The 72,089-nt window shown below is 42.1% G+C and overlaps 2 protein-coding genes across 3 annotated transcripts; both read right to left on the minus strand.

Moving 5' to 3' along the window:
- Positions 1-21,058: 21,058 nt before the first annotated feature.
- trmo (tRNA methyltransferase O) lies at positions 21,059-27,883 on the minus strand. The gene is made up of 6 exons (XM_007892551.2): positions 27,752-27,883; positions 26,426-26,571; positions 25,412-25,586; positions 24,649-24,806; positions 22,227-22,955; positions 21,059-21,321 (listed from the first exon to the last, which is right to left on the minus strand). The coding sequence occupies exons 1-6, from the start codon at positions 27,826-27,828 to the stop codon at positions 21,092-21,094; spliced, it is 1,515 nt and encodes a 504-aa protein (XP_007890742.2). The 5' UTR covers positions 27,829-27,883; the 3' UTR covers positions 21,059-21,091.
- Positions 27,884-36,487: 8,604 nt separating this feature from the next.
- LOC103178056 (hemogen-like) lies at positions 36,488-49,712 on the minus strand. Of its 2 annotated transcripts, none has more exons than XM_007892549.2 (4): positions 49,517-49,712; positions 46,057-46,135; positions 43,512-43,708; positions 36,488-40,905 (listed from the first exon to the last, which is right to left on the minus strand). In XM_007892549.2, the coding sequence occupies exons 1-4, from the start codon at positions 49,578-49,580 to the stop codon at positions 40,787-40,789; spliced, it is 459 nt and encodes a 152-aa protein (XP_007890740.1). In that variant the 5' UTR covers positions 49,581-49,712; the 3' UTR covers positions 36,488-40,786. The 2 variants fall into 2 exon arrangements, with proteins under 2 accessions (XP_007890740.1, XP_007890739.1); XM_007892548.2 differs by having other exon boundaries at positions 46,045-46,135; positions 49,517-49,710.
- Positions 49,713-72,089: the final 22,377 nt, after the last annotated feature.

Genomic DNA, 72,089 nt, shown 5'->3' on the forward strand with positions numbered 1-72,089 from the left:
CCTTCTATGCTCCAATGAGAATAATCCCAGCCTCTCTAACCTTTCCTCATAATCAAGGTCCCTCATTCCTGGTACCATCCTTGTAAATCTCCTCTGCACCCTTTCCAATGCCTTAACATCCTTCCTATAGTGTGGTGCTCAGAACTGGGCACAGTATTCTAACTGAGGCCTAACCAGTGTTTTATATAGGTTAATCATAACCTCCCAACTCTTGTACTCTATGCCCCTATTTATAAAGCCTAGTATCCCATATGTCATTTTTACAGCTTTATTTACCTGTCCTGCCACCTTCAAGGATTCATTTGCCTCCGCCCCCAGGTCTCTCTGTTCTTTTAACCCCCTTAAGATTGTATTACCAGCCTGTATTGCCCCCCCTCATTCTTTCTACCAAAATGCATTACCTCACATTTCTCCACATTGAAACTCATCTGCCATGTGTCTGCCCATTTTACCATTCTGTATGTCTTCCTGCAGTTGGCTACTATCCTTCTCAGTGTTTACCACCCTACCTAACTTTGTGTCGTCCGCAAATTTGGAAATGGTACTTGTTATACCCAAGTCCCGATCATTTATATATATTAAGAAGAGCAGTGGTCCTAATACCGATCCCTGGGGGACGCCACTGTACACTTCCCTCCAGTCAGAAAAGCAGCCGTTCACCACACCTCTCTGCTATCTGTCTCCCAGTCAGTTCTGGATCCATGCTGCCACTCTCCCTTTTATACCATGGGCTTCTATTCTTTGTCAAATACCTGCATTTGTTTAGCTAAACTGTAATAACTGCATTATTGTATCATCTTAAAGGTGTTTCTGCATCCAATTCAGTTCTTAGTGCCCTGGGGTTTCAGTTTGGCAGGATTAGTCATGTAGGGAAGATGTGTTAGAGAGCATTAGGAAATATAGAAATTACGACATGTCAACCTGGTACAGGTATTTATATTAAAAAAGAGCTCTGAGATAGTGACCAATAATATTTGGAGTACAAACCCACTATGCTATGAATGTAAAGCATTCATAGTTTTGCATCAAATTGTTTTTATTAACAATCTTGTAAAAATTAATGCGAAATAAGCAGGCGTTTGAACAGTTGGAATTCCTACTACGCATGCGTTTCCCTGTCCTTACTGATCCCATTCTGATTAATCACACTGACGTGTAGATACTTGTGTCATGGTGAGTGGATCCTTACAGCTCCCAGCCCCATTCATCTTTGCCTAAATCTGAATCACAGTCCTTATTTTTAAAATTTCAATCGCTTGATGTGTTACAACAATCCCAAACAGAATCCCAAGTGCAGGGTAAAACTTACAGTAAATAACCAGCAAAAACGTAGAGGGAACATAATCTTTTTTAAAAAAAAATCTAATTGAGACACAAGTCACAATAATGTTCGTAACTTGTGTAGAAAAAGATACATTGTTAAATGATAACAAAAGTAATAATCTTTGCATTTATATAGCGCCTTATCACGTTGTTCAGACATCTCAAAGCACTTCACAGAATATATTTGTGAAATGTAAAGTGTGTATTTTGTGGGCAAAACGCAGCAGCCACAAACAGTCGTGAATTGAGTGACCAATTTTTATTTATCAGGACAACAAAGGAGAGGAAGGGTAAGAGAACGGCATAGAGGCTTAAGGAGGGTCCCTGGGGGTAAGAGAGGATCACAGGGTTAAGAGAGCACACCTAAATTAATAAAATACCTGTTATTTGATTTGGGTTTTAAAAACAAATCTAAAATCCCATTTATAACAATAATCCTTGCATTTGATATATTGCCTGTTATGTCAGGAAGATATCTCAAAGAAGTTACTAGGAAGTGCTGTGCCTGTACTTGTAGGCAAGCACTGCAGCCAAATTGCACACAGGAATGTCCCACAAACAGCTATGAAGTAAGTGACCAAGGTTTGGGCAAAGTTTCAAATCTCAATTCTAAGGAAAAGATGTTACTATGAAAAAGACTTTCAGAATATCTGGCCAGACAGGTTGTGTGTGTTTTCAATAAAATGCGAAATATTTATTATGTTGTGTCATTTTTCTTCTGAACTAAACAATCGAATCTGAGTAAAGCAATACCCATCACTCGCAATGATAGCAATGGTCTTAGTCTTAAAGGAAAAGTGTGGAGTCCAGTTTCCAATCAGTTGACTGGCAGGCTGAGGAATAAGATATGTGCATTGACAGGCCCTGCTCCCTGCCAACTTAACCAAGCCAGCCTGGATGACCAGGGATATTCTGTCTAGGATGAAAAAGAAGAAGACGGCGTATGACAATTGGAAGACGCAAGATACTGAGGATAGCAAAGCGCATTATAGAGAATGCAGGAGTGATCTTAAAAGAGTGATAAGACAGGCTAAAAGATCGCATGAGAAGAGGTTAGCGGCTAACATAAAGGGGAATCCTAAAATATTTTACAAGCACATAAAGGAAAAAAGGTTAAAGGTAGGGTGGGGCCAATCAAAGACGATGACGGCAATCTTGTTGTGGAGGCAGAGGGCGTGGCTGATGTACTGAACGAGTACTTTGCATCTGTCTTCACAACGGAAATGGATGCCCCAAATGCCGCAGTATTGGATGAGAGGGTAGAGGAAATAGATCAGATTACTATAGACAGAGAGAAACTTCTGAAAAGATTGACTAGTCTCAAAATTGATAAGTCACCAGGACCAGATGGGTTTTACCCAAGGTTGCTGTGGGAGATATGGGTTCAAATAGCGGAGGCTTTGGCCATTATATTTCAATCTTCATTGGACACAGGAGTGGTGCCAAGAGACTGGAGAGTGGCTAATGTTACCCCCCTCTACAAAAAGGGGCAGAAAGACAAACCCGGAAATTACAGGCCAGTCAGCCTAACTTCGGTAATAGGAAAACTACTGGAGACCATAATCCGGGACAGAATAAATCTCTACTTAGAGGAACATGAGGTAATTAGAGACAGCCAACGTGGATTTGTTAAAGGCAAATCTTGCCTAACAAATCTAATAGAATTTTTTGAAGAGGTGACTGCGAGGGTTGATGAGGGAAATGCGGTGGGTGTTTCTCGAAATGGAAGGAGGTGTGCAGCGGTGTCCCCCAGGGATCGGTATTGGGACCACTGCTCTTTCTAATATATATTAATGATTTGGACTTGGGCATAGAGAGCACTATTTCCAAGTTTGCAGATGATACAAAGTTAGGTAGGGTAGTAAATAATGAGGTGGACTGTAACCAACTGCAAGCAGACATACACAGAATGGTGGAATGGGCTGACATGTGGCAGATGCATTTCAATGTGGATAAGTGTGAGGTGATACACTAGGTAGAAAAAATGATAGGAGGCAATATAGACTTGTAGCTCAATCTTAAGGGGGGTGAACGTACAGAGAGATCTGGGTGTTCAAGTAAGCGAATCATTAAAGGTAGCGGGGCAGGTAGATAAGGCAGTAAAAAGGGCATTTGGTGTACTGAGGTTTATTAGTAGGAACATAGAGTATAAGAGTAGGGAGGTTATGGTTAATCTATACAAAACACTGGTTAGGCCTCAGCTGGAGTACTGCGTCCAGTTCTGGGCACCTTACTTCAGGAAGGACATTAAGGCACTGGAAAGGGTGCAGAGGAGATTCACGAGAATGATACCAGGAATGGGGAACCTTAGCTATGAGGACAGGCTGGAGAAGTTAGGATTTTTCCCATTAGAGCAGAGAAGGTTACGCGGGGACCTGATAGAGGTCTTCCAGATCATGAGAGGTTTCGACAGGCTAGATAAGGAAAAGCTGTTTCCACTGGTAGGTGTGTCTGTGACCTATGGTCACAGTCTTAAGATATCTACCAAAAGAAGCAGAGGGGAGGTTAGAAATTTTTTTTTCACTCAGCGAGTTGTTCGAATTTGGAATGATCTGCCTGAAAGGGTAGTGAAGTCCGATTCGATAACAGCTTTTAAGAGAGAACTGGATAGGTATCTGGGGAAGACGGGTTTGCAGGGTTATGGGGATAAAGCTGGTGATTGGGGTTAATGAAAGTGACTTGCTCTGTCAAAGAGCCGGCACAGACTCGATGGGCTGAACGGCCTCCTTCTGTACCGTAACATTGTATGAATCTACAAATCTATGAAAACAGCAGACAGGTTAACCAAATCATTAATCTATGCTGAGTATACCGATTTCCACCTCCTTCACATTGCCCACTCCAATAGTACCTCACACCCAATGTAGTGAAGCCCACACTTTCGTCACCTCCCTCCTCGCTGGTCTGCCCAGCTCCACTATCCACGAAATCCAACTAATTCAAAACTCTGCAGCCCATATACACACCTGCTCTAAATTGCGTAGCCCCATCACACCAGCCCTCGTCAGGCTCCACTGGCTCCCTATCACAGAACGGATCAACTTCACGATCCTCACACTCGTCTATAAATTCCTTCATGACCTGTCTCCTCCGTACCTCTCTGATCTGCTTACTCCCCACTCCATCATCGTCCATCTCCACTTGGCTGGCTCCGGCCTCCTGCTTTCAGCCACTACGTCCCGAAACTTTGGAACTAGCTGCCTCAATCCCTCCGTCGTGCCACCTCCTTCCCCATTTTCAGATCACACCTGAAGACCTTCTTCTTCAACCGTGCTTACGTAACCTCCACCCGGCTTGGCGTCAAGTTCCGTCCCTGTTGAGCACTCCAAGATGCTACCCTGCGTAAAGGGTGCTACATAAATGCAAGTCGTTGTTGTTGTTGTGGTTGATTTGTCATTACTATAGGAATCGCATACTGTATTGGGCTTCACTCAAACCACCAAGAGTTCTAAAATCAAGACCCACTCTCCCAACCCATCTTGTTCCACTAAATTACCTCACCATGAAAGCCCAAGGTACACGTCTAGTAAATACACACCATATAGAGCAGCACACGTGACATATAAAGGCCTGTGTCCAAATGGTTCTCCTTTATGGTTCTGAGCTCTTGGGGATGCAGTGGAGAGGCGTCCTGGTTCATTTGTGAAATTCAGGATCAAGCAATGAGGTGGATTTGTGGGTTACAAAGGGAAATAGATGTCCCTGCACTGCACTCATTCTGTTACATTATGATCAGTGGAATCTGTCAAATCACATGCTATTCTTTTCCAGTTTCCATCACCTACAGTCAAAGCGCACTATAAAGTCACCCTGTTTTTGCCTTTTTCAGCCTATTCTTGCTTGTAATTTTGATCACATTCAGAAAAAAAATACTGAAACAGTCTAAGTAAGTGAGGTTCTGTTGTACTTGTTATAAATTACTAAACACTTAGAGGGGACATGGAAGAAAAGATCATAATAATCTTTTCATTTGATATACAATGACAACTTACATTTATATATCTTATATAATGCCTTATCACCGGATTGGGGCATCTAAAAACGCTTTACAGGATTTACTGTAAAGTGTAGAGAATTGTAAGCCAAAGTGCAACCAATTTGTCCCACAAACAGCCATGAATTGAAAGAATGATTTTATCTGGACGATTGCTGGTCAGCACAAAGGGGAGAAACTTCCTTCCCTTTTTGAGCAGTGCCGTAGGATCTTTAACACCCACCTGAACAAGCAGATGGGATCTCAATTTGACATCTCATTTCAAAGACGGCAACTCCAAGAATGCAACAACAACAACTAGCATATATAGTGCACTTCACGCACGGTAGTGTCCTAGACCATTCTGCAACGCATCCCCAGCACTGCCCTTGAGTGTCAACATGCACTATGCATTCAAAGGCTTGATCTGTGATTGATTGAGTGTTAAAAAGTATACATCATAGGAAAGGTCTCCTTTTGCCCTACATCATCCAGTGTTTCTGCTCCACCGATGTGGATGAATACCGGGATTTACAGAAACCAGGAGTGGAGTACAAACAAAATGAATTAGTTGGAACGTACTTACTGAAGAGTGAATACATATGATTCCAAGTATTTAATCCTTTAACTTATTTCATAGATGATGTATTGGTTCACAATACATGTTCAATATTTTTCTTATAGCTTTTGCAATCTTTAGACAACCATCAAGTGAAGAGAATTGTGAAAACCTGATAACGTAATTTATAATAAAAATGATAATCCTTGCATTTGATATAGCGCCTTTCATATCAGGAGCACTTCCCAAGCACTTCACAGAATATATTGTAAAGTGTAGTGACTGGGTATTTTGTGGGCGAATGTGGCAGCCAATTTGTGCCCACAAACATCCATGAAGTGAATGACCAATTTTATTTGGGGGACTGCTGAGAGAAATTGTTTTCTCTTTACGATTAGTGCCATGGGATCTTTTAAGTTCATTTGAACAGGCAGATAAAGCCTCGATCCAATGCCTCAAAAAAGGACAGCACCTCCAACATTGCAGCACACCTCCAGCACTGCATTGGAGTGTCAGCCTAGACTAGATGAGTTCGAAGTCCAGCCATGCGGCTTGAACCCACAATTTAACAATTATCCAACTCAGAGGTGAGAGTGCTATCGACTGAGCCAAGCTGAGCCACATTGGATGAACAACAAGATATTGGTTAGAGCATTCACCTCACAAGTGAGAGGATCTTGGTTTTATACCCGGGCAGGGCAAAATGTTAAGCAAATTTCCTTGCTCCACAAGCCTCTGTTTACCTAGCAGTAAGTAGGAAACGGTTGTTAGTCGATTGGTGGATCACTTTTCCGGGGGTAATAATCCCTTAAAAAAAAGTAGTCAATCAACGCATGACTGTTTGTGTGACACTGCTGTGTGCAATTGGTTGCCGCGTTTTGCCCACAAAATATATAGTCATTCACTTTATAGTATATTCTGTGAAGCGCTTTGCAATGTCCCAAAGATGTGATAAAATGCTATATCAAATGCAAGGATTATTATTTTTATTAATAATATAGTCATACAACAACTTGCATTTATAAAGGGCCCTTCATGTGGCATTATATCTTGGCCTGCTGCACAGTGGCAGAGTCGGACGCTGAGCAGGGGAGAAGAGTGAGGAGGAGGGGACCAAAGGAGTGTAAAGGAGGTTGGTTTTAAGGTAGATAGAGAGGGGGTCAGGGCGGAGGGATAGAGTTCCAGAGGTTAGGGGCATAGTGACTGAAGACTCACCAGCCAATGGTGGCTACAGATAGCATAGCTGAATGGATGAACACTTTTATCAAAGCGAAGGATAGAAAACTAAATGATCAATAATAACCTTTAAAATGGATTGACTTGCAAATTAAATGAGCGAATTACACAAATAAGGACTGAAAGCATTAGAGTACAAAACAGCACCAAATCCATCATATTCAGATTCTGAAAGCAACATATCTGCTCCTTATAAAAAGCCAGGTAGGAATTGGTACAATACTAAGAAACATCTTACACAAAACAAGTAGGCATCCAATAACAAGTACCCAATGTTTTATTGCACAATTGTACATTCTGGAGAAAGGAATGGAGATTTGGTGGGTTGTACATGTGTACCTTGTATTGGCTTAATCAGATTCTCGTGGCTCTTTATACACTGAGCATATTGCCAAACTAGCAGAGAATGAAAATTTTCACCTCGTCGTAGGATACCATCAGCTACAATAAGCCTATGAAGGATGGCATGTCATCACCTCTTCTACTCTTGTTTGACTCGGGGTAAAAAAACATTAGCGAGAATAAAATCTGGCTGCCACTCAGAAAGCACAGAACCCATGTCCAAAGGCAACACTGCAAAACTATATACAAAATACCACAAAGTTCTTGAACAATTACACAATGCCACACAATGATTATTTTTTTAACCACAAGATATAGCCGAGTAAACACAATGATGTACAAAAACACTTCTTGTTTTATTATAAAATTGAGTATTAATCTTTGATTATTCTACACTAAAAATAGCAACCGTGTGTAATGGGAAAATCACATTATAAATATATAACTATAAGATTACTATTTTTGGTATTTAAGTGTATGATGGATCCCCACTCCCATTGTGAACATATTACTATAATAATAATAATAATAGTAGTAATAAGCCTTACATTTGATAAAGCCACTGAAAAGTGGTGTGAATCTGTACATTTTGTGAGTGAATGCAGGAGCCAATTTGCACAAAGCAATATCCACAAACAACCATGGAGTGTGTGAGTCAGTGTAAGCATGGGTCAGTTGGAGGCACTCATCTTTGAGTCAGAAGAAGGTGGGATCAAGCCCAGGTAGGCAAGGGAGATGAGATTGAATGGCCAATCTTGTGATCTTATGATATAATGAGTTGCCGTCCTTCAGATGAGAGGTTAAATCAAAGCCCTGTCAGTGTTGGTTCAAGTGGATGTTAAAGATATTATGACACTATTTGAATGAGAAGGGAGTTTCTCCCGGTGTCCTGGTCAATGTGCAAACTTGGCTGCTGATTTACCCAGAAAACACAGTCACTGTACTTTACAGTATATTCTGTGAAGCACTTTGGGACATCTGCCTGACATAAAAGGTGCTATACCAAATGTAAGGAATATAGGATTATATAAATGTAAAGTTATTGTTTTTCATTTGAGCGTTTGATCAATTATAATTCTTTGCTTGTGAAGTTACAGATACAGATCTGCTTTCATTATTTAAGTGTCTCTTATTTACATGATATATTCAGGAACAGGAACTGAGATGCATTTCCACTCAATGCCCAGAACTGCCTCAGCTGGTTTTCTAAAAATAATACATTTCGATAACCTGACTGACTGCTGTTCTCAATTTATCTTGCTGTGACTCACTCACACTGTATAAGTATAGTTCTATGTCAAGCAGTGAATATGTTAGCTACCCATGGTTAGTTAATGCCAGCGCTGAAAAAATATTTAATCCTACTGGGTGCCAAAAATCCTAGAGGTAAATTTAAACTAGGTCCATGATAGGATACTAAGCATATGGTTATTTGGGCTGTACCTCGCCACATGGAATTAACCCTTTGTGAATCGCTAATCGCGATGGACAGTCAAGGATTTGGACCTGAGCAGAGGAATTCGGACGGTGGAGGGCATAGAAAGTAAGAGGGTGGCCGAAGGCCCATTTGAAGAGGAGGGTCTTGAGACATGCTTTGAAGAAGGCAAGGGAAGGAGCGAGGCGAAGGGAATGTGGGGTGGAGCTCCAAAGGATGGGGGCAAAGAGGCTGAAGGCCCAACCGCTGATGGTGGGGCAGGCTGGGCAGGGTACATGAATCAACCCAGAACCTGCTGAATGTAGGGAACAGACAGGTTGGTGTGGGGTCACAGAGATAGGAAGGAGCAAGGTTGTGGAGAGCCTTGAAGGCGAGGGTGAGGATTTTGAACTCTATCCTCTGGGGTATGGTAAGAGTCAGTGGAGCCGGGCGAGGATGGGGAGTGATAGGGTCAAGGAGCCTGATAGTGTGAGAAGGCACAAGCTGCAGAATTCTGGATTATCTGCAGCTTGTGGAAGGAAGAGCTGGGAAGGCCGACAAGCAGGGAGTTAGCGTAATCGAGCCTGGATTTTACAAATGGATAGATGATAGTCTCAGCGGACTGCGATGTAAGACAGTGGCAGAGCCAAGCAATGGTGCGCAGGTTAGGGAAGGCAGAGCGGTTCATGGCATGGATGTGGGGCAGAAAGGACAGTTGAGGGTCAAACAAGACAGCAAGGTTCCGACTGGCTTAGTGAGGTGGAGTGTGTACCCATGGATGGTGATGCTGTCAGTGCCTGAGGTGTGGAGGCGCTGAAGGGAGCCAATCACGATGGTTTCGGTCTTGTTGACGTCTAACTGTAGTAAGTTGGCTCTCATCCAGAACTTGATGTCTGAGAGACTTTCTGTCAGGACAGCAGTGGTCCTGGAGTTGAGGGTGGAGGCAGAGAAATAGAGTTGGGTGTCATCCGCAAACATATGGAAGTTGACCCCAAGTCTACGGATCATGTCACCAAGAGGGAGCATGTACATGTTGAAGAGGAGAAGACCATCATAGAGCACTGAGGAACGCCATACAAGATGTTGCAGGGGTTAGAGGAGAAGTTGTTTGTGGAGACAAAGTGGAGATGGTGTGAAAGGTTGGAACTGAACATGTCAAGGACAGAACCATGAAGGTTATAATAATAATCCTTGCATTTGATATAGCGCTTTTCACGTCTTCTCGATGACTCAAAGCGCTTCACAGAATAGACTGTAAAGTGAATTGACCGTATATTTGTGGGCAAAATGCGACAGCCAATTGTGAACAGCAGTGTCCCACAAACAGTCGTGGATTGAAAATGACCAATTTATTACTGTTTTGTTTTGGAGGGATTATTATTAGATGTGTGGAGTAAGGAAACTTGCCCAAGGTTTCACCCTGCCTGGAATTGAACCCAGGTGTCTCGCTGGGACAAGCTGAACTGAATGGCCTCTTTCTGTGTTGTAACAATCTATATAATTGAGGTGTAATTGAGTTGAGGTGAGAGGAGAGGCGTTGGATGAGGATCGAGTGGTCAACGGTATCAAAGGCAGCAGAGAGGTCAAGGAGGAAGAGGAGGCAGAGGGAGCCTTGGTCAAAGATGGACAAACTGTTATTTGTCACTTTGACCAAGGCTGTTTCCGTGCTGTGGGAAACCCAAATGGTGGTTCGTAAAGGGAGTGGCGGAAGAGGAAGGAGCGAAGCTGGGAAGCAATGACTCATTCAAGGACATTGGAAAGGAAAGTTGGAGATGGGGAGGTAATTTGAGTGCACTCTTCTCCTGCATATTAGAATGACATAGATTGTTACAACACAGAAACAGGTCATTCAGCTCAACTTGTCCATGCCAGTGTTTTTACTCTGTATGGGCCTCCTGCGCTTTTAATCCCCTCTCTCATACCTATTGTGTTGATGTGTCAACAAAAGGAAAGAAATAGCTAGCATTTTTATAGTGCATTCTCATGTCAAAGTATTTCACAGCACTTTACGAATATTATTAGCAAGTGTAGTGACTTGTTTGTATTTTATATTCATGTTTATAGCCCTGGTTGGCTCCCACCATCAACTTTCTGCTCGTGTTCTGCCTGAGGATTAATAAACCAGCTTCTATGATATGACCACAAAAGACCCAGTTTAAAGTAAAGCTGTGAAGCACTTTGAGACGTCCTCTTTATATTCAAGGCAATACGACACAATGCCATAACAACTTACATGCCTTTCACACTGGGATGAAGTCCCAAAGAATTTGACAATTCTGGCTAGGGACTGGAGCTGAGATTGGGAGTTTAGGGAGTGAGGAGGGGAAGGATGACTGAAAAACACAAAGAGGTACCAAATGTTGTAGTTACCATATTTGTTATTTGTTATTGGTTACAAAATAGGTCTCTGGCCAGTCTAATGCCAATAAGAGAGATGTTGAAAAAAATATGTTGCTACTTTTCCAAAATGAACAATGGATGCTGAGCCAACAGAAGAATAGAGGTAAGCAAAAACAGTTGAAACAGGCAAAAAGACAGAATATGTAGAAAAGTAAAATCCCAATCATTTTTTTCTTCTTCAAATTTTTTTTTCTTTCAATTTTCTTTCTCTCTCCTTGTAGGTATTTGATTCCTTCATTCTCCTATTGGGGCACAATACCTCACAAAATGACCATAAAACAGGTGTATGTCTTGATAGTAAATGTTAATTTTGTGTTCGTGGACTGTCGTTATATTCCAGGATAGGGCGCCAAGACGCCATCTGGCATGAAGGGCGCTATATAAATGCAAATTTTGTTGTTGTTGTACAATTTGCGGGAATTATTTGAGTTGTTATCCTCTGGATGAGCTGCTAAAATGAGGTCCTGTCTCCCTATTCAGGTGGATGTGAAAAAGAACCTATAGGACCATAGATCCATAGATATTTACAGCACAGAAGAAAACAATTCAGCCCAACATGTCTATGCTGGCTTTTGTGCTCCTTTTAAGAGTAACCCAGGACACTTTTTGAAAGGAGAAGATTTTTTCCCTGCATTCTGGCCAACAATCTTTCACTTAAACTGATCATTTACCTCCTGACTGTTTGTGGGACATTGTTGTGCCCAAATTAGTTCCCACATTCACCTATAAATACACAATCACTGCACTTAACAGTAATTACTGTGAAGCACTTTGAGATGTCTTGACGTGACAAAGCACTATAATAAATGCAAGGATTATAGGATTATTTTGACAAACCATTTGACTGGTGATACGGTAGGGGCGGGGAGGTGAGGGGCGGTGGCAGACAAGCTCCATCCAGTCCTTACTCTACAATCCATGCATTTCCAGCGTAGGTCAATGGATAGGGTCTAGAAGGCCTCAAATTCCTCACAGCCTTTTGCAGAAAGATGTTTTATAAATTAAAACCCAATTTAGTGATTTTCTAAACTTCTGCAACTGTGATCTTAAAATGTAAAATAATGATCTTAACAATCTTCAGGTAAACTGATCATTCATTTCATGGCTGTTTGTTGCTGTGTGCGATTTGGCTGCTGTGTTTGCCTACAAAAACAGTCACTACACTTGGTAACAATTGTCTGAGATGCACTCTAAGATACTTCAACATTATAAGCAATATATTAAATGCAAGGTATTATTATTGGGCTGAAACCTTGATGATTTATGAACTTCTGGAATAGCTGGGTTTTCTTTTCCATTAGCTTAAAATGCACAGATTATCTGTCGTACCCCAACTGATCACACGGTTTTATTTTAATGTAGCTTATATTCTGGATTTTTTTTAAAAAATAAAGGTTTTACATTTCTAAAAAGTACTTTGAACTAACTAATGTTTGATGTAACATTATTCAAGTGTATCTCCCAGGCAAAATCCTCACCTCATGAAAGTCAAGCTGTTGTGTGATACCTCTGCGTGTGCAGACACATCAGACAGATTAGTGTGAGCAAAAGTGTTCAAATCAACTTAAGGGAATGGAAAGAAGAGCTGATTGCAGAGAGCTTTCACACAGTAAGTTGGACTGCAACTGGTTATAAAACACACGTGGCTAATGGTCTGTAAAATCTTCTGGACCTTAAGGTACACGTCCGGTTCCTAAAATGTTGCATGTATCCGATTTATATCTGATTTGGTCTTCTTTCCTGCCAAATTTTATGGTTCTATAGTGATGGGAAGAACAGAAGGGTATTCTGGAAGGATGAGGTTAAATGGACTGGAGGCCTTTCCTCAACCAAACCAAACTTGTGATCTTGTGTAAGTATTGTATAACTAAACATGCTCTAGAATTCAAGATAGTGCTAACTAAATATGGTCAGTTCCAATAAAGTGAACCAGGTATTTTACACAAATTACAGTTTTCGTCTAACAAACTAGCAGGAACTATCAAGCTTGGGTTCAGAAATAAAGAACTACATAAAATTAGACAGAATCTGCAGCACTGAAACAGGCCATTCATTTTAACTAGTCAGTGCCAGTATTTGTTCTTCACATGAGCCTCCACCCAGCCTAATCCCTTTCATTCCATTCTCTCTCATGTACATATTGCGTTTCTTCTTGAACATACTGATGCTTTCTGCTTCAGTCACAGCTTCTGGCAATGAGTAAGGGGTATCATCGGAAATATTCCAAATCCCCATATTAGGCGGGATCGATGTAGCCGTGCTCAGAGACCCACGTGAAGGACGCTATATAAATGTAAGTTGTTGCTGTTGTTGACATGAGTTCTGCATTCTTTGCTGTGTCAATATATTGTGTAAATTCACACTCACTCTGCTAAGACAAACATTGCCCTTGTTAAATGGGTTATTATTGGTGACACAGCAATGCCAGGCAGTGGAGCTTCAGGGAGCAGTTGGAAGCTGCTTTGGTCTCCTGATACCATGCATCACATAGGCGGTGCTGATTGGAAGCCAGATAGCTTTCTGTGATCGACTCTCCATTCTTATGGCTCTCCAGGATGCTAACCAAGAGGGCTTTAACTGACACTTCCTTTAATTGACACATCAGATCTCCAGCTGTCCTCTTAAATACAACAACAACAAGATTCCATTTATAAAGTCCCTTTCACGTCAGGAGGACGTCCCAAGGCGCTGCACAGTTGGGTCAGGACCCGAGCAGGGGGAAATGGTCAGGGTGAGGGGACGGAAGGGAGGGAGCAAGGAGGGGGGAAATGGTCAGAGTGAGGGGAGGGAAGGGAGGGAGCGAGGAGGGGGAAGAGAGTCGAGGGGGGAGCTGAAGGCTCGGTCAAAGAGAAAGGTTTTGAGACCGGCCTTGAAGGAGGAGAGGGAGGAAGCAAGGCGAAGGCACTGGGGGATGGAGTTCCAGAGCCTGGGGGCTGAGAGGCTGAAGGCCCGACCACCGATGGTAGGGCGATTGGGGCGGGGGACGTGGAGCAGACCGGAGCCGGAGGAACGGAGGGTACGGCAGGTAGGTAGGGGGATAGTAGGTCAGAGAGGTAGGAGGGAGCAAGGCCGTGGATGGCCTTATAGGTGAGGATGAGGATCTTGAAATCAATCCTCTGGGGGATGGGGAGCCAGTGGAGGCGAGCGAGGGTGGGTGTGATGTGGTCCCGAAGCCTGGTGCGGGACAGTACACATAGGCCATTTCCGTGACTACTTGTAAAGGGGGAAATGGGAAAACATGAGGCTAAGAAGTCTCAAATAAAAGGGGAAGTCCCGGGAGGGGGAATCATCATCAGAAGTTTCTTTTGAGGTGCAAGTTAGAGGCTATTGTTTGGAAAACATCTCAATGGCTCACTGTTGTTGAGACAGAGAAAAAAATACAAAGTCTTTGCAGTTTACAGTATATCTTATGAAACGCTTTGAGATGCCCTCCCAATGTGAAATGTACCAAATGTAAGGATTATCAATATTATGTGTTGTTTATACGCATAGTGTAGACAGACCCTCCATCAGGAGACCTCTGGTGCTCTTGTGAGAAACTTCATATATATGAATATTTGGAAACCTTTATTTTAAAAACTCGTGTAGTTGATAACCAGGAACTTTAAATTCATAGTTACTGGTATCCAACAGTTCCAAAATTCTTGTTATACATTTCAATGACAATCAACATTGTGTAATAGGCATTTTAATTCATGTACAGTATCAAACAATGAGTCATTTGACATGTACATTTTAAAAGTTTGCACATTTTTAAACAAAAAAAAACAAAACCTGTTTGAAGTTTCCAGCTCAAATAACGTATCTGGACTTTTTCCAAGAAAGAGCTTCTTCATTTCATCTGTCACAAACAAGGTGATGACAAGCTGACAATAACATAAATGTCTGGGTGGGACGATTAATAACAATGGAGTCACAGGCTTTGCCATTTTGCAGCTTCTATTTATGGCACCATTCAGCATTTTTATTGCAATGCAAGTGATACATATTTTTTGCTGCAAGATACAACATGATTCATTTTTGTCTTATATTATTGAGCGTATACTTTGCAGCTGACTTAATGGGGCACTATCTTTATTGGCAGCACTATTTATATTTTGCACCCACAAAATATAGTTCATTCATTTTACAGTATATTCTGTGAAGCACTTTGAGATGTCTCATTGATGTGGTTAGGCACTATATCCAATGCAAGGATTATTATTTTATTCCTTTATTTACTTGTTTAACAAAATGTAATAGGATGACAGTCAAAATGCATCCAGTAACTGATCTTTTTTGTGTGTAATGTTATTTTCATTAAAATAATACAACTCATTTTCCTCCCCAGACATAAAAAGTTTACCAAGTACATTATCATGGAGTCTTCACTCCTTTAAAATTGACTTAAGACTGATGAACATCTACTGTTGTGCTTACATGATTTCAAAAACAATATCCAGCATTTTCTGTAAGTTTAGAAATGCATTAAATCAGCAATTGGAATAAATTTGAGCTAGTTCTGCGATACAATGGGGAATTATTTGTCACGATAAATACTTCAATATATCATATTAAGATGCCACTTCATTATTAATGAACAAGTGATCCTGGCTTAGTTGGCAGCACTCTCACCTCTAAATCAGAAGTTTTTTAAGTTCAAGCTCCAGGTTAGGACAGAGATCATAGTTGAAGCTGACATTCCACTGGCATCGTTGCATATATGGAGGTGACATTCTTTGTATCAGATGGTAAACAGAGATCCCCTCAGCCTGTTCAAGGGAAATAAAAGATCCCTCAGCACTGTTCAAAAAGGGAAAGGGAGCTTCCACAGGTGTCCCAGTCAACAATCTCCTAGATTAAAACAAATGGTCACCTCAAAATCCCATCAACATGGCCAAATTGGCTGTCATGTTTGCCTACACAGTCACTACACTTTACATAAAATGCTGTGAAGGCTTTGAATCACTTTAACATAATAAGTTAATGTACCAAGTACAAGGATTATTATTATTATTGGTTCCTGTGCTTCTAATACATGCGAAGATATTTAAATACCAACATGTTAAACAGAGAGTAAAGGTAAAGAATTTCTTCCTCGGAGCCTTTTATTATTTTACCAAACAGCTTTGGTGAAGTTGTCCAGTAAAATGTTTACACGTACCAACATGCTGTGCTGCAGGGTGGTGGCTGATAAATGAATGCTTGTGCTTCCTTCTACAAAGTAAGCTCCCGATCTCAGCCATGGGTAAACAATTAATGGGAATACTGAGCATTACCCCTTACCCCACAGTGAAATTAATAATAATAAAAATTATAATCCTTGGATTTCATATTACAGCAGCTTGCAATTAAATAGTGTCCCTCACGCAGCGTAGGGTCTCAGAGGTGAGACGTCTCAAAGCACTTCACAGGATATGCTGTAAAGTGGATTGACTGTATTTTGTGGGCGAAAGGTGGTATCCACAGTTGTGGATTGAGTGATCAATATTTTTTAAAAAATTGAAGGAATATCAACAGAGAGCAATCCACCAATCGACTAACAACTGAGATCCTACTTACTGCTAGATAGACTGGGAAACGTCAGTTGTGTTTTTTGTGTTTTCTACCAGTGTCAGCAGAGGCCTGGGAGCAAAATCACCTCCCTCTCTACTCATTTAGGGAGTGGTAAACTGTGTGCGTGTAAAGGTTGGAGGTTCACCCCCAAGAGTTATAGAAAAGAAACATGGATGAGAATGAAAATTGAGGCAGTGGCGGGGGATAGAGAGGATGGGTGCGATGTCTTGTATTGGAGCCTCAATGTGCTATCCCACGCAGTATTGAGACATCACCTCTGAGTCATTATCTTATCTCCAAATCTGAACCACATCGCTGCAGAGCAGCACCAATCAAGATCCAGGTATTTCCCCACAGAGTCTTCAGGTAAAGTCACTCTTCATTGTAAATTGGTCAAATGATTTGACTGTTTGTGGGACGCTGCTGTGTGAACCTGTCTCCCACTGCTATCTCACCACCATTATAACCCGCATGAAACTGACCACCTGCTCCCACGACCTCATCCCTACACTTCTCCTTACCTCCCAGCTCCACCTCCTTGCCCCTCTACTCACAGACATCATAAACCTCTCCCTGCCCACTGGTCCCATTCCCACCCCTTTAAAAATGGCCATCAATACTCCTATCCTCAAAAACCCTCCCTGGACCCAATCCTGCTCTCAAAATACCACCCCATCTCCAACATCCCTTTCTTCTCCAAAGTCCTGGAACGAGCCATTGTTTCTCAGCTTCACTCCTTCCTCTCCCGCCACTCCCTTCACGAACCCTCCAATTGGGTCTCGGTGTCGTCCACAGCACAAAAACTGCTCTGGTCAAAATGACAAATGTCATTCTGTCTACCTGAGACCAGGGCTCCCTTTGCCTCCTCGTCCTCCATGATTTCTCTGCTGCCTTTGACTCCGTTTGACCACTCTATCCTCATCCATCGCTTCTCCTCTTCTCTCAACCCTCATGGTACTGCCCTTGAATGGTTCAGAGCGTACCTCTCACACCGCCTCCATTTTATCTCCACAAACAGTTTCTCCTCGAGCCCCTGCACCATCTTGTGCGGTGTTCCTCAGGGCTCTGTCCTTGATCCCCTCCTCTTCAATATCTATATCCTCCCTCTTGGTGGCATTATCAACAGACATAAAGTCAATTTCCACATGCATGCGGATGACACCCAACTGAACCTCTCTGCCTCCACCTTTGACTCCAGGACCACTGGTGTCCTGACAGAATGTCTGTCAGACATCAAGTCCTGGATGAGAGCTAACTTTCTTCAATTGAATGTCAACAAGACCGAGGCCCTCCTCATCTCAGGCACTGACAGCATCACCATCCATGGATGCACATTCCACCTTACTAAGCCAGTCCGGAACCTTGGGGTCTTGTTTGACCCTCAACTATCCTTCCTACCCCACATCCGTGCTATGATCCGCTCTGCCTCCCTCACCTCTGCAAAATTGTTCGGTTCCGCCACTGTCTCACACCGCAGGCCACCGAAACCTCATACATGAATTCATAACATCCAGGCTTGACTATGCAAACTCATTGCTTGTCGGCCTCCTCAACTCCTCCCTCCATAGGCTGCATAGATCATTCGGAACTCTGCAGCTCGTGTCCTCTCCCGCACCAGGCTCCGTGACCCTATCACCCCTATCCTCACCCGACTCCACTGACTTCCCATCACACAGATACAGTTCAAGATCCTGGTCCTCACTTCAAAGCCCTCCATGGCCTCTCTCCCCCCTACATCTGTGACCTTCTAACCCCCTTACCATCTTGCCCGCGCTCTTCGGCCTGCTTCACGTCCCCCCTGTCTGCCCCACCATTCGTGGGCAGGCCTTCTGCCACTCTGCACCCACCCTCTGGAACTCCATCCCGTAGTCTGTCCACCTCACCCCCTCTCGTCTCCTTCAAGACCCATCTCAAGACCCTTCTCGTCGACCGTGCTTTCACCCTTCTTCCCCTGTTGCCCTCCACCCTACCCAATCCCGACCCCCAGCTCGGGTCTGCAACACTGACTGTCCAGTGCCTTAGGACATCCTCCCGACGTGAAAGATGCTATACAAATGTAATTTTGTTGTTGTATGCGGTCTGTATAAATAAGTCCGTACTAGTGAATACAGTGCAATATTTCCAATATCAGAGTTCAATAGGGGCAATTTAATGTGAAAATTTGGCAGCTTTAACTACATTTCTGAATGTGTGATGTCTAGATTACAATTGAATTCACCTTTTACCAACCTCAAATTCCCATTTCAAACTTTAGCTCAGCAATGCATGAAAATGTACAGTACTTTAAAGAGGAATTCATGAAATAGTTGGCCACTTGAAATATACAGTCAATTCACTTCACAGTATATTCTGTGAAGCACTTTGAGATGTCTCAACAACATGATAAGGCGCTATATCAAATGCAAGGATTATTATTACTGATGGCAATTTTGGATTAAATAGCAAACATTTTGCACTTGAATGAAATCTAATTTTCCAGATCAATGTGCCTCTTGTGTTACTAAGATGATAAACGGCAAGGGAAAAGGTTTCTGGTAATGGTCTCCTCACTTATGAACAGGCAGACGGGATCTTAACATCTCAAACAAACCTAACAATGTGCATACTTGACACAGATCAAGTAATGGGACTAGTTAGAAACAAGAGGGCAATAAATATCTAGCAATTAAGAGCATTAATATTCCAGCCATCCATGCTGTATTTACAGTCAGCTATAGAAAAGCTATAAAATGTGATACATCCATGAATCATGCGAGCTTAGAATTTTTAAGTTAACATAGTTGGTAAAAGTGGATTTGAAGCTCAGAGCTTCCACAATAAAATAACTTGTGAATGTATCACCTGGCACTCGTGCCTCTGAGTCAGAACATTGCAGATTCAACTCACTTTGTTGCTGACAATCCAGTGCAATGCTGGGGGAGCGCTACATTGTAAGGGTTGCCGTCTTTCAGATAAATCATTCATTTGAGATAATATCTGCCTGTTCATTTGGACATTAAAGATCCCATGGTACTATTCAAAAGAGAAGGGAGATTCATGGCCAACAATCTTCCACAAAAAATTAATTATTCGCTTCATGGGTATTCGTAAGACAGAGTCGTGTGCAGATTGGCTGCCGCAAAAGCTAACAACTACAATCACTACACTTTTAGACATTTTAACAAGGACCTACTATATCAAATGCAAGGTTTATTATTTCATTTATTATTATCGTTGAATTCTTAATCTGTACCCCAAGTAGAAAAAGCAACAACAACAACAACATTACATTTATAGAGCTTCTTTCACGTTGGGAGGACGTCCCAAAGCGCTGAACAGTCAGATGTCGGGGCCGAGCATGGGGAAGGGGTGGTATAGGGGTGAGGGAAGGCAGAGAGATGGGAGGGAAACCAAAGGCACAATCAAAGAAAAGGGTCTTGAGACCGGCCTTGAAGGATGCAAGGGAGGAAGCGAGGCGAAGAGACCGTGGGATGGAGTTCCTGAGTGTGGGGGCAGAGTAAGCTGAAAGCCCGGTCACCAATGGTAGGGCGGGTCGGGCGGGAGACATGGAGCAGGCCGGAGCCTGATGAGTGGAGGAACGGGCAGGTTGGTAGGGAGTCAGCAGGTCAGAGAGGTAGGAGGGGGCAAGGTCATGGATGGACTTAAAGGTGAGGACAAGAATCTTGAACTCGATCCTCTGGGGGATGGGGAGCCAGTGGAGTGGGGTGAGGGTGGGAGTGATGGGTTCGCGGAGCCTGGTGTGCGAGAGTACACGAGTTGCAGAGTTTTGGATGATCTACAGCTTGTGAAGGGAAGAGTTGGGAAGGCCGATGAGGAGGGAGTTTCTGTAATCGAGCCTTGATGTGATGAATACGTGGGTGAGGGTTTCGGCAGCCTGAGGGGTGAGGCAGTGGCGGAGTCTGGCAATGTTGCGGAGGTGGTGCCGGTCATGGTGCAGATGTGGGGGAGAAAGGACAGTTCAGGGTCAAGCAAGACACCCAGGATCCTGACTGGGTTAGTGAGGTTGAGTGTGCAGCCATGGAGGCTGATGCTGTGTAGACACTGTGTAGACACTGTGTGGCATTGCTGTTCAATATTCCAAAATAAGAACAATAAGGATTAAAATCATTCTATTTGGTTTATATACTCAGATTTAAACTTTGTTTTAAAACTCTGCAGGCACAGTTCCTGTAGAAGTGTGGGATTTGTAGGTATGTCACTGCTGATCATACTACTGTTAATGTGGTTCAACTGTCTAGAAAAGGATATATAAACAAATGTAGCCAAGTAGCTTTGCAAAATTCACAAAAAAAAATTGTATTCAGAATTTCTATTCCGTTACAAACTTTTTCTCTTTCACTGGTTTTATCCTCAAAATCTCAGCAAAGGCACCTCCGAACCAGCATGTGATATGGGCAGAGTCCAAGGTGAAGTAAAAGAGTTGATCCTGGCACTGTTTTCTACGGTACACAGAGCGTGGATCAGCTGACAGTATGGCCATGATGGCAGATCTTGCTTCCTCTATAGATTGGAAATGTTTCAATGACGTTTTACCGGGATCTACAAACAGCCACAGAGATGGTTAAATCTTAGCATTTAAATCTAATAAACACATTAAACAGATACTAGATTATATAACATTATAAAGCACAGCATAACATCACCTGAAAAATGGGGTTTCCAATATAAATATAATATAAATATAAAGGGAAACCTGGTGCTTAAAATTCCAACTAAGTTCAGCCTATCAGACCATTTTGGTTTAAAATTGAAGATTTCACAAAGCTGTGGAAAATTCTTAAATTTAGTTGGTAGCTGGGATTCTTTGCACATGGCTCCTGTTAGTTAATCGCTCAAGCCAAAGCCCTAACACTGGTGCAAGCAGCAGTAAGCTTGCCAATGATTGCAACGTCAAGCCAGTTTTGTTTGGTTAAACACCAATAATACCTTAATGCTCCTTCTTAAAAAGAATCAAATCCAAACTGAGACTGAATTGAAAAATTTCCACATTTCTGCGCGACCTGAGCTATTAAGATAAGGCAGGCCTAGAGGTCAAATCTAGGTAGAATTTCAGGCCCCTGGACACTGACTGGAAGCAAATAATGACCAGGTTATTAGTGTGGTGGAGTCCTGTAGCTCAGTGGTTAGAGCACTCGCTTTGCAAGCAAGAGACCTGGGTTCGATTCCCAGCAGGGTGAAACCTTGGGCAAGTTTCCTTACTCCACACGCCTGATAATAATCCCTCCAAATACAAAACAATAATAAATTGGTCATTTCAATCCATGACCGTTTGTGGGACTCTGCTGTGAGCAATTGCCTGCCGTATTTCGCCCACAGATATACAATCAATTCACTTTACAGTCTATTCTGTGAAGCGCTTTGAGACGTCTAGAAGACGTGAAAAGCGCTACATCAAATACAAGGTTTATTATTATTAATAATAGAATAATAGTGTACCACTGTACCTGCTTTGTCAGGAGCCTGGAACTGCTCCAGATCCTTTTCAGCATAAGGGGTGAATCGAACGTCTAATGAAGACACGGGAGATTCCTTTACCCATGCTGCGACAGTACTGATACACGGCTCATTACCCAAGTCCTGACCAGCAGAACTCGATGTCTTGGGCTGGTGCTGATACTGATGGTACATGGTAGTGCCTGCATCCTTCAACTCCATGCTGATAACTTTGCCTCTGTCAGTGGATTCGGTCGCAATATCACTGTGGATTAGCTGGTGCCTGATCTTCTCCACAGTTAGGAAGAAGCTTTGGTCAACACCTGCCTCCTTTGTAGCAGCAAACTGATTATCTTTCTCACACTTTAGCTCACATCCTAAAGGGATCTCTTCAACTTTGGTGAGGTGTTGATCTTCTCCATGAAGAACTTCACCGCTTCTGTTTGTTATTGAGTGTGTCCCATATATAGGAGGGTTTGGGCCCAATTCAGCAAAACATCCACCTCCAACCTCTGAAGTCCCGTTGGTGTCCACCTGCCCCTCATCAATATATTCTCCAGTTACTGGATTTGTAACAGTTTGGAACTGCTCATCTAGCACGATATCTTTATTGAACTGACTGTCTTTTCCATCACTGGAGGCATCACATCTAGGTGTATCATAGTCTGGAATATATGGCTTAATGTCCAAGACTGGTGTCCCTTCTATCATGTCGATTCCCGAAAGACAAACTGTGTCACCTTAAAGAGTAAAGGGAAAAATAGACACAAAAATATATATGCATACACAACAACAACTCGCATTTTTATAATGCCTTTTACTTACAGCATCATCTTTTGTAGCATCAGATCGTACCTGAAGACTTAATCTTTGACCTCTTTGGCCTACGGTCATCTCCCATCACTCTCTGGCTCGCGTAAAGCTCTGCCACTGTTAAGTGCTGCGAGATGCTACCTCGTGTGAAGGGCATTATGCAAACGCAAGTTGTTATTGCTGTTGAAGTGCTTTACTGAGACAGTGGCAGACTTCGAGCAGGGTGGGTAGGGGAGAAGAGAGGTGATCACAGATTTTGTTTAAGTGATAAGTTTTGAGGAAGGCTTTAAGGACAGGCAGAGAGGGAGCAATGTGGATGGATTTCGAGAGAGTTCCAGAAAGTACAGGGCATGGTAGCTGAAGATTTAACCATTGATAAATATATAGTATAATATACTAATTTGCTGGGGGCAAAGAGGTTGAAAGCTCACCTGCTGATAGCGAAGCAGAGGAGCAGGAAATGCGAAGCAGAGTTGGCTCAGCAGTGGGAGTAGCTGGGGGAGTAGGGTTGCAGGGTAAATTGAGGCAAGGCCACAGAGGCATTTGAAGGTGAGGTGAGGATCTTGATATTAATCCTTTGGGGAATAGGGAGCAAGGATGATGGTCTCATGGAGCCTAGTATAGGAGAGAATGTGATGATTTTGTACTCTCGGAGAGTGGAGTTGGGGAGGCCAGCGAGCACAGAATTTGAAAAGTTGAGTCCAAGAATACGGCAACAAAGAACTGCCCGAGGATGGTCATAGGTACATGACAGAAAAGCCATTAAAGGAGATGGAGTGACAACGCTGAGACTAGATTATGAGCTCACGTCCTGGTGAGTTTTAAAAAAAACAAAGTGGGAGCACTTTTAAATTAGTGAAATCTTGATCATCTCCCCAACCACACAAATCAGTTCCAGTGCAAAATGATGGAAGTAAGCTAAGAGGAAAGTAAATGCATAAAACTAAGCCAATGTTCAGTTACCTTTAAATTCATTTAAAATAACATCTATTTTGATGATAAAGGATTCTGCTTTTGTGCTTGAAAATATTGCCAAGTTAGAGGACCAAAGAAGAATGAAGGTAATTACCAAATTATGCAGTACCAAAGATATATTGAAAAATGTGACTTGATTTGAAATAGGTTATGGGCCCCCTCACCATAGTAAATTACAGAAATATACAGTATAAATCAATAGTATCTTTAGCAGCACCAAACAGCTACTCCACTTCCAGTGACTTAAAGACTTATCTTTAATTTTTATCTTATCTTATCTTGTCTCAGATAACAAGCATTCATTCTCAGTTCCACGACATTACCGGGATTCTTGATCAGATGAGTTTTAAAACTTGCTGTCAGCTGTCAACTTCTATAACAGAACTCAAAAGCCAATTAGGCAATACAATTTTCAAAGATGAGCAAAACTGCATAGACAGTCAAAGTCTACAGAAGGAATCTGCAATCCATATTCAATTTCCTCAAATTATGAGGTAACTACCATCCCTGATACATTCCACCTTAATGCAGAGCAATCATAGCTAAAGTCTAATAGGAGTCTCTGCTCTTTCTCTTTTTAGGAAACCCTGCTTTTATTCCTGCAAGACATCTCTGTGAAAGGCAACAAGACCAAAGACCTTTTACCTTCAATCCTATCCAGCTTCGCGAGCGTTAAACCTATCGCATTGGGACGATGTGGACTTCTTGTAGAAAAGACTCCAGTCTTTAATCCATTGAGCCGAGGTGGTTTAACTTTAGCTTTACAGCTCTGATGTCCATTCTTGTGAAAAATAAATACAATCCTGTGTGTGTAAAAAAAAACTTTAGGTGTTATCAATTTAGAGATAAAATCAGTTGAATTTTTAAAAACTAGCTTTTATTCCCATGGTGCAAGGTGCAAAAGTGGCTATGATTGCACATGTGTAAAAACAGCCAGTGTAAAGTTGTTTCCTACACTAATAAAAAAGGAAGACTTCCATGTCATCGAGTTACTACAATGTCACTTCCCTTTTCCTGCATATCCAAAAAGAGATGTTGCCAGGAAACAGATGACCCAGAAGTTGGGACTTTTTTTTAAAGCACAGAATGCTAAAATAGCTATCTTCTGGGTCATTTGTTTGCAGCTCATGTCATTTCCTGCTTTGTACGTGTGCATTTAAACAGGAAGTGGCACCAATGGTGTCCTACTTAAACAGATTTCAGCCATTTTAGGATGAAAAGCTGACTACATTCACATATCAAATAAACGGAGTGCATTGCAAAAGTGTTATAAGCAAATTTGTGCGTTTTGCAGGGCATCATTATACACACATGCACACAGATAAATAGTGCAGCATTAGATTTGTTACATTTGTTCATTAAAAATTAAGTCAAACAATTTTTTTTTGTACAATTCAAAGCAACTTACCAGACATGTGAAAATTGATCCAAGCCAATGAGCGAGTGCTCTGGATTAGTAAAAACAGCCTTGCTTATCTTAAGTCGTGCACGTGATAGACTACAAATGGTCGGTTGTCGAGGTGTGGCATTTTTGACAGAGAAGCATGATTCTAAGAATCCAATAGGTACGGTTCCAATATTTCCTTTTTTAAAAAAAAGTACACATCACTTGGAAATTACAATTCATAAGACATAAGATTTCAAGAGAAAACTGTAACGTACTCTGGAAAACTGTTAAATTGGATACGCATGTAAAAGATTATTATTGTTGAACTATCAGGCATCAAATCTGTAAGCAATAGGGAATTTGTGTGATGCCAGAATTGCTTATTTTTGACTTCATTGTAATTCATATTTGCATGCATATTTTGTGCTCAGCAGAGGAAAAAAATACCTCCAATACTCTTAGAGAGTAAGGAAAGTCTAGAGGGAGAATATTGTGCTCATTAAAATATACATTTCCCTCATCCTGCACAGCTTGACATTGAAAGTTTTCCAGGCAATGCTTTGCACTGTCTTTGCACAGTGCTTTGGCAATGTCAAGCTGTGCAGTTTTAGCTGGTTTAGATAACCAATGCACACTCTGGGGTCCCCAATTCTTGGCTCTCGCCAACGTATGCCTCATACTCTCCGGAATTTGGTAAGCAAGAGGTGTCCCTCCAGGGAATTAATGCATATTCCATTCCAATATATATATCTCTGGAATTTCCGTGTATAGCGCAAATGCATGGAATTCCCAGTTTGGGTGGATACTCTTACGTATGGTGATGGGTCTCTCCATGTGTCAGACACCCAGCTGACCAAAAAAAACAGCCACCGCATGGAGTGAAAGCAAGAGAGACCTGCAAGGAGAACGCGAGTTTTGGAAGTGGAAGTTTTGTTGCTGTTGTACGCCAATAAGGTCCCAGATTCAACCTCCATTCTATTCTGTCAGCTGATCTCAACTGAGACAAGTAGAGAGCATAATGTAAAAATGTCACACCTTTTTCCAAACAGAAAGGCATTTCGGCATCTTGATTTCCGGTGGTTGCAGAATCCTGGATCTGCTCCCTTTTTATGTCGCTCAGAAAAGAACGTAAGTCATCGATAGATTTTTTGTGTACACGGACAGCTTTGTCAATTTGTTGTCTGAGGGAAATCAACAGCATTGGACATATCAAATATGCATAATAATCCTTGCATTTGAGACCTCTCAAAGCCCTTCACAGAATATATTGTAAAGTGAAGTGATTGTACATTTTGTGGGCAAAATAGCCAACCAAAGCCATTTTTTATAGAAGTGATGAGCCGTGATGTTACAAGTTCTATTTTTACAGCCCCTAAAATTTAAGAGTCCCAAAACACTTAACAGGGAAATAGTGTCGAGTGTAGTGACTGCATTTTGTGGGTGAATGCAGCAGCCGGTTTTGCAAGCCAAGTCCCCAGAAACAGCCATGATGTGAATGACAAATTTTTCAGTATTTGGCGGATTGTTGGTCATACAAAATCCCCCCAAACACAGAGATACTTTGGTATGGTATTTGTGGAGTCCTGTAGCTCAGTGGTTAGAGCACTCGCTTTGCAAGTGAGAGACCTGAGTTCAATTCCAGGCAGAGGGCGAAACCTTGGGCAAGTTTCCTTACTCCACACAGAGCCTAATAATAATCCTCCAAAACCAAAAACAATAATAAAGTGGTCATTTTCAATCTACGACTGTTTGTGGACATTGCTGTGCGCAATTGGCTGCCGCGTTCGCCCACAAATATACAGTCAATTCACTTTACAGTGTGTTCTGTGCAGCGCTTTGGGACGTCCTCCCGACGTGAAAAACGCTATATCAAATGCAAGGATTATTATTATTATTATTATGATGATGATTATGATTATGATGGTGGTTGCAGAATCCTGGATCACCCCCTTTGCCAGCTTGTTGTCTGGCGGGAATTTCTCCCCCAGGAGAGAGAAACTCCCTTCCCTTTTGGAACGGGATTGTTAAAAGTGCACCCGAACAGTGCCCGATCGGAGGCGCACTCCTGAATTCAGGTGAGACATTAAACTGAGGTCCCCCCAAAGCCTTTCAAGGGTGGGATGGTCACCCCCAATGCAAATGACTGTGAGCAACACTGTGGCATCAACCGTCCTGTCTCATTTGGATCAGTAGCGCCCCCCTCAGGTCTACCTGTCAACTCCAGGAAGGGAGAAGACCGGGAACTGTGAGGGGTTTTCCGGGCGACTCCGGAATGGCGGTGTTTTGCAGCGGCCGCAGCACTGCGACTCAGCAGCGGGTCACCTGCGTCACTGTGCGGTGCTGCGGCGGTGCGGTCAGTACCTGAGGTTCCGGAGCTCTCCCCTCGTCACCCGGACCTCCCGCTCCAGGGGGCTGCAGGCCCCGCCCCCCGCGGCCATCCCCACCGCGAGCCCCGCACTCACCCACAGGGACAGGGACACGGACAGGGGAAGGCCCGGCCCGGCCCGGCCCGCGCGTCACGTGACCCCGCCCCCCCCCCCCGGGCACGGCACCCGGAAGTGACGTCGGCTCAGAAGGCAGGAGGGGGTGGGCGGGGAAGGAGGAAGAGGGGGGGATGGGCGGAGGAGGAGAGGGAGAGTGACGGGAAGGTGAGAGTGACGGGGAGGGAGAGTGACGGAGAGGGAGAGTGACGGGGAGGAGAGAGAGAGTGACGGGGAGGAGCGGGAGAGTGACGGGGAGGAGCGGGAGAGTGACGGGAGGAGCGGAGAGTGACGGAGAGGGAGAGTGACGGGGAGGAGAGGGAGAGTGACGGAGAGGGAGAGTGACGGAGAGGGAGAGTGACGGGGAGGAGCGGGAGAGTGACGGGAAGGTGAGAGTGACGGGGAGGAGAGAGAGAGTGACGGGGAGGAGCGGGAGAGTGACGGGGAGGAGCGGGAGTGTGACGGGAGGTGAGAGTGACGGGAGGAGCGGGAGAGTGACGGAGAGGGAGAGTGACGGAGAGGGAGAGTGACGGGGAGGAGCGGGAGAGTGACGGAAGGTGAGAGTGACGGGGAGGAGAGAGAGAGTGACGGGGAGGAGCGGGAGAGTGACGGGGAGGAGCGGGAGAGTGACGGGGAGGAGCGGGAGAGTGACGGGGAGGAGCGGGAGAGTGACGGGGAGGAGAGGGAGAGTGACGGGGAGGAGCGGGAGAGTGACGGAGCGGGAGAGTGACGGGGAGGAGAGAGAGAGTGACGGGGAGGAGCGGGAGAGTGACGGGGAGGAGCGGGAGTGTGACGGGGAGGAGAGGGAGAGTGACGGGGAGCAGCGGGAGAGTGACGGGGAGGAGCGGGAGAGTGACGGGGAGGAGCGGGAGAGTGACGGGAAGGTGAGAGTGACGGGGAGGAGCGGGAGAGTGACGGGGAGGAGAGGGAGAGTGACGGAGAGGGAGAGTGACGGAGAGGGAGAGTGACGGGGAGGAGCGGGAGAGTGACGGGGAGGAGCGGGAGAGTGACGGGAAGGTGAGAGTGACGGGGAGGAGCGGGAGAGTGACGGGGAGGAGAGGGAGAGTGACGGCGAGGGAGAGTGATGGAGCAGGAGAGTGACGGGGAGGAGAGAGAGAGTGATGGGGAGGAGCGGGAGAGTGACGGGGAGGAGCGGGAGAGTGACGGGGAGGAGCGGGAGAGTGACGGGAGGAGGAGAGAGAGTGACGGAGAGGGAGAGTGATGGAGCGGGAGAGTGACGGGGAGGAGAGAGAGTGACGGAAGCGGGAGAGTGACGGGAGAGAGAAGAGAGTGACGGGGAGGAGCGGAGATGACGGGAGGAGAGGGAGAGTTACGGGGAGAAGCGGGAGAGTGACGGGGAGGAGCGGGAGAGTGACGGGGAGGAGCGGGAGAGTGACGGGGAGGAGCGGAGAGTGACGGGGAGGAGCGGGAGAGTGACGGGGAGGAGCGGGAGAGAGTGACGGGAGGAGCGGGAGAGTGACGGGGAGGAGAGTGAGAGTGATGGAGCAGGAGAGTGACGGGGAGGAGTGGGAGAGTGGGAAGGAGCGGGAGAGTGACGGGGAGGAGCGGGAGAGTGACGGGGAGGAGCGGGAGAGTGACGGGGAGGAGCGGGAGAGTGACGGGGAGGAGCGGGAGAGTGACGGGGAAGGAGAGGGAATTCACAAGTGAATTCACTGTATTTTGTAGGCGAAACATTTCAGTTTCATCATCATCGTCATCCATCCCCACTCCCCGCAGCGGTTTGCCAGCCTTTCTTTGGCCCTTTCTCCAGGTTTTCTTTGCACCTTCTCCAGTGTTCCTTGCCCATCTACAACAACAACAACTTGCATTTATATTACGCTCTTCACACGGAGTAGCGTCTCGGAGTGCTTAATCTAGTCAATTCACACAACAGTATATTCTGTGAAGCACTTTGAGACATCTTGAAGGTGTGATAAGACATTATATCAAATGCAAAGATTATTAGTATTATCTATTGTCGCTCTGAGAGGCCAATGATGGGATCTTCCACCAATACTCTTGACAGCTGGACTCCCCAGGATTTCCCTCTACATGCTGCAGACTATTAAGAATTAAACAGCCTGTATCATCTCCCAAGCCAAGCTTCCGAACCTATCCGCCCCCATCGGCCCTCGGCTCCGCTGGCTCCCCAACGCCCAGTGGTTGAGTTCAAGATAATAATAATAATAATAATAATCCTTGCATTTGATATAGCGCTTTTCACGTCGGGAGGACGTCCCAAAGCGCTTCACAGAACACAGTAAAGTGAATTGACTGTATATTTGTGGGCGAACGCGGCAGCCAATTGCGCACAGCAATGTCCCACAAACAGTCGTAGATTGAAAATGACCAATTTATTATTGTTTTTGGTTTTGGAGGGATTATTATTAGGCTCTGTGTGGAGTAAGGAAACTTGCCCAAGGTCTCGCCCTCTGCCTGGAAGATCTTCGTTCTCACCTTAAATCCCTCCCCAGGCTCATCTCACCCTACTGAAACTTCCTGCAAACTTGTTGTCCTGGCTGCTCCCTCCACTCAAATAAACACTGCTTCAAATCTCCCATTTGATTTGCCCTACCATTGGTGGGCAAGCTTTCATTCATCTCGCCCCAACTCTCTGGAACTCCATCCTGGAGCCACTCTGTCTCTACTTTCAAAGTCTGCCTCAAGACCCAGTGCCTTGGGACATCCTCCCGGCTTGAAGGGCACTGTACAAATATATTTTTGTATTGTATTGCAAGCCTTGTTTTGACCATGCTCTGTAATTTTTCCCCTTCCTATCCTCCCTCTCCTCCACCCTAGCTGAGGTGCCCAGCCAGCTGTGTAAAGTGCTTTGACACAACTTCCCGATGTGAAACTCACTTTTTTTATAATGAAGGAGCAGAAATAATAGTCAGTATATGTCAATGGTACGTCAGAGATGATGAAGCAGGGGAGGTCACTCGTGAAGTGAATCTGGAGGATTGTTGGACAGGATACTGGGAGAAACTCACTTCACTTTTTGAATATTGTAATTGGATCTTTAATGACCACTTGAACAAGCAGACTCTGTTTAAAGCCTCATCTGAAGGAGGGTTCTCTAACAATACTGTGCTCTGCCAGTACCTCACTGGAAGGTCAGTTTAGATGATGAGCTGACATGGTGCTTGCGATAACATTAAACAAACTAATTAAACCAATAGGTAGAGTGTAACACTCACTATAAACTATTGTATGTATCATAGGGAGCCCTACTAGATATAGCTAGATAAAGCTGTACACCCATACTGTACTGTGTTGTGGGGAGAAATTTACAACAACAAATTATACTTGTATAGCGCCATTTATGTCGGAAAGACGTCCCAGGGAGCTGGGTAACCGGGGGTTTTGGACCCGAGCTGGAAGTTAGGGTCAGAAGGGTAGAAGGATAGAGTGAGTGGGGGGGGGTGGGAGTGTGGCCGAAGGCATGGTCGAAGAGGAAGATCTTCAGACGGACTTGAAGGAGGCAAGAGAGGGGACGAGGCAGGATAGAGTTCCAGAGTGTGGGGCAGAGAAGCTGAATGCCCAATCGCCAATGGTGGGGCAGGAAGTATGGAGGGACCTGAAACAGGCCGGTGTCTGCCGAGCGGAGGGAGCGGACAGGCTGATATGGGATTATGAGGTCGGAGAGATAGGGAGCAGAAAGATCGTGGAGGGCCTTGAAGGTAAGAACGAGGGTCCTGCATTCAATTGTCTGAGGAATGGGGAGCAGTGAAGCCGGTCAAGAATGGGGGTGATAGGTTCCCGGAGTCTGGCGTGGGAGAGGATACAAGCTGCAGAGTTCTGAATAATCTGCAGTTTGTGGAGGGAAGAGTTGTGAATTCTATGGTTAAAACCACCACCAAAACTTAATCAACCCATGTTTTGTACATAGACTTGAGCTTGAAGATGATCATCTTTTTGTTAATTTCTCATGACCACCGCAGACTTTTAGTCTTCCCTTTATACATTTTTTTTCTTTTGGCTTATCTCCTGCAGGGTTAATAATCTGCAGACTTTCTGTCGAATTGATCTAAAAATGTGGTAAGTTAAAATTTGCAGCGTTAGGCTAGCAGTTTCAGTGCAATTCAGTGTAACAAACAGTGTGAAACTGCTTGAGGAGATAATCTCACACTGCTTTGGATTCACGCGGAGCACTGCAACTCGTCTGAAGCAAACCTTTTAAACTATAAATTCAAAGCTTTATAAGTTCCCAGGTGATCCGCGTCTTTAATAACATAAAAAATGTTCTGCGGCATTGGGAGGCTGGTGAGCAGAGCTCTATGTATGCTTTGAAGTATACTTGTGGAGAGCTTCACTTTGCCTGGTACAAAGTGACATAAGTGGAGATGAATAATGACAAATTAATGTGATAATTATCACCAGTGACATTATCATATTATTAAATTCCTGGCAATGGCCCAGGCAAAGTCACCCCCCACTTCCCCCACCCTTCCATTTTAAAAACAGCTGGGTCTGAAGCCGTTTCCAGTATTAAACTGGTATTATAGTAAGTGTCACTGAGGGAGACTATAAGTTGATTTTAGGTGGTTCCCTGTGGAATGAAAGAGAATTGGCAGTTTGAAGATCACTTTTGTTTACCACTATAGCTCAGAGGAAATGCTACTTATAAGCAAATTTAAAAGCAATTTGGTGCGTATTAATTAAAAGGAAAACACATAGTTGAAGGAAACTTGCCATTACCATTTCACAGACCCAGAAATGTCATAATCTGAACATTGGAATATTTTGCTTTCATCTCAACAGTGAGCCATGAATATTTTTCTGTTCAGTAAATTGGGTGCAAATTAGTGTATGGTACCATGCTTTTAGTCATCTTTCTCTCTAGGCTCCCAACTCCATGTCGGATACCAAACCAGCATTGTTAAAACTTGGGACAGCCTCCCAACATGAAAGGTGCTATACAAATGTAAAATTTTATTGTATAATAGGTGTTAATGTCATATTTAGAAATGGTCTCATAATTCCATGAATCTAGTTTGTTTAGTAATTTGATGTTGATTAAACAATACACAGCTGCAAAGCAATGGTTGCAAATGCTCTTAATAATTTGCTATGACTTTTACACTCATAACTGGCCACTAATCTGAGTTAGTCAGCTTTATATCACCTCCTCCTCAAGACCAATTTCTCTGAAATTAAGAATTCATTTTCCCTTGTAAATAATATTTCACTAATTTGTTCATGTAAATGAGACAGTGTCTGCCTAACCGTGTGTCCTAGATGTAGAATTTCAAAACAGAACTTTCATCCTATAAAAATTGAAAAATGCAATGAAACATTTCAAAATATTTTCAGCCAGTAACGGCCGCTAGTAACACCCGAGACACGCCCCCCCCCCCACCGCCTGGACTCACTCACTCCCCCTCCCCCCCGCCTGGTATTGATTCTATTATTTTTGTTTAGAACAAAGTGACCTAAGAAAGCATGGAATTTAAAAATTATTCAGTGCATCTGGCCCATTTCTTCAATGAACAATGCAAAACCTTCCCTACTGGGGAGTCCACCACACATGAATGTTTCCTGTAAGAAAGTTTCCATACAGTCATTTGCTGATATCCAAACACAATCAATACACAACCCCAGAATATTCACCCACATCTCTCCTATTTAACCTTTTCCTATTTATCCTTCACAAACACCATTGCACACTCATGTCCAGCCCTTGTATGATAAGAGTTTATTGTGTCTCATAAACCATAGAACCATAGAAATTTACATCACAGAAGACCATTCTCTTCTCACTATATGGCTGTTTGTGGGACATTGCTGTGCACAATTGGCTGTCACAATTTGCTCACAAAATACACTTTACAGTATATTCTGTGAAGCAATTTGAGACATCTTGAAGATGTTATAAGGCACTATATCAAATGCAAGGATGATTATTATTATATTATTATTCACCCATTGTGCCAGTGCTGAGCAATCATTTCATGCCCATTTCTCCTTTCCCTTGTGCCCCTGTAGTTTACTCTTTTTTAGATACATAATTTAGTTCCCTTTTGAAAACTAAAATGAATTCTGCCTCATTCCATATCCTAACAACTCTGTGTGTGATAAACTTTCTCCTGAACTCCCCATTTGCTTGTTTGCTAACTCTTAAATTGATGCCCTCCAGTCACTGAGTCACCGACCAGTGGAAATAATTTCTCCCTATTGACTATTAAAAGAAAACTACAGGTACTTACCTTGTAGGATCTTTTTCATTTTTGAATGTCTGCATTCCTCCACACACAAAATCAAAAGAGACCCAGTAGTCACTGGGGACAGGGATTCTTCCTACTTGGTTCCTGTTAAACCTGCAAGTCAAAGCCCTAACGGGCAGGGTAATTAACAACTGGAACAGGTTCAGGCCTGGACATTGGACTCATTTAAAATACAGCTTGAATCTGTAATATGAGGATCATAGGTTGGGTGTTCTGGAAGGATGCAATCAAGTGGACTCAAGGGCCCTTCTTCTTCTGAAACAATCTCGTAACCTTGTGAAGAACAACAACGTACATTTATATGGTGCCTTTCAGGTAGATTAATGTCTTGGAGTGCTTTGTAGTGATGGTGTCAGACTCTGAATAGGGAAGAGGGGGCAAGGGGGAGATGTCAATAGACATAGTCAAAGAGATAAAGTAAGTGGCGATTGAAGTCATATAGAAAGGGGGATGGGGAGATGGAGTGGTAGAGGGAGGAAATTCCAGAGGTTTGAGACACAGAATCTGAAAGCTCAGCCACCGATGGTGGAATGAGAAGGGTGGGAGATTCACAGTAAGCCCAAGTTAGCTGAGCAATGGGGGTAGCAGTTGAGCAGGATCGGAGATCAGAGAGATCATAATAATAATAATAATCTTTGCATTTGATATAGAGCCTTATCACGTCATTGAGACGTCTCAAAGTGCTTCACAGGATATAATGTAAAGTGAATTGACTGTAGTTTATTGGCAAAATGTATCATCAAACCTATTTCACCATTTTATAAGATTACGACATGACACATCCAATTCCCAGCATTTTCTACTTTTCCTTTAATACTCTACCAGTTCTATCAATAGTCAATAATAATAGTTAATTGAATATTCATTATAGAATGTAAAATTCAGTTCTTCTCTGGGTGCTTAGTTTTTGCATAGTCCTCAAGAGGGAGCTATAATCCTGTTGTTTGGGTAGATTGGCCAGCAGCAAACATTGTCGACCTTGTGGGAAACTAAATGTCAATAAGTTATTAAACTGAACTTCTGTGAAAATTGAGTCCTAATGATTCATAAATGTGGACCCTGCTACATTTTTAAACTATAATTTTTCAAAGGCAAAAGATGGGAGAAGATTTTTCTTCTATTAAATTATTCCCCGTCTGATCTGCTTGGGGTAGTCATGTATGCTTCGGGACCACATCACTCCCACCCTCGCTCGCCTCCACTGGCTCCCCATCCCCCAGAGGATTGATTTCAAGATCCTCATCCTCACCTACAAGGCCATTCACGGCCTTGCTCCCTCCTACCTCTCCGACCTACTATCCCCCTACCTACCTGCCCGTACCCTCCGTTCCTCTGGCTCCGGTCTGCTCCACGTCCCCCGCCCCAATCGCCCTACCATCGGTGGTCGGGCCTTCAGCCTCTCAGCCCCTAGGCTCTGGAACTCCATCCCCCAGTGCCTTCGCCGCCTCCTCCCTTTCCTCCTTCAAGGCCGGTCTCAAGACCTTTCTCTTTGACCGAGCCTTCAGCTCCCCTCTCGACTCTCTTCCCCCTCCTCGCTCCCTCCCTTCCCTCCCCTCACCCTGACCATTTCCCCCCTGCTCGGGTCATGACCCAACTGTGCAGCGCCTTGGGACGTCCTCCTGACGTGAAAGGCGCTTTACAAATGGAATCTTGTTGTTGTTGTTGTTGTATGCAACCACGCTTGCTCCCAGATAGCTCTCAATTTAGTTGCCACCAACAACACCCTGGCAATGACTGCCTCCTGCAATATTACCTTCTTCCTGCACGAGATAGTGAAGTGACTGGTTACTGCCTCCCTATATGTTGTGTCTCAGATCAAGAACTCTCCTGAACAAAGAGTGAACCTAAAGAGAGTCCCTAGACTTCCCAAAGGATTTTGATAAAGTATTCCACAGGACACTTCTTTACAAACTTTACCCCGCCCCATAGTTTAACAGTTTGACTGCACTCAAGTTCTAAGATCACAATGTCATGTCCACTTTAATAAGTAAATACTGTAGAAAGCTGTTGCCATCAATGTATGTGAACGCCTGAACAAGTAAACACCTTCAGAGAGGGGGAAGTGCTGCATTTTTGGAAAATGATCAAATACATCTGGAATGCAATTTGCAGAATTTGAAGAAGACAGCTCAATCTGTCAACTGGTGCAACCGGTGAGAGAAAGGGATAGTAACAGTGGAGTTACTAAGTATCTTTCTCATAAATGGCAAATTATTGAAATTCCATTATTTCTATTGTGCTACAAAACCATTCAAAATTAGTTGCCTAGTTTGAGTGCTGTTGTATGCAGCAGGTACAGAGAACTGCAACAGACCTCGAGAGATTAGAAATGTTCCCTATCTGAAAATATACATTACTGTTTTATTGTTTTACAGTTAAACACAGCATTGTTAGTTCATTAATATTTATTTCAAATAATTTTATGTACAATTAAATTTACGTTTAACTAAAAAACAACAATACAGGTATGTGGAATATTATGCTGGTGCTTCTTCCAGTGACTGCTGCAGATATGATCTCCATTTCCACAGAAAACTCACCATTTAAATGCAATATTAATAATAATTTGTATTAATAAGGATAAACCTTTGTATTTGATATAGCGGTTTATTGTGACAAAGCATCTCATTGGTTGGAGGATGATATCTCTGACAACCAACAAATGAATTTGCCAACAAATTCACTTAAAAAATCACAAAACAAATGTGATCCATAACAAGCTTTTGGACAAGTTTCCTTACCCCACACACCTCAGTTTAGCCAGCAGTAAGAAATACTGCGGTGCACAATTGGCTGCCACATTTTGTCCACAAAATATACAATTCACTTTACAATATATTCTGTGAAGCGCGTTGAGACGTCTCAATGACATGATAAGGCGCTATATCAAATGCAAGGATTATTATTATTACCAAAATGTTGGCCTTTTCCACAAATTTGTGAGCTAATAATTTTACAACAATTTACATTCGTAAATTATCATTATTGGACGACCTTTTCGTTTCACCTACCTAGAGTTCCAAGTCATCTTCAAAATATTTTCTTTACAAAATATTGCTAAAATTAACATGCCTGACTCCTTTCTGCACACCTTAAAGAACAGAGGTAACTTATTTATTTGATCAGGTTGCTTAATGTGTCTTGTTGTACCTTCAATACTGCTTGATCCACATTCATCCCACTTAATTAAAATCATCTGTATTAAAGGAAAGCTCAGTTAATTGAAAATTAAAGCCGTATTAGAATTTATTGAACCCATTATTATACGTGATCGTGTTCTGTATTTCTAAATATTTAACAATTTTGTTTCAATTTGATGTTTCCTTACTAAGGCATGAATTATGTATAGCTGACGATCTCTTACAATGATGGTGTATTTTTTGTGCTCTCTGAGTGCTGTAAATAGATAACAATAACTGTAAACCAAGATTATCAATGCAGTTTGTCAGGTTGGGCGTGCCATTGAATACTCCCTTTGCAATCCTGATAAAGGATTAACCCAAGGATTCATTGCTGCTCTGGAAACAAGAGATTATTTGAAATGTCATAGTGACAGAGAGCCATACAGCAGCTGTTAATGTTCGTACGGGACACTTGTAACCCATTTTGTTTGGAGGAGCCCCCAAACAGCTTTTACAGTGATACTAGAAAAGCAGCCACTAGTTATTTTCCCCATATTCATTCAGTTATCCTAATTCAATTAGTTCAATTTTAAAAATACTACAATTCTACTTTTTTTATCCCAAATGAATATGAAATAATGCGACCTATTACATGAATTGTGTAAATCACAGATGTTATTAATTACAATATGTAATTAAATAATGGAAAGAATTACAGATAATCCTTTTTATTACTTGTTAGTTATATAGTCAAATATAGCCATGCCTAAGTACCACTAGTTAACTGAGGGCTGTGGATGTTAAACCTGCACAAAATTAGTTTTGTGCTTCTCGGGGCCAGAAAGACCCTTGAGCTTTATTAGGTTAATGCAAAACTCTGAATTGGTTGTAGTAATTCCCTCTGGACACATGTGTTTGAATGTAATTTACACATTTCACATAATAGATGCAAGTATTGAGTTTGTTATAATTTGGTCCTACTATAGGCACATCCAGATACTAGTAAAGATGCCAATAGGGTCTAAATGGTTACAAAGCTAAGGTCACTGAGATAATTGTACCTTCTGCTTTCAGCATATTTTGCAAACAAATGCTGAAGAAAATTATGATCTCCAACACTGGGAAGAGTCAAATTATGATTGGCTTTCCAATCCTTTCTCAGACTTTTCAGGATTTTTCTGAGGTAAGAAATAGCCTGAAAGCAAACACAGGCTGTGATTGTGGAGTCCTGTAGTATTGTGGTTAAAGGACTCGCCTCGCAAGCGAGGGGACTCATCTTCGATTCCTGAGCAGGGCGTAACCTTAGACAAGTTTCCTTGCTTCACATGCCGTTGTTACCCCACAGTAACTCGAGTTTGCTACCTTCTCCGTGCTGCCATCGGTTCCCGAGCATTCAAATTCTGCACCCCTAATCGCTGAACTGGCTCCAAGGTGACTTGTTTGGCAATGGAATGTCAGAATTGAGCCAGCCCTGTGTGGTGGCCTCAGTGGTCCGGTTCCTGAGCAAAGTGGGTCCACCTTACTCCAGGGAACTACTGATGAAAGCACAGCCAGCCTGGCTCATCGGCAGAACTTGGAAGGGCAGACCGGTCACTGGGGGCAGGAAGTCATCCTACTCAGCTCCTGCTAACCCTGCATGCCAATGCCCTAATGGGTAGGACGGTCCGAGCTGGACAAGCAGTGGGAAAGCTCGCCTCATTGATTGATATTTGAGTGTCAGTGTATATAGTTGTCAGGTGTTGGGTCCCTCAGAAACTCGTGCTAGGAGGTTTGACAATCATCTGGAAAATTATTCCCACTTTTTAATCAAACAGAAATATGTTTACTGAAGAATACCCACATTTGCACTGTGCAAATTGATAAGCAACTTGACTAGTGAGACTGGAGTTGGCTTAAACTGTATGTGTAGCTCTCTAAGGAAGTTTAACAGATCACTGTTAAGATGATTTTTTTTACCACTAGGACTAAATCAATATTAATTCAAAGGTTAGTTTACTGAACATACCGAGGCATAGCAAGGGAAGCTGACCTTAAGCGGTGCACGGAATCTTATATGTCTACATTTTATTTTGCCAACATAAATCAATTGAAAAGTTGAAATGAATGATATTCACTTTCAAATTATAATAATAGCATCTATCCTAGATTGATTGCTGAATATAGTGATCTTTGCAAAGTTTCTTTGTAATTACTCTAATGCTTTTTATGTTATTGTGTTGATTTGCAGTGTATTGTTTGGTTATATAGATAAATGCACATTTACAATATCTATATAAATTGTTCAACTGATAGCAAATATATTTCATTCGTAGAGTAGAATACTTAAATCACTAGTAATGATTTGTAGCTATATTTTCCAAGCTGATTAAAGTAAATACTGTACATTCCTGTACACACATAAGAAAAATCTAAATAAACTTTTGCTGCTGCATAAATATTAAAGATTCTTTAAACTACCCCAGTGATATATTGTTTTCCTTTTATTTTCTGAATTGTTCTCTATGTTTGTTTAGGGTGATTTTCACCCCACTCCATCTATTCATATCTATTATAAAATACAAGTCAATATGTGGTGTCAGTCATTGACAAGAATAAATTCTTTAGTGGATATTACCTACATAACAGTAGCTTATGCCAATGGCAAATTATAAAGTTGATACAGGACTTCTGATTTCTCAGTAAACATAAAGGTCAATCTTTTCCCTGCAGGGAGTGCTTCTGTATTGATACTTCCTGTGCATGCACACTATATGCAGGAGGTACCGCTGATGTGACTTAAGTGGCATCACCAGTGCTTCTTGCACATAGTGCACATTCGTAGCAATGCATTCGTAATGTCAGCAGCTCTTCTTGCACATAGTGTCCATGCACACAACACACAGGAACTGAGATAAGTGATGACTCAGGAGTCTGCTTTTCTTAGCAGTTCACCTATTGGACCCAGAGGAGCACATTATAATGGGTTCCCCTGTCTTTGCTGCCAGAAAATATGGTAGGGAAGGTCAGAAATGAAGACCCAACAAAGATGGAAAAGATCGACCTTTATGTTAACTGAGAAATCAGAAGTCCTTAGAAACTAAGCCATCAGCCTTCATTTAGGATCTTATATTCTATGATATTAATAGGTTATTTTATTTGAAAAAATCTGAGCAACACAAAGTACATCAAGCATTTCAATCTGATCCACTAGCTCTCCAAAGCTAGATGAATAAGCATCAAGAATCAGTTTGATGTACTTATGGCTTCCTTCTTAAGGAATCTCATTAGCAATTACCAAATATATCCCTTTATCTGTTTTTGAGATGCCTTATTATTTTAAAGTCTTCCTTTCTCCCTTTCGCATATAAGGCAAATTGAGAGGAAAATTGTTGGTGCACACACACATTTTGCTTGTCTGTGGTGCAGCACTCAAGGGTTCTCAATTCAATGTGCCACCACACTGCTTTATTTTGTACTTCTAAATTTGAATGTCTTTATGAGTTCTTACTGAAGACAAAAAATACTATCATTATCTCTTCAGTGTAATTAAATCCTATCAACGAAGCCTAGTTAGTTAAGATGTGTGACATTTTACAAGTACACTGGATGTTTCTCTTCAAGTGGCATGTTCTCTTCTGGTAAATCTTCCAATTGGAATTTTAAATTCTCTAGGAATTCAGTATTGGGTGACTTTATTTCCTTAGTCAGATCTAAAAGAAAGAGAAAAATATGTTATAAATTGATAAGGTAAATACTCTGATTTGGTGTTAAGGGCTCTGAGATGTTACCCATGTGAAGGGCACTATACTGTATAAATACAAGTTAATTTTGATGTTGTAGGTGCATTACAATTATCCCTCTACTGAGATACGTTAGCAGATTAACCAATTTTTCAATGTCCCATTTAATTCAAATGAGATAATAAATATCTTAGAAGATGTATAGTTTGCCATGTAGATTCATATAAATTATATCCTATAAACATTATTAAAATGGTCTAATTTCATTAATCCTTGAATAAGATGATTGTAAATAGTTGAGTCAGTAGATATGACAAAATAAATGTTATATTTTAGAAGTAAATTAGTAGCATTTCATAATGTGTTCAATGTTAGAATTATTGCAGCGAACACATTCTGTGAAGTTTTTCTTTATGCAGTGCATATCAATGACTGGAACAGATTGCCAGGAAAGGTGGTATAGACCAGGACACTAGACTCATTTAAAAAGCATCTTGATGTAGTGTTGGGGGACAGTAAGGTGGGTATTCTGGAAGGATGAGATCAAATGGGATGAAGGTCCTTCTTCATTCAAATCAGTCCTATGAAGTACCATTAATTTATCCCTTTTCTGTGACTTTTATTATATGTTATCTATGAAAATGTGTATTTTGAGGGAGGAGAGAGAAGGGAGTTTCTGGCCAAAAAATCCCCCCAAATAAAATCGGTCACTCACTCCATGGCTGTTTGTGGGACATTTATGTGTGCAACTGACTGCTGCATTTCACACACAAAATACACAGTCAATCCACTTTACAGTATATCCTGTGATGCATTTTGAGACGTCTCAACAACATGATAAGGAGGTATATCAAATGTGAGGATTATTATTATTATTAATACGAGGTAAGGGAAATAGCTGAACTGGTAAAGGTGACATGCTTGGCAATGAATGGGAGAATCAAATCAATCCCCTGTGGTCTTGGTAGTCTGGTTCCTGGGCCAGGAGGCTCCATAGTACTCCTAAGAACTCCTGATGACCAACCTGGCTCATCAGCAACACTTGGAGGTGTAGACTTCTAAATGTAATTTTGTTGTTGTTGTAGACCAGTAACTGGGGGCAGGGATCCATTCCACTTGTCTCCCGCCAACCCTGCAAGCCAAAGCTCTAACAGGTAGGGCGGTCCAAGCTGGTCAAGCAGTTAGCAGCTTAGCAAACAGTGCTCTCAGTGTCAAGCTATGGATTTTTAGCAGGTTAAAAATCCAGAAATGTCACTCTTCTGCCATACGTGGTTGTGGGTTTCTGCATGTGTCACCCAGCTGACCAAAATAAAATGTGCCAATGGGCCATTCAGACCCGACTATCATTCATTCCAGACTTGCAGACAATCACTGGTACATTGGCATAGAACTAATAATATAAAATTTAGAGGCTGAACCCAATGCCATATCCCAGGATACCAGTTTAACTTTGCTATAAAGGTCCTCGGCTAATTCACTCAAACCAGCTCTCATTTGTGTATTCCAAATTGCGCAACTTGGGAAACTGATCCATAGCTACTGCTGCTCACTGTGCGCTGGCATCCTGCTGGAAATTATGAGCGTAAGGATTTGGTAGGCTTAGCTCCAATGCTCCATCTGAGTGACTAGCTCATAACACTTGTGAGCTAAAAAGTGTCCTGTCACTAAATATAGTGTCTTTGATTATGTGCGCTTATAACAACAGCATTGCCTTATAAGTATGTCTCATAAAAAGTTTCTACACAATGAATTTCAAGCATAAGAGATCACTGTGTTCAAGAAAGATGGGAGGGGGGAAAGGAAAGAGAATAAAATTAGGAAAACAAAATGTAAAACATTGCGTTCTTGAGGAATTATGTCAACTGTCTTTTCTCCACCACGTTCAAGCCATGACCCGCTCTGCCTTCCCTCATCTCCGTAACTTCGCCTGACTCCGCCACTACCTCACCCCTCAGGCCGCTGAAACTCTTGTTCATGCCTTCATCACCTCCAGCCTCGACTATGCAAACGCTCTGCTTGTCGGCCTCCCCAACTCCTCCCTCCACAGGCTGCAGATAATCCAGAACTCTGCAGCCCGTGTCCTCTCCCGCACCAAACTCTGACCCCATCTTCCCCACTCTCGTCCGACTCCACTGGCTCCCTATCCTTCAGAGGATCGAGTTCAAGATCCTGGTCCTCAGCTACAAAGCCCTCCATGGCCTCCCCCCCGTACCTCTGCGACCTCCTAACCCCCTACCAACCCACCCGTTCCCTCCGCTCAGCCGGCTCTGGCCTGCTCCACGTCCACCGACCCACCCGTCCCACCATTGGTGGGAGAGCCTTCAGCCACTCTGCCCCCAACCTCTGGAATTCCATCCCCCAGTCACTCCGCTTTGCCCCCTCCTTAGCCTTCTTCAAGTCCCGCCTCAAGACCCTCCTCTTCGACCATGCCCTCGGCCAACCCCCTTCCCCTCCCTCCCTTCTCCCCCCAACCCCAGCTCGGGTCTGAAGATGCTGTACTCTGTCCAGCGCCTTGGGACGTCCTCCCAACGTGAAAGGCACTATACAAATGTAATCTTGTTGTTGTTTCTAAGTACCTGCTGAAGTAGTAGGAGCCTCCTCAATTACTGACAACTTTATACTTTCCTCCGCACATTCAGGCCTCTCACTTTCAGAAATAATAAGGGGTCTGTCTTCTGCCTCATCCTCGAGCTGCTGTACAATCTCTGGCTCAGACTCAGCCTTCTTAGAATGGCTTTTTCCTCTCCTTCCTCTTTTTTTCTTTGATTCAACCCTGTAAATGAGCATGATATAAAATGCAAAAAAATCTATTTTACAAGTTTGACAAACAACAACAACTTGTATTTATATAGCGCCCTTCATATAGGACAGTGTCTTGGAGTGTTGCACAATGGCAGGCTTGGACAATGAACAACATGGGGAGGTGATCATAAGAGTGATTGTCTTAAATTGGGATTTAAATATGTTTGAGAGGCGGAGGGATTGAGGCAGTGAGTTCCAGAGGTTAGGGGAGTAGTGGTTGAAGGCAGAACCTCCAGTGATGGCGAGGAGGGTTTGGGAATGTGCAACAGGTCTGTCAAAGTCTTGGTGTATGAAGGAGCACACAGCAAAAAAAGTTTGTGGGACAGCAATGTCCCACAAACAGCCATGAAGGGAATGAACATTTTTTATCTGGAGGATTGTAGGCCAGGACACTGGGAGAAAGTCTGAAAACAATCTGGACAAATACTACTATGTAGTTGTTTATTGAAACACACTCCCTGTAGATTGACTTTATAAGTATGAAGTTCTTGGTGATCTTTACCATGGGTGTCAGTCTGGCTCAGTGGTAGCACTCTTGTCTCTGAGTAAGAAGGTTGTGGGTTTCATCCCCACATTGGGACTTGAAATCACATAGTCTAAGATGACACGCTAATGTAGCGCTGGAGCCGTGTTGCATTGTCTGAGGTGCCATCCTTCAGATGAAACATTAAACGGAGGTCCCGTCTGCCTATTCAGGTGAATGTTAAAAGATCCCATGGTATTATTCAAAAAGAGAAGGGAGTTTCTCCCGGTGTCCTGACCAACTAACCCCCAAATACAAATTGGTCACTCACTCCACGGTTGTTTGTGGGACATTGCTGTGTGCAAACAGGCTGCATCGTTTCTCCAACAAAATACACAATCAATCCACTTTGAAGCGCTTTGAGACATTGCACCCACAAATATATGGTCAATTCACTTTACAGCATATTCTGTGAAGCACTTTGAGACATTTAGAAGACATGAAAAGCGCTATATCAAATGCAAGGATTATTATTATTGTCTCTGACTCAATATTACCCACACATGGTTAATCTTATTATTTTTCACTAGGAAACTTGGATTTGGAATAGGCAACTGCATTTTATAATGCATTTCAAATGCATGTCTATGTATCCTATCTGAGTAAGTGGCCATTCATGTTTGAATATTGAGAGGATGAATGGGAAATGTTGTGGCCAAGATCAATCCTGTTGTCCACAGATGCAAAATTTTAAGCAGATGTCACCGAATTATGATTGCTTGATGGTGGGGGGGATAATCTTTCTAACAATTGCTTTAGGATGCAATAGACAGCATTGCAAGAGGACATATGTTTAGAGTTGTAAAGGGCGATTTCAAGACAGATACAAGGAAGTTTTTCTTTATTCAGGGGCTAATCAACGACTGGAACAGGAAAGGGTGGTAGACGCCAGGAGACTGGACTTATTTATAAAACAGCTTGATGCAGTGATGGGGGTGTCGGTAGGGTGGGTGTTCTGGAGGGATGAGTTTGGATGGGCCGCAGAGCCTTCTTCATCCAGACCAATCTTGTGATCTATTTAAGTCAATAGGGAAGAATTCCACCCAGAAACCTTGGCTATATTAATTTGCACTTGCCTTTCACAATAATATTGGAGGAACTATTCATTGATCAGTGAAGAGAATTTGGAGGATGTTGACTAAAGGCACAGTGAAAGAGGGGATTTTGAAGCAACAAGTAAAGGCGCAAGCTAAAAGGATTTTTGGAGAGTTTCATAGAGCAGGGTTATAGTAGCTGAAAGCTTGGCCACCAATGATGGAATGAGGTATTATTACACAGTCTTGGTCAAGGACAGGTGTAGAGTTTGAAGTGAAGCATAAGGTCAAACAAAATGCTATGGTTGCATATTCCCAAGAGAGCCTTTATCATCTTTAGGTCTTGGAATCAAGGGTAGAGAGGAAGACCTATGTGTCATCAACGTGCATGAGGAAATTAACCCCATGCCTGTGGATGTCACGAAGGGAAAGTATGTGAGAAATAGGAGAGAACCAAGGGTAGTGTCCTGGGTACACTGCAGGTGAACCATTCCTCCCTCACATCTCCCCACTCACCATCTACCTGTTTGCAGGAATACTTCAAAACATTCTACATGTGCTCTTGCCTGCTGGCACAAAGTTTTGATCTGGTTTGTGCTGTGCAATCCCATTCTTTAGAAACTGTACAAGTCAAACTCCATGTAGGAATTTTACAGCCATCAGAGAGAGGAGATGTTCATCTCATCAGTCTGGCCTGGCTACATATCATCCTCCCCCTTATGGCTCAGTGTTACTCTTATCAAATCTTACACAGTCACCCACTGGGAGGGTTCCTTCACTTGCATTTCCAATTTTCTTTTCTTGAGCTTTTCACGGTCTCTCAAGCGACGTGGAGAAATGTCTACAGGCAAAATATAAAACAACTGGTCATGCAACATAGTTTTTATTAAATCATAGAGGGGTCATTCGGTTTCATTCATTAAATATAGCAAATCGTTCCATGCGTGCTTACAATGAGATATCCCATGCACAAACACCTTCCCGGAAAGGTCACTGGATAACCATTAGGAATGGGAATCCTGACTGATTTTCCCTCCCTAGCCTGTAGCGCTGAGGTCAATTATAGCTCCCCTACTGTGGTTGCAGCTGAGATCAACACACTTTAGCACACACAAGGCATCAAACTGGGGATCAATTTCACTCTAAGCTTTGGTTTTACTGACTGAGCCTTTATATTTTTATGCTAAATCTTTGTTAAAGTTATTTGTTTCACTAGCTCTTTCTCTCTTGTGTGTGAGCTGGATGCATCTGTGAGCTCTGAATGATAATATTGTTACTCACTGCAAGGACAACCTCGCATTATGCTACTACAAAGCAAGACTAATTTTCTTTTCAAAGAGTCATATTTGCAACATAGCAATGCTGGTGCAGTGTTTCAAATTACTAATTTGGGGAGGCTTCAGTGTGTATACTCTTTAGTAACTAAAAAGTTTATTGTAAGCAATAGATTAACTTGCATTTATATAGAATTTTCAAAGAGAACATTCTAAGCATTTGACAAATGTTGTGTTGCATATCAAACAAGTGCTAACAGTTGGGAAGCAGTTTCCTGATCTCTTTTGGAAGTAGGGGAGAAATTTTAGAGCTCTTTTCCTTCTTGAAGGTTGGGTGTCGCTGTTGGTATTTAAGAGTGTTGGGGAGAGTCCATGATAAGGAAAATTGTTTGGGGCATATAAGAATATAAGAAATGCTAGATGAAAAATGACCAAGGTCCATCTAGTTTGATTTACACCTTTCTGGTGGTCACATACACATATGTCCCAAACTACCTATGTGCTATATCCCATAATGTTATTTTCTAAAAGAGAATTATCTAATCTGTGTTTGAACGAATCAACACCTCCTGCTTCAACTGTCTCCCTAGGGAGCCTGTTCAACAGGTTCACTATTCGCTCACTGAAATAGTGTTTGCGTAGATTCGTTCTGAATTTACCCCCTTCAATCGCAGGCCGTGTGCTCTGGTGTTACTATTCTGGACAAGTTGAAACAGCCTGTCGTGATCCATATTGTTTAACCCCTTTAGAATCTTAAAGACAGCAATCATGTCGCCTCTCAATCTTCTCTTTTCCAGCGTGAACAAGCCCAATTTACTTAGTCGCTCCTTATAGTCCAGACCCTCCATTCCCTCAATCATTTTGGTTGCCCTCTTCTGTATCTTCTCAATTTCTCCAATATCCTTTTTGTGCTGCAGTGACCAGAATTGTACACAGTACTCTAAGTATGGTCTCACCAATGAGTTATACAGTGGCAGGATTACTCCACTATTTCGGCTTGCTATTGATCTTTTGATAAATCCCAACATCTGGTTTGCTATATTCACTGTCACAAAGCATTGTTGGGAATAAGTAAAGCACTGGGGGACAGCCCCAGTGGTGTAATGGATAGAGCTGTAGTTTACAGACTAGGAGATAGCTTGTTCAAATTCCAGTTTATGCTTAGTTTGTTGGTCTCAGTATGGAGAGGTTAAATTGGCCCTAGCCTTTCCATGGTAAAAGTGGGGAAAAACAGCCACAGTTCCTGCTCCTGGTCTTTCTACAGCACTCAACTCAGTTGGGGCAGTAAAAGAGCTTTACCTTGCACCTAAAGCGTGTCAGGTTTTGTACACAGTGATAGCATAGTGCACACTTATCAGGAAAACATTCACTATTTGTATCTCTAACAAGCGCTTTGTTAGAGATACAAAAGTGAATGTTTTCCTGATATTTACTACCTTCATTGCAGAAAGATGCAATTTTAAATTTAAAATCTTGTGATATAAACAACTCTCAGAACATTACATTACAAGGAAATTGCTTTACATAGCAAAATAAAAAACAGAACAGTAACTATTGAAAGGAAGGTGGGTTCTTCTTGTTCATACGTATAAATTTGAATGATGTAGTCATTCTAAGAAAAAATCCTATTACATGCATAACATTGGGATGGACAAACAGGTTTGTTGCCAAATAGACAAAGTGATGGATTACATAATAAGGCAGCTATAATATTTCTGACAATGTAAAGAAAATAGCTGTAATGTGGTAATTTTTTTGTACACCCAGTGTATAGCAAATTATTCTGAAATATATATTTATAAGCAGGTCGATATTTCACCAACTCTTAAAAGGCTTTGAGCCCTTGGCATTATTGATTGTGAAGGGATCAATTGTTGCTTTATATTGTGAATATTATTTCATTTCAGTAAGTTTCCTATACTTTCTAATTCATGATTAACCTACTATTCAATATCACTAATGTTTTTAATCACACACAACTCCAGTGTACTGTGCTAACACAGTCAGCTGCCCATATTCACAATCCTCACGTAGGCTATACACCAGATGTGCAAACACATTACCATATTATTATTATTTTCTTCTTTACATTGTCAGAAATAATGTAGCTGTCCTATTAGTAATAAGTCAGTTTGTCCATTTGACAACAAGCCCTTTGTCCATGCCAACATTATGCATGTAATAGCATAATTTACAATTTAATTTACTTTGATTAGTAACACTTCAGCTTTCAAATTGAGCAGCAATTTTCAGCATTTTGAATGTTGTCTGTTTAAAGTAAGCAGCTATTTAATCTATGTCTAGCTTCCACTGGAGAGGGTTGTCATCTGAAAACTGGAACCCTAAATTTTTCATATGCTTAGACTCGAGACTATTTTCTTAAATTTTTAAATTGTATATAATTCTGGAAAAAGTTATTAATCAAACTTACTTTGGATGCTGCGCAATCTTACATTTAAGACAAAGGTCTTAAGCTCAAGTACATGAGTAGCAGTGGGAGAAATGTGACCTGGGTCAAGATTTACTTTAATAGCATTTCAGAGAATCCCAAATTTGACAAATTCTGAAATATTTTGCCTAAATTTCAAAGCTGGTTTTCCATAAGTTCTTTTGGGAGCTGTCGTAAACTGGCTTGAAAAATGAATTGAATAATTAGCCAATTTCTGGTCGTTCTATAATTCTATGTTAATAAAGTAAATTAAACCCAGGTAGAATTTCTTTTAGATTCTTAAAGCTTCAAGTCATTGAAATGAACTAGTATAACATACAATCATAGTTTTAAAAATATGTATACAGTTGTTGCAATTAGGTTTTGTTATTACTGTTATATACCTTGCATTGATCTTTAGATGCATTTTACAAGTTATTGCATCATTCTGAATAAATACACACCCTGATGTTTCACTAAACTTGCTTCAATTATCTTCTCTCACAAATATAAGTATTACCTGGAGTCTCCTTGCTGGAAGATTTCTGAGTCAATTTTTCCATGGCATTGTCTATGTCTTCCATGTTGTTGAGAATCTGCTTTCTTCTTGAAATAACAAGACAGCAAGAGATGAGTTTGAATCAGGTAATGATGTTTTTTTTTAAATATGTTGAGATAGTTTCAGGAGAACACACCCACAGATGTAGTGTTATCTAACATGTACAAGACGGAATTGTAGCAACATCCAGATGCATTTTTTTCTCAATCATATGATGAAAGGTTAATGTAGCGGGAAGAATCTTGTAAATGAAAATGAATGTTGCCTACAATAAATTTTATTTGTTGCCTCAAATAAAATTCTATAAGACAAATCCCTACAACACAGTGTCTAAGCTATTGTACACTGTCTACAAAACCAGTTACCCTACTCAGAGCGCTTTGAGACTTTTGACACTTAAAATGTTGTAATGCAAGTTATTCCCTTCTTTCTTAACTTCCATTTAAGATTCTGATTTTAATAGAATGGGATGGAAACTGTGACCTGTGATGTGTTACTCAACAATGAGGCCAGTCAATTGATGTCTTAACTTATTGACTGTTCAGCCGGTGTAAAACCCAACTGTGTTATAATGGTTTGGCCTGAAGTCAATCGTAGAACATGGCATTGGATCGCTGGTTAACAGGTTACTGGATTAACTCAACTAAAGAATCAGAGCTAAAATGGTGTTCCACTACCCAATCCAATACCTCACTCAGTGGTTGATAATCCACCAAATAGGTGCAAAGAACCAACTTCAGACCCTACCATTGTGCTGGAGTGAGGGGAGAGAGAATCACACTTAGCAAATAGTTCATAAATAAAGATGTTCACTGATCTCATTTTTCAACTGCGTTAATTAACACTTGCAAGTTGCAATTTTCACCCTTTGCATTTTACAAACTCAATTTTGAAACACATGCTTATAGGATTTCATTGTTTTACACAATGGAAAGTTGTTTCTGTCAAGTTCTAAGCTGCTCAAATAATTTAAACATCAATTTGGGTTCAAATTTGAGCAGTTGTTTTATGTTTAGTGGTGTGGTAATGCACAGTGCAACATTTAAAACACAAGTTAACTTGTTTAAAAATACAATACGGAAACCTTTGTTTATCTGTTTGTAATTCTACATTAAATACTGATCAGACAAGATAAAAGAGAATTGCTTAGCCCCGATTAAAGCATATGAGTGGCATGGGTGCTATAATAGTAAAATAAGTAAATCTTACATTTCACATTGGGAGGATATCTTAAATGATATAAAATGGAGTGACTGTGTATTTTGTAATTGAATGCAGCAGTCAATCTGTGCACAGCAATGTCCAACAAACAGCAATGAAGTGAGTGACCAATGTTATTTGGAAAGTTGTTGGCCAGGATACCAGAAGAAACTCCCTTCTCTTTTCGAATAGTGCCACAGGATCTTCAATATCCACAGACAAACAAGAGCTCAGTTTAATGTCTCACAAGGAGGCCGGCTCCTTCAGCAATGTAGCTCTTCCCCAGCACTACATTGGAATGTCAGCCCAGAAGATATGGTTTCCAAATCGTGACTTGGGGCTTGAACCCACAACCTTCTGACTCAGAGGCATCAGCGCTACTATCTGAACCCGGCTGACGTTGACACATAATAGAAATCTATAAGATCATTAGATGAACTTGTTATTTTTCTTTTCTTTTTATGCAGAACCATTAAATATACATCAGGAGAAATCCATCTCAGTCTAGATTTTCTCTTTTTATGTGCCATTTTTGAGTGTCAGAATTCGACATTTTTTAAAAAATTCAGGCTTAACTTAAAGTTGATTTCCTATAGTGCATAAATAACTTGCAGAAAATTAGTTTCAAAATTAAGACTATTTAAAAATTTACCAAATTACAAAGGCACTCCGAAATGTTACATTTATCCCAAACTCAGGTATAATTTCTACCTTATTAGGGTGGAAAGCATTTTGGTTTCCCCTTCTCTATCTTAGGTTACTGAGTCATAGCTGGATACAGTTTCACCAGTCATCTTCCAGTACCTCAGCCAAGTGATCAGGCATTTAATGTCTGATATTACAATCAATGTATGAACCCAGGCAGATCAGTCAACCAGGAGACCTGAGCCTGATCCTATACTCAACTGATGTCCACATATACAGACTTCATAGCAGGGATCAATGGTTAGTGATCCAAGTGGGAATCCAAGATGACTTTTTACCTCTGTAATTTACCGCCACTGAATCTCAGTGTAGTCCTTCAACTATTCTTTTGGCTGTGATCAGTGGAGTCCTGTAACATATTGGTTAGAGCATTCGCCTTGCAAACAAGAGGACCCCGATTTGATTCCAGGGTGGGGTAAAATTTTAGGCAAGTTTCCTTATTCCATATAAAATAATAATAATTTGGTTACTCAATCCACAACTGTTTGTGGAACACTGCTGTGCGCAATTGGCTGTCGCAATTCGCCCACAAAATATACAGTCAATTCACTTTAGAGTATAATTTGTGAAGCACTTTGAGATGTCTCCACGTTGTGATAAGGCGCTATATCAAATGCAAGGGTTATTACTATTATTATTATCAGCTCACTCAGAACGACCTGAGAACCTCTGGGTAATGTAGTTTAGTTTCACAACTGGGAATTGCCTTTAGCAATTCAGCTTTCAGGGGTCAATGGGGTGTTTAATATCTGAAATTACAATTGATAACACCATATCTAATATTGTTAAGAATACTATTTTAAGCATATCAATGCTGCTTCACTGTTAGCTCATTGTGTACTAGTGAGGCAGGCAGACTAGGATTAGTGTTTGGTCTTCACTGAATTAGCTGATCTCAGTCAGGAATTGGGAGGGTGGGGAGCGTGTCTGTCATGATTCCTACTGCTGGAAAATACACGTATATCATAGAATCATAGAATTATACAGCAAAGAAGGAGACCATTCAACCCATTGTATCTGTGCCGGCTCTTTGAAAAGGGTTATCGAAATCAGTCCCACTCCCCCACTCTCTCTCCATAGCCCTCCAAACTTGTCCTTATAATATTAGATAATTAGATAATAATATTAATAATTCAATGAGGACAACTTTGGACACAACTGTGAACCCCCTTCCCTTCCCCAGTCGAAAACTCTGCCATTACTCGCTATCCAGCCTCACACATGATGAATGATAAGTTGGCTGAGATACAGCAGGGAGGGAAGTGCCCATGTACTTTTCCCCAGTGTGAGTCAGCACCTTTAAGAAAGAAGGTGAGAGAGCAGTTTTATAAAAACAACGTGGAATAGAAAAAATGTACAGCAATTAAGAAGAACTAAATCTTTATATGTATAAGTTAAAAAAGGTTATTTACATAGAATGTAGAACATGGAAACAGGCCTTTGGCCCAATTACTCTGGGCCAGTATTTATACTCCACGCAAGTCTCCACCTACTCCTTATTCCCTCCAATACTCTCCTGTTATATGTTTCCTTCAAACTAATTTACTGCAGATATTGGCATTTCTCAAAATATTTCCAGGTTTTACAGGGGTCACTGCTTTATTTTAATATGGTGTCAATCAAGCAAAGCAAAGTAAATGATCAGCATATCCTGTCAGGGAATCAGTACAATTTCACTGAAATTGAAGAAGACATGGATGTTTTACTTATGTTAGATATAGTAAAAGAGCACGGAGATGGAGCTTGTGTAAACATAATAACTAAAATTTAGATACCCTGTATTGCTCTGTGATAATTAAAAAAGAATGATGCCCTTTACTTCCACAACCATAAAGCAAAGACGGTCATAAATTTTTCCTCCTTTCATTAAAATAAAAAGACAAATGTGTACGTCTGTATCGTAAATCAGTCTGTGATAATTTTATTGGACACTGAATTCTACTTAGGGTATTAAAATCTTTTCTCTGCTCTTATGTTTATTTCCCATAATATGACTTGTGGGGAATAAACAGAATGCACAATTCAGCAATCTGAGTCTAATTTTAAAAAATGGAGTGATAGAAACATGCTACCTTTTATCTTCTTGCTAAGATTTGTGCTTCGACTGTTGAAAATTATAGCCCTTAGGCCATTGCAGCAAAAGCATGTTTTTTGTTAGCTCCAGCAATGTTTGCTTTGACAAACTTATCTATCCAATAAACTCTTTTCTCCCTTTTAGTTTGTATAGTTTTAGTGATTTTCAGTGCATGTATATTTTGAAATGTGTGATATAATAATAATCCTTGCATTTGATATAGGGTCTTATCACATCTTCAAGACGTCTCAAAGCGCTTCACAGAATATACTGTCAAATGAATTGACTGCATATTTTGTGGGCTAAACGCGGCAGCCAATTGCACACAGCAGTGTCCCACAAAAAGTTGTGGACTGAAGTGACCAAATTATTATTTTTTTTGAAGGGATTATTACCCCCAGATAAGTGATCCACCAATTGACTAACAACTTACTGTTAGGTAAATAGAGGTGTGTGAAGTAAGGAAACTTGCCGAACGTTTTGCCCTGCCCGGGATTCCAGGTCCTCTCGCTTGTGAAGCGAGTGTTCTAACCACTAACAACAACAACTTGCATTCATATAGCACCCTCCACACAGGGTAGAGTCTCAGAGCACGCTTGAAAAGGAAGGTTTTCAGACAGGACTGGAAAAAGGGGAGAGGGGTCATGGTGGAGGGATTGAAGGAGAGTGTTCCAGAGTTTTGGGGTGTAGTGGCTGAAAGAGTCAACCTCCAATAGTGGAGCAGAGGGCGCGAAGAACAAGTAGGAGGCTGGAGGCTCGAGCGGAGGCACCGGGTGGTGGATTGGGGACTGAGGAGGCTGGTGAGGTAGGGAGGTGCCAGGGAGTGATGGGATTTTGAACACTAGTGTGAGGATCTTGAAGTCGATCCATTTGGCTTTGAGGAGCCTGTGGAGTCTGGCTTGAACCCGTGAAATGGGAGTATAGAGTTTGGTCCAGGTCAGTATGTGCAGGAGTCCACATAGCTTTTGACCTCTTAACAAAAGTAACGTAACTTTTGACTTCTTAACAGACCCAGACACTGATCTTGTCTCTGCCTAATAATAATAATAATCCTTGCATTTGATATAGCGCTTTTCACGTCTTCTAGATGTCTCAAAGCGCTTCACAGAATATACTGTAAAGTGAATTGACCGTATATTTGTGGGCAAAACACGGCAACCAATTGCGCACAGCAGTCGTGGATTGAAAATTACCCATTTATTATTGTTTTGTTTTGGAGGGATTATTATTAGGCATGTGGAGTAAGGAAACTTGCCCAAGGTTTTTCCCTGCCTGGAATTGAACCCAGGTGTCTCACTTGCAAGGTGAGTGCTCTAACCACTGAGCTATAGGATGTCCACACACATGCACTTTCCTGCAAGAGTCATTTGATAGTGATCATCAAAAGCCTTGGCTGTTTCTCCCCTTCCTTCCCAGCTCAGGTTCACTGACACCAATCGTAGTGCCTCCTCTATCATTGCAGAAATCAAGTTAGCCATGAGGTTAAACCTGGGACATTTTACCTGTATAACTCAATCGTAGATTACGTGGTTCACTGTCAGCCTGGCTCAGTTGGTTGGACTCTTGTCACTGAGACAGAAGGTTACGCTTTTCTAGTGTTGTTTTAAAAGCACCCATCCAGCCAAGTGGTTCACATTCATTCATATTCCTGACTTGAGCTTTGAAGATGGTGGTGAGGCGTTGAAGAGTTAAGAAGTGAGTCATTCCTTGCAGAGTTTCTAGCCACAGTTGTAGCTACAGCGTTGATGTAGCTTGCCCAGTTATGCTTATCAACGGTGACCTCAAGGATATTGATGATGGGGAATCTGGCAGTGGTTAATGTATATCAGTGGTGACCTGCAGGCTGGCAGTCACTGGTTGTCAAGAAGCAGCCCCTTCCCCCCCAAACATTCGCCCAAGTCCAGGTAAGTCCATGTTCAATTGTTAGTGTGTTTTCATTTTTTTCTTTATGGCATAAATCAAGGAATATTAAATCCTGAAAATTTATTTTGTGGACCAAACATAAACCACCACTGATGTAGATGTTTCAGTGCTCTTACTTCAAGCAGCCTCAATGCTTCCTACTGTGATCACAAAACAGATTTAGATGAAGAAAGTATCTTGCCCTCATTCTAAAAAAAACGCAACTGCTGCAGATGGTGAAAATCTGAAACAGAAACAGGCATCGCTGGGAACACTCAGCAAGCAGGTCAGGCAGCATTTATGGAGAAAGGAAAGTGAGTCAAAGTTTCGGGTCCACATCCCTTCGTCTTGCCCTTATTCTTCCAGGTTACCCACCCTATCATCTTCCCATTGCAGCACTAAGCTGTTTCTTAATTGAGATCATAAAATTAAAGGTACAGGGAAGGTCAGCTGATTGCCTATGGTGCTGATTTCTTGGTGTGGGGCTATGTGATATTCTTAAACACATTCCTTAATAAGAAACACTGCTGCGATGCCCACTGACCTGCGGGAACTACGCTTCAGACATAAATCACATCGGGATGTACAAGGTTTTACAAGTATCTCCTATTTGCGGAACTTGAATTCCTTAATGAAGAATCGCCTTAAGAAATACCGCAAATTAGACTAAGCTGTCCCCAGGTGATTTCATGCAATAACAACTTGTATTTATATAGCGCCCTTCACCCGGGGCAGCATCTCGTTGTGCTTAATAGTGGCAGAGCCTGACGCCGAGCCGCAGAGAGGGAGGAGGTGACTGTATGCACTGTCGAAGAGGAAGGTCTTCAGTCATGATCTAAAAGAAGGGAAGGAGGGGGTCAGGCAAGGTGGAGGGTTTGGGGGAAAGAGTTGCAAAGCAATGACATCTTTATTTAGAGTTTCTTTCAAAGATGAGGAAGAATTAAGGAGGTGATCTCACATTGAGCCCTATTTGTGAGTCTCTTTAAGCGTTCTGAGGCTCTACCCCATGTGGAGTGCGCTGTATAAGTGCGAGTTATTGTTGTTGTTGTTGATGAGTCAGCAAATTGCACGTAAAGCCAAGAGGCTGCTGAGAGCACAAGAGAGTATAAGTTTACATCTGTGTTGTGCAAGGATGAAACTAAACTTAACACTGAAATTTGCAGATAAGAAAAAAGGCAGACATGGGTACTTGCCACACCTTCATTTTTATCTCCTGAGCTGTTGTATGACTAATCAAAAATACACTCACCCATGAGCAAAGTAGTATAGACTGCCATTCTCTGATAGTTCTTTTAAATAGTGCTGCCTTAAGTGTCTTTTTTTTTACAAATAGTGGGTGAATTTTTGTGCTGATCAAAATGTGGAATATTAGTTTTGGATAATGAAATATTTTCCAGAATCTACATTGAGCAACATTTAGCATTGTGCCTTTTCAGAATCGGTTTAGCACACTTCAGCTACACAGTAATGGTGCTCTTTCTACTCTCACCTATTAATAGGGGTGAGATTGTGACATTAAAGGTGTAAAAATTAAATAATACGTTTAAAATTGGATTAGAGTTACTTATAAGCAGAGAGTGAACAATTAATGAAACTTAGAATGGTACTTAGTGCATATTTGTATTTCTTTATCTAAAAGGTAAATAATGATTGAACAGGAAGGGTGGTTGAGGATCAAGACTCTGGGCTCATTAAACCTTATTGCTTTAATGGGAGGATGGTAGAGTAAGTTCTGAGGATGGATGAGAACAAATAGCCCAGAGGGCCTCCTTCATCCAAACTTCACTTGTGATCAAACCATGCGTGATATGGAGCACACAGAGCAGAATACAACAACAACAAATGACACTTGTATAGCGCCCTTCACATCGGAACAATGTCCCAAGGCGCTGGACAATCAGAGTTTTGGACCCGAGCTGGGAGTTGGGGTCAGAAGGGGAGGAGGGCAGGGGTGCGCTGGGGGTAGGAGGGTGGCCGAAGGTACAATCGAAGAGGAAGGTCTTCAGGTGGGATTTGAAAGAGGCAAGAGAGGGGGTGAGGTGGATGGATTGTGGGATAGAGTTCCAGAGTGTGGGGGCAGAGATGCTGAATGCCCAATCGCTAATGGTGGGTCGGGAAATGCAGGGGGATCTGAAGCAGGCCGGTGTCCACCGAGCAGAGGGAGTGGATAGGCTGATATGGGGTTATGAGATTGGAGAGGTAGGGATGAGCAAGACCATGGAGGGCCTTGAAGATAAGAATGAGAGTTTTGTACTTGATTCTCTGAGGAATGGGGAGCCGGTGAAGCTGAGAAAGATCAGGGGTGATAGGTTCCCGGAGCCTGGTGCGGGAGAGGACACGAGCTGCAGAGTTCTGAATAATCTGCAGCATGTAGAGGGAAGAGTTGGGAAGAGTTGGGAAGTCCAGTGAGCAGGCAGTTGGTGTGGTCAAGCCGGGACGTAATGAAAGCATGGATCAGGGTCTCGGCGGCCTGCGGCGAGAGGCAGTGACGGAGGCGGGCAATGTTGTGGAGGTGTGGAAAGGCGGAATGGGTCATGGCAGGAATGTGGGGTTTGAAGGATAGCTAAGGGTCGAAAAGGACCCTGAGGTTTCGGATTGGCTCGATGAGGTGAAGAGTGCAGCCAGGAATGATGATATTATCAGCGACTGAGGTGAGGAGGCGCTGCCGGGAGCCAAGCAGGAGGGCCTCTGTCATTAAGCTGGAGGAAGTTGTCTCTCATTCAGGACTTGATGTCAGACAGACAATTAGCGAGGACATCAATGGTCCTGGAGTCGAGGGTGGAGGCGGCGAGATAGTGTTAGGTGTCATCGCATACATGTGGAAATTGACCCTATGCCTGCGGATGACATCGTCAAGCGTGAGCATGTATAGATTGAAGAGGAGGGGACCGAGATCAGAGCCCTGAGTTGACAGTGTGGAGGCTAGAGGAGAAGCCGTTGGTGGCCATGAAGTGCAGACGGTGGGAAAGGTAGGATTGGAACCAGGCAAGAACAGAACAATTGAGGTGGAGGTGAGAGGAGAGGTAGTGGAGAAGAACAGAGTGGTCCACAGCATCAAAACTATCCGAGAGGTCGAGAAGGACGAGGAGACAGAGAGCCCTGGTTGCAGGTGGACAGAATGTCATTTGTCACTTTGACCAGGGCTGTCTCTGTGCTGTGAGCAGCACGAAACCCAGATTGGAGGGGTTCATGGGGGGAATGCTAGGAGAGGAAAGAGCGAAGCTCGGAAATGACGACGTTCCATGATCTTTGATAGAAAAGGAAAGTTTGAAATGGGGCAGCAGTTGGAGAGCAGAGACAGGTCAAGTGAAGATCTTTTGAAGGTAGGGGTGATGACGGCTGTCTTTAGATGGGTACGGTGCCAGTGGACAGGGAGAAGTTAACAAGGTCTGTTAATGGAGGGGGGGTGGGGCAAAGAGATGGAGCTGGGAGGTGAGGAGAGGGATAGGGATGGGGTCAAGGGAGCAGGTGATGGGTTTCATATGGGAAATGATGGAGAGGGAATATCCCCCCCCCCCCACACTTTACTGTGATACTCTGAAGTATTACTTCCCAAGGATTTCATTCAACTGAACCCCTTAGCCTTAGCCAGCCACTGCCTATGGTTTTGAACCCACAACCTTCTGACTCAGAGGCGAGAGTGCTATTGACTGAGCCAGGCTGACAAACAGTTGCCTCATTTAAAGTGCAGATGTTTTGGTTGTTTATTTTTCAGGTGTGTACAATTGCTATTGTTATAAAATACAGTACCTACGTTTCCTGCTATTGATGAGGAATAGTAATAGGAGAGATTGCTTTGTGCTTGTGTTATGTAATTTCATTGTTGGTGTTGTATTCCTTCAGAATGTAAATTACATTAGTTGCCTCAGGATTGGCTCTGATGCTTAGTTTTGGAGGCAAAGCAAGAACAGGTAACCTCCATTAGAGGTCTCTATCGGCTCAACAAAGGCAAGTCTATAGAGTGAGAACCATTGATTGGTAACTCACTGAAAAACAATGCATAAGGAGATCGAATTTCACTGAAGAGCCACACTGTTTAATCACTTGTTTCAGAGTTCTGTGAATGCATTGCTATCTGCACCCAAAGAAATCTGAAATTTACTGTGAATGCTATTAAAGATTCAGTGATATGGTTCATTTTTTAAAAAATCCTTTAAAGAGCTTCAGCTAATGCATGGCTTAAGAATTTTCAAGGCACTATTAGGTGGAATGGACATGGTATTTATTCACACTCATAGACTACAGCAGCAGGAATCAAAATGCAGTTTCCTTGCTCAGTAGTTTACAGATGAACATGGGGATTAAGGCAGTTCAGCAGAAAATTGACTCTAAAGAACAACAATGAGCAAATGTGACACTGGAGAGCTGGAAGCACATATCTTCCATGAGGGGGAAAGGATGATGATTATTATTATACACTATGTCACTTTGCCACTGGGGCTTGTGGAGAGTTTCTCTGGAATAATTGTCTTGTTGTCCTTGGAAATGCTCATGGTGAGGGTACCCTGAAAGGCTATTGTTACCCAAAAATGGGCATGGAAGAGGGGGGGGGAGGGGGGCGCTTGTCTTTTATTTCGCCAGATGTTTAGGCATACAAACGTACAACAACAACAATAACAACAACAAATTATATTTTTATAGCGCCTTTCACGTCAGTAGGACATCCTAAGGTACTGACAGTCAAGGATTTGGACCCGAGCTGTGGGCTGGGATCAGCAGGGATGGAGGGCAGGGAGGTAGGGGTAGGAGGGTGGCCAAAGATGCGGTCGAAGAGGAGGGTCTTAAGACAGGCCTTGAAGGAGCTAAAGGAGAGAACAAGGTGAATGGACTGTGGGATAGAGTTCCAAAGAGCAGACAGGTCTTTATGGAGTTAGCAGGTCACAGAAATAGGGAGAAGCAAGGCCATGGAGGGCTTTGAAGGCGAGGATGGAGATTTGAACTCTTTCCTCTTGGGGATGGGGAGCCAGGAGCCATGTGAAGATGGGTTGATAGGTTCATAGAGCTTGGTACGAGAGAGGACATCTGAATGATCTGCAGCATAGTGGAGCTTGGATGTGATAAAAAGATGGATGAGTGTCTCAGGGGCCTGAGGGGAGAGGTAGTGGCAGAGTTAGGCAACGTTGTGGAGATGGGGAAAAACAGAATGGGTCATGACGCATACGCATCGAGAAGTTTCCAGAACACCTAGAACATTGCTCTCTGAAACTTGTAACTCAGATATTCAAACCCAGCCTAGATTACATTCTTCATTTGGGTGGTGAACCTATCCATTGATTCTATTCCCTTGGTCCAGATAAAATTTCCAATCAGGATCATGGTTTTAATTTAAGAATGCGTCTGTACTAAATTCTCACCCATTGTTTGGCTGTTTTACAGACCAGAGAGTTAGGATTCTGAATCACCTCAAAGCCTGTTACAGTGAGCGCACTTAGTTCTACATTGACTGCCTTAAAGCCTTCTGATGAGACAGTTTTCCTCGAACAGCCAAAATGGCAAAGTCCATATCAGCCTCCAGCATGCCATCTATTTCATCAGTCTGATAATATTTTTTCTTGGGATGTATTGCTATATTTGGTATTGGTTTCTGTTGTGCCACTAACTCACAAGTCACTTGTGCACTCTCGGTTACCTCTTTATTACTAGCCTTGCTTGCATTTCTGGGGGCTTGAAAATAATAATATTAATAATAATAATAATCCGTGCATTTGATATAGCATCTTATCATGTCATTGAGAGTTCTCAAAGAGCTTCACAGAAGCGAATTAAGTGAATTGACTGTATATTTTATGGGCGAAACATGGCAAACAATTGCACACAACACAGTTGTGAATTGAGTGACCGCATTTTTAAAAAAGATTTTTAGGAGGAATTATTAGGGGCAACCCCTTCATCTTGCCCCCTCCTTGCCCATCTTCAGGTCGGGCCTGAAAACTTTCCTCTTCGACCGCGCCTACGGTCACCTTCCCCTCCCCTGACTTGGCCTTGGGCTCCGCCGTTGTTAAGCGCTCTGAGACGCCGCCTAGCGCGGAGGGCACTCTTTAAATGCAAGTTGTTGTAGTTGTTACTCCCAGAAAAGCAATCCACCAATCTACTAACAACCATCAGGTTTCTACTTACTGCTAGGTACACATGCGTGTGGAGTAAAGAAACTTGCTTAAGAATTTGCCCTGCCCAGAATTGAACCCGGGTCCTCTAGCTTGCGAGGCGAGCACACTAACCAGTATGCTACAGGACTCCACAATATGTGTGTGCTGGGGGTGGGTGGGAGGGGGTGGTGCTGAAGAATTGCTGCTGCCCAGGCAAATTTTCCTTTTGATAGACTGTTTCTCCATCCTCTGCATGTTGTTCAGGTTATTGTTCCTTCTCAGTCAGGAAAAAGATAAAGGGACCTGTTACTAACAAACACTATCTTTGGGATTCATAACAAACTATTATTACACAGTGCATTCTGTTTCCATTCATGCATTATTCATCCTTGCAGATACTTGTAACACTAGTGATAGTAATAGTCATTAAATTCAGCATTGTATTGAGGGACAACTGTGTGCAGTACCATTTGCACTGTTGCCTCCAGCAGATTCAAAGTGGTCTGCCCTCTTTGCTATCCCTGCTGACAATCGGACTAAAGCCTCTTTAGAAGTGGTGAGCTCTTTCTAGATGGTGCATTCTTCAGTTGTTGCTGCCCATGCCCTAATGTGAACTGTGGAAGAATCAGAAAGATTGCAGTACCTTAGCGAATGTTATTCAAAGCTGTGCTCATCATTTGACATCAGTACATGGATGTCATGGTGAAATATTTTTAGACAGCATTAACAATTCCCAATTTATATTCTGATACTTTCAGAAGAAGTTTAGATGCCTTATTTGTGCAGGAGTAATTCAGGCAAAAAACTGTACTTGTTTTGCCCACAAACATAGAGTCAATTCACTTTACAGTGTATTCTGTGAAGCCCTTTGAGACTCTCAAAGACGTGATAAGGCGCTATATCAAATGCAAGGATTATTATTATTACTAACTATTGCATTTCTCCAGAGATCAAATTGTTTTCTTCTGAACCTGTTTGTGTCAATATCTATATGCTCCCTCTTGACATGGGGTCAACTTCCACATGTAATGCAGATGACACCACCACCATCTGTACCTCTCTGCCTCCACACTTGACTCCAGGGCTACTGCTGTCCTGACAGAATGTCTGTCAGACATCAAGTCCTGGATGAGCGCTAACTTTCTTCAGTTGAACGTCAACAAGACTGAGGCTCTCCTGATTGGCTCCCGTCAGCGCCTCCACACCTCAGACACTGACAGCATCACCATCCATGGATGTAAACTCCACCTTGCTAAGCCAGTCTGGATCCTTGGCATCTTGTTTAACCCTCAACTATCCTCTCTACCCCACATCCTTGCCATGACCCGCTCTGCCTTTTACCACCTCCGCAACATTGCCCGGCTCCGCCACTGTCTCAAACCTCAGGCCGCTGAAACCCTCATACACGTTTCTTGCTTGTCGGCGTTCCCAACTCCTCCCTCCCAAAGGCTGCACATCATCCATAACTCAGCAGCCTGTGTCCTCTCCCGCACCAGGCTACGTGATCCTTGCCCAACTCCACTGGCTTCCCATCATACAGTTCAAGATCCTGGTCCTCACCTTCAAAGCGCTCCATGGTCTTGCTCCTCTTAACCCCCTACCATCCTGTCTGCTCCCTCTGCTCAGCGGGCTCCGGCCTGTTTCACGTCCCCTGCATCGCCCGACCCACTATTGGCGGGTGGGCCTTCAGCCACTCTGCCCCACCCTCTGGAATTCCATCCCGCAGTTCCTACACCTCGCCCCCTCCCTTGCCTCCTTCAAGACCCATCTCAAGCCCCTCCTCTTCGACCGTGCTTTCGATCACCCTCCTTCCCCCTGCCCTCCACCCTCCCCGATCCCGACCTCCAACTTGGGTCCAAAACATTGTCCAGCACCTTGGGTCGTCCTCTCGATGTGAAAGGCGCAATACAAATGTCATTTTATGGTTGATGTTGTTGTTGTGTGTTTCTGGCATAGCATCCACCAAGTCACTCAAATCTTGCAATGCATCTTTCATTGTATTGTTGTGGGTCCTTCACAATATATGCCCCCCCCGCCCCCCGCCACCATAACCCACACACTCAAGATGCTAATTTTTGGTGCAGAACAGATTTTCTGCATGGAGGAGGTGAGTGCTACTGGTTCACAAGAAAGAAAGTATTTTATGTCATTTTTGACAAGGATTTAATAGGAGCAGCCAGTCCTGCCTGGCACTATTTGGAGGAAGCGAGAGAGATCCAGGATCTCAAAGAGGGAGACTAGCAGATATCACCCCTCGGTAGCAAGTGTAGACCTAAGAGAGATTTCCTCCACAAACTATTTATCCCTCAATTAATTTCTTCACCAAATACTGTAGCTATATAATCACATCTTGAGTTTGCTTTTGTGTCAATTCAGCATTGATTTTCTTTAGAAAGATCATTCTGTCTGTTTTGTAAATCAATAACTAGAGAGCATACGATCAGGAGCTTCACTGGAAGAATGAATAGGAAGGTTAGAAGGAACCTTTTTATATATTAAAAATATAGAATGCTTTGCTGCAAGTGTCTATTAAGGTTGAGATCATAACATTTAAAAGGGAAACGGACAAACATATTATGAAGAAGAAGCATATAAAATAGTAGAGAGAGCTGAGATTACAATAGTTAGCTCCAGTGGATGAGGATACAAGATAACAAGAGAGGTTCAGATAAAGAAGGTCTTTTGGCTCATTTGATCTCATTTTTCCGCCAGCTGAGGCAAAGTGGACTCCTCAAAGGCTATAATTTCTATGCTTTTATAAGATCAGCTTCAGTGTAGAATGTGTTGGATTATGTCCTTTTGTTTGTCTTTTGTGTCTTGTGAATTCCACTTAGGCATTTTGTAAGTACCCTAATACATACTTTTCTAGTGGAAGGAGTTACACTAGTGGATAATTGTATTATTAACTGAGGAGTTGCAGGAGATACAGAAGAGCCACTACTTGTATCTGCAACTAACTCGATCCTCCATTAATATCAGAGATCCCTGGTTCTATAATCGCAGGATTCTTTTATTTTGAAATCATCTATGACTCATAAGCTGTGTGAAAGTGAGGGATGGCTTCTGGAAGATATGGGATGTCCAGTAACATCCTGATCTATGTCACCCCTCTGCAATCCCCATATTACATCAGAAATTTCACCAGGCTGGGCTGACCTCCCCTATCAAAACAAGAACAACTTGCATTTATGTAGTACTCCTCATACAGGGTAAGGACCCAGAGCGCTCAAAAAGATTATTGGACCACTTGGCACATGCTCCACAAGATTGTGCTGAGAAAATTGTGCTTTTTGACCATCACATTAGCACCATTCTGCACGCTACAACTGAATTATCGCCCACATAATATACAGTCAATTCACGTTTTGCCCACAAAATATACAGACAATTCACTTTACAGTATATTCCGTGAACAGCTTTGAGATGTCTCGAAGATATGATAAGGCACTATATCAACTGCAAGGATTGTTATTATCATTATCATCCTCAGATTTATCTAAACCCCAGTCAGCTCGATTCAGTGCTTGAATAATGTAAAGCAATGTTTCATTGTGGGGCATCCTCATTGTCTACAGATAGGCTTTAACATTATTGTATCTTACCCACTTCACAAGGCAGAAATTTGGATTCCAATGCAATGTTAGAGAAATACGTGTACACAGGAATATAAAACTTTATCCAGGAATACATTACTTCCAAATTAAATCGGAATTTTTTCTTACAATTTTAAATTGTAAGAAATTGATCTTAAGGTTGAGACCATGAGAAATTGTAAACATCATAATGCATTAAAATAGATAAAGTATTTAATGTTTTAAAAATAAATTGCCAGCCCTTAGCCTAGAAAGAGAGATCTACAATTCACTCATCAACACTTTCAAGTTATATTTTTATCTGTGGATTTCAGGCAAGTTTCTGAGGGATAGTTTTTTGACACTTAATAGACACATGTAGGTCACAGTATTGATTGTAAGTGTTATCACATCAGTGTGCTTTTTCACACATACCTTGAAGGCATATTCTTTAGCTGAAACCTATTCATTTTTATTTAATCTTGTTACAGACATTTTTTGGCAGGAAGGGGGAGTGAAATGATCTTTATTTAATGCAGTTAGTATGAGTGAAATAGAACCAAAGGGAAAGTCTTTGTCAGGGAATTCTCTAATACTTTATTATAGGTATTTAAGGAATTGATTGGTTTTTTTTTGGTGGGGGGGAGGATTTCTCTAAAACTAGGTCGACAATCCAATGCAGTAGTTGTGGTGTGATGCATTGTTGCAGGTGCCATTCTTTGGATGAAACGTTATACTGAGGTTTTATCTTCCTGTTCAGTTAGATGCTACAGATCCCATTGCTATTCAAAAAGAAAAAGGAATTCCTCTCAGCATCCTGGCCAACAAATCCTCCAAATAAAATTGATTATTCACTTCATGGCTGTTTGTGGGTCATTGCTGTGTGCAAATTAACTCCTGCATTTCCCTACAAAATACACAGTCACTACACTTTACAGTATATCATATGAAGCACTTTAAACTGTTATCTTGAAAGGTGCTCTATGTAACAATGATATCATTATTATTCTAACTTGGCCAAAAATTAGTGCCTGATCACATCTCCGAGACATCTCAAAGCGCTTCACAGAATATACTCTAAAGTGAATTGACTATTTTTGTCGGCAAAACGCGGCAGCCAATTGCACACAGAAATGTCCCACAAACAGTCGTGGATTGAGGTGACCAAATTATTATTATTTTTTTTAAGGGATTATTACCCCCAGAAAAGCAATCTGCCAATTGACTTAACAACTGGGTTCCTACATACTGCTAGGTAAATAGAGGCATATGGATTAAGGAAACTTTCGAACATTTCGCCCTATCCGGGAATCAAACCCAGGTCCTCTCGTTTGCAAGGCGAGTGCTCTAACAATATGCCACAAGACTCCACAGTACACTACACAATACAAATTTCAGATGATGGTGTAAATGTAAATTGTAAATATTTAATATAGGTGCAGCATATTCTTTATAGGAGCATCTAATTGGCTGAAAATTGTTATGCAGTTTGATTTCAGTCAGAGACCAGAGATTCAAACTGAATGTCATCAAAGTAATAATATGTTACATAGAGATTCGGTTGTGTTTGAGCTCCCACCTCTAAAAGAGAAAACTATAGAAACTGTCATTCAAATCAAATAAAGCTCAAAACTGGTACAAACAATCCTTGTGGAAAGCACATCTGCTTTGCAGATATTTGATACATCTGGTTAGGGTTAGGTAAGAGCCGGTGTGAAAAGTAGTTACCTGATCACAGTACCTTAAAGTGAGAAATACTGTACAGTCCATGAGGTGTCACATTAACCTGATGTTATAAAAGGGAGAATGAATATACATTTCCCGTCAGCCTTGTTGCTTTCAGTGATATTGGCAGCACTTGCTATTCAATCTGTACTGTATTTCCAAAAGGTCACAAAAGCGAAGAAAATAAAAATGCTAAAATTAATTATAATTCTTTGCAGCAGTTTAATTTTTTGGATAGGCACTTTTGATAAAATTCCCTTTTTAAATGAACCAAAAACTTGTATAAATTGTTAGATCGCAGTTAGTATATGCTTCCCAAAGTAGGTGACCAGTGTTGGTCACACCACTTTTGGAAGGATGTCAGCATTATAAATAGCTGCAGAGAAGAATTATTAGGAATATACCAGAGATGAGATAGGCTGACCCAAGGTCAGAGACTGGAGGAACTACCTTATTGTCACTGGAATAGCAAAGATTCAGGAAACACCTGATAGAGGCCTTTAAAATTAAGAAGGGTTTGATGAAGTAGATAGCAAGAAATTATTTCCTTTGTTTGGTGGGTTAGTAACGAGAAGGCATCAATTTAAGATAATTATCAAAAATGCAAATGGGGAGTTTAGGAGGAATTTTTTTTAGAGAGGAATGTTGTGATGCGGAATTCCCTGTTGGAAACGTTGGTTGAGTGACCGATATTAGCTTTCAAAAGGAAACAAGGTAGATAACAACAACAACTTGCATGTATATCGTGCCCTTCACATGGGGCAGCATCTCAGAACACTTTAGATAACTTATTAACGAGCAAATTGCTCGGTTATGAGGAAAAGGCAGGTAAAAGTGACTGAATGAATTTTTCTTTCAAAGATCCAGATTCTGTTGACACAATGGGCCGAATGGCCTTCTTTTATACTGTGAAGGTTTATTTTTTTTTGCTTTAAGAATATGCTTGAATCATAGAATCATAGAATCATACAGCACAAAAAGAGGCGGTTCAGCCCATCGTGTCTGCGCTAGCTCCTAAAAGAGCAATCCAACTCAATCCTTCCCAAATACCCATCTACTTCTCTCTTAAAAGTTGTTATTGAACCGGCTTCCACTACCCTTTCAGGTAATGCATTCCAGATCCGAACAATTCACTGGGTGAAAACATTTTTCCAACTTCCCCTCTGTTTCTTTTAACAACTAGTTGAATCGAACACAGATGCAGTACTCGGACTTACAACATAACAATAATGTATATTGTATATTATACAGCTCCAAGATTGACTCCTCATAAATATTTGCCTGTTGTTAGTGCTGGCCTGTGGGCTAGCATCCCAACTTTCTTTTAAAACAAAAAGACCAGAATTAAAATAATGATAAATGAGTCAGTCCATCGATGACAAGCTAACATGGGTATTCTGACTGTGATATGAGTGCCCCCTACTGGTCAACTTGGGGTTCAGCTAGTTGTGGGATTGATGAATTGACACATTTTGCCTGTGGATACTTGAATGGAGTCGCTCCTCGAATAACAACAACAACAACAACAAGATTCCATTTATAGAGCGCCTTTCATGTCGGGAGGACGTCCCAAGGTGCTGGACAGTTGGGTCAGGACCCGAGCAAGGTGTAATGGTCAGGGCGAGGGGAGGGAAGGGAGGGAGGGAGCGAGGATGGGGTAGAGAGTCGAGAGGGGAGCTGAAGGCACGGTCAAAGAGAAAGATCTTGAGACCGGCCTTGAAGGAGGAAAGGGAGGAGGCGGCGAAGGCACTGGGGGATGGAGTTCCAGAGCCTAGGGGCTGAGAGGCTGAAGGCCCGGCCACCGATGGTAGGGCGGTTGGGGCGGGGGATGTGGAGCAGACCGGAGCCAGAGGAACGGAGGGTACGGGTGGGTAGGTAGGGGGATAGTAGGTTGGAGAGGTAGGAGGGAACAAGACCATGAATGGCCGGCCTTGTAGGTGAGGATGAGGATCTTGAATTCGACAAGACAAGAAGCTGAGCACATTATCATTTTATCACCCAAGACTCATTTATAAAGCAGCTTGATGCAATGATGGTGGAATGGTAGGGTGGGTGTTCTGGAGGAAAGAGGTTAGGCCAAACGGCCTTCTTCATCCAGATCAATTTTGTGAAGAGCATTATATAAATGCTAGTTCTTGTTCCCTTGCCAATTAATAGTAGCTGAATCAAAAACAAAAAGCCTTTACTGTGCCCCAACAATTTGCTTAAACGCAGTTTAAGAAGAGCATCACCTATAGCATCCTTATGTCATCATCCCATCAATAAGAGAGTCCAATCTCCAACCAGCTTTGAAATCTGTTGAAAATGTAATTCAGTTTTACTAAAGTCCTCCCAGGAGAAGGAGTTTCCGACTGATAACATAAAATGCTGACAGTAAAATACATTTGGTAAAAACAAGAGCACTGTGTTCATCAAGGATCCTTTTAAACAATGTATTTCAATAATTTGTTTGTTTACCACATTCCAATAATGACTCCCACTAGTATGTAGATAATACTGACAATAAGGTAGGACTTATGAGGCTACCTCAGAACATAATTCATGATAATAGGATCACTTTAGGAAGCAGCATACTGTTGTGACTGTGAATACAGTCCTGCCTTGATTAGCCATCCGTGGATTGCAATTTTCAGGGTTAAGAAATATAGAGCATAATGTTAAACTGATATTTTGATATTTTTCTCAGTTTGGGCTCAACCGTTATGACAAAGGATGCAGTGATGTTGTTAAGAAGACAAGTATTAGCCCCAGTCTTGGTACCTTGCCAGTCCTAATAATCCCAAGAGCAGTGGACTATTTGGGACTTGTTGACAATCATGTTCCCATTGTCTTAACGTTAAAACCATTGCCTTCAAATTTAAGATTGGACAGATTTTGTAGAAGTCTTACATTTGATCTTAAGTTGAGAGCCAGTTTTCTGTAACTTTGAAGGTCTGAAGAGAGCCAATTCCTGTTAATTTAACCCTGGGAACTGGCACTCAAAAGTTGTAGAACAAAAAGAAAGTCAAATTCAAAGAGTAGTAATGCAGCGAAGAATAAAACGTCCCTAAAAAAGTACATGGGTCCTGGCACAAAATAAAAGTCAAAAATCCTATGATGTAAATGATGTAGTTGCTAAGCACCAAACTTCTTCTAAATTGAGCCATTTACTCAGACAAATATTCAGTAAATTCTTTCTGAACCTCTTTGTCTTCATCTCTCCAAACAGAAAGCTAATCATTCCACGCCCAGCAAAAACGTTAAAGGAAGTCACAAAATAAAGCAATTTATTTGAAATAGTTTGAAAAATGAGGGAAGACTTTGATTTCCTTTCCTTTTTTTGGTTTCTCCATTTCTCTGCTCCTTTTCTGAAGATGTGTTTTTTTCTGGGGTACAGTATCATGGGGCACTGGCAGCCTCCTGGTGTTTGGTCCAAGTGGTAATTTCTCATGTGTGAACCTAAATGTTGATGGTTGGCCTGGAACCAGTGGCAAGAACCACCTGAGCTGAACCCTGCCCTGAAATGGCAGGTCTGCTGCTGGTATCATTCTCTGCCACAAAAAGGCCTTTGTTGATATTGTGGTCCCTAAATTGCATGTGATGTATATATGTGTTGGCTTCTAATGAGATTTGTCTGCCTCCAAAAATGCAAGTCCAATAATCTGGGCTCATTGTTAGGTGCATAGTTTTAAATTCCCAAATTAAGGCCTTACTATGCCTACAGAATCCATCTTTGGAGCGTTACACATGAACTCAGCATTGGCATTATGGAGCCAGGAAATAATAAGAAATAGTTATAGCTCGATCACATCAAAACATCTCAAAGAGGTCTACAGTGAATTATTATTAAACGTAGTGACTGTAGGCAAATGCAGTAGCACTTTGTTCCCAGCAACATCCCACCAACAGCCATGAAGTGAGTAGGCAATTTATTTGTAGGAATCGTTAGCCAGAACATCAAAAGAAATATCCTTTCCTTTTTGAATAATATTACGTAATCTTTAACATTCACCTGAACAAACAAATAGCGCTTCAACTTAAAAACACATCCAATAATGCAAGGCTCATTATTGGATGAGGTACTAGAGAGCTGGAGTACTGCATTGGTGTGTCGGCCCAAATGTTGAGTTCAAGTCTAGATGCTTGATCTCACAACCTTATGTCCACGGGAGACGAGAGTAGTAACCAACTGAGCCAGGGTGACATATCTGCCATGGTATCACATCTGGGTTTATAGTTTTTCACTGTTAGGCAGGATTTTTAAGAGTACTGTACATACAGCAACATATATTTGCAGAAAATCACAAAAAATATAAACCAGATACTATCAATAATAGTTTATTCAGAAAGAGGTTTGCACATTATCTATTTCTTAAAGAACTCAGAAAGAGGTTTGGACATTATCTATTTCTTAAAGAACTGCTAGAAGAATTTAGGAATGCTTGGGTCCCATTAAGCATGTTATTCCACTCTTGCTTTATAAAGAACACTTCAATTCTGTGATGGTTTTGTATTTTTTCTATTTCCATCCAGTTACAATGTTAATAATCTCATAAAATAAGCATCCTGGTCCCTGTTTGATACTTGGCAAAAATCTCACAAAGCATTGCAGTCTGTAAGCACAGCTTACACAATGCTACCATTGTATCTCAGACTGCACATATCAAGGTAATGTAATAAAATATAGCTACTTTCTTTGTAATATGAAAAAGACTATTTGAGAAAAAGATCACGCTGTACTAGATAGGAAACCTATTGTGGCCCAATCTGTTCCCCTTGCTGGAAATTGCAGCTTTGACTTTCTGCTATAAGAACTTGGCCTATTCCTTGTATGGCAATGGAAGCTTGAACTAATGTGTGATGCCAGCTCGACATTAAGATAACCTTCTAGTCGGAAGGTTGTAGATCCAAGCCCCAGGGTCGGGACTTGGATTCACATACAGTAAAAGATGACACTCCAATGCAATGCTGGGGGTGGGTTGCATTGTAGGAGATGCCGTCCCTTGGATGCGATGTTAAACCGAGGTCCCATCTGCCTGTTCAGGTGGACTTTAGAGATCCCAATGCACTATTTGAAAAAAGAGAATTTCTACCAGTGTCCTGGGCAACAAATTCCCCAATTTAAATTGGTCACTCACCATGGCTGTTTGTGGAACATTGCTGTGCACAAACTGGCTGCCATGTTTCACCCACAAGTACACAGTCAATCCACTTTGGAGTATATCTTGTGAAGCGCTTTGAGATGTCTCGATGATGTGATAAGGCACTATATCGAAGCAAGGATAACTATT

The sequence above is a fragment of the Callorhinchus milii genome, unplaced genomic scaffold (genome assembly GCF_018977255.1).
Source record: "Callorhinchus milii isolate IMCB2004 unplaced genomic scaffold, IMCB_Cmil_1.0 Scaffold1, whole genome shotgun sequence".
Classification (NCBI taxonomy): Eukaryota; Metazoa; Chordata; class Chondrichthyes; order Chimaeriformes; family Callorhinchidae; genus Callorhinchus; species Callorhinchus milii.

Bases quoted from the DNA above. Each gene is read 5' to 3' on its own strand.
- trmo (XM_007892551.2), bottom strand. From the start codon at position 27,828: ATGGCCGCGGGGGGCGGGGCCTGCAGCCCCCTGGAGCGGGAGGTCCGG. The intron at 26,572-27,751 runs GTACTGACCGCA...GATTTCCCTCAG, and splicing joins GGAGAGCTCCGGAACCTCAG to ACAACAAATTGACAAAGCTG. The intron at 24,807-25,411 runs GTAAGTTGCTTT...TTACACACACAG, and splicing joins GATCAATTTTCACATGTCTG to GATTGTATTTATTTTTCACA.
- LOC103178056 (XM_007892548.2), bottom strand. From the start codon at position 49,580: ATGGAAGACATAGACAATGCCATGGAAAAATTGACTCAGAAATCTTCC. The intron at 46,136-49,516 runs GTAATACTTATA...TTTTGCCTGTAG, and splicing joins TTCCAGCAAGGAGACTCCAG to ACATTTCTCCACGTCGCTTG. The intron at 43,709-46,044 runs GTAAGATTTGAT...GCTCATTTACAG, and splicing joins CCCTCCCAGTGGGTGACTGT to GGTTGAATCAAAGAAAAAAA.